This window comes from Procambarus clarkii, chromosome 63 (assembly GCF_040958095.1).
Source record: "Procambarus clarkii isolate CNS0578487 chromosome 63, FALCON_Pclarkii_2.0, whole genome shotgun sequence".
NCBI lineage: Eukaryota > Metazoa > Arthropoda > Malacostraca > Decapoda > Cambaridae > Procambarus > Procambarus clarkii.
In genome coordinates, this window is record NC_091212.1 from 1,349,339 (window position 1) to 1,421,427 (window position 72,089).

Here is a 72,089-nt window from a genome sequence, read left to right on the forward strand (position 1 = left end):
AGTGACACACAGAGACAGTGACACACACAGAGACAGTGACACACAGAGACAGTGACACACAGAGACAGTGACACACAGGAGACAGTGACACACAGAGACAGTGACACACAGAGACAGTGACACACAGGAGACAGTGACACACACAGAGACAGTGACACACAGAGACAGTGACACACAGAGACAGTGACACACAGAGACAGTGACACACAGAGACAGTGACACAGAGAGACAGTGACACATCAGAGACAGTGACACACAGAGACAGTGACACACAGAGACAGTGACACACAGAGACAGTGACACACAGAGACAGTGACACACAGAGACAGTGACACACAGAGACAGTGACACACAGAGACAGTGACACACAGAGACAGTGACACACAGAGACAGTGACACACAGAGACAGTGACACACAGAGACAGTGACACACAGAGACAGTGACACACAGAGACAGTGACACATAGAGACAGTGACACACACGAGAGACAGTGACACACAGAGACAGTGACACACAGAGACAGTGACACACAGAGACAGTGACACACAGAGACAGTGAGACACAGAGACCGTGACACACAGAGACAGTGACACACAGAGACAGTGACACACAGAGACAGTGACACACACAGAGACAGTGACACACAGAGACAGTGACACACAGAGACAGTGACACACAGAGACAGTGACACACAGAGACAGTGACACACGAGACAGTGACACACAGAGACCTTGACACATAGAGACAGTGACACACAGAGACAGTGGACACACAGAGACAGTGACACACAGAGACAGTGACACAGAGAGAGAGTGACATTCAGAGACAGTGACACATAGAGACAGTGACACACAGAGACGGTGACACACAGAGACAGTGACACACAGAGCAGTGACACACAGAGACAATGACACACAGAGACAGTGACACACAGAGACAGTGACACACAGAGACAGTGACACACAGAGACAGTGACACACAGAGACAGTGACACACAGAGACAGTGACACACAGAGACAGTGACACATAGAGACAGTGGCACACAGAGACAGTGACACACAGAGACAGTGACACATAGAGACAGTGACACACAGAGACAGTGACACACAGAGACAGTGACACACAGAGACGGTGACACACAGAGACAGTGACACACAGAGACGGTGACACATAGAGACAGTGACACACACAGAGACAGTGACACGCACAGAGACAGTGACACACAGAGACAGTGACACAAAGAGACAGTGACACACAGAGACAGTGACACAGAGACAGTGGCACACAGAGACAGTGACACACAGAGACAGTGACACATAGAGACAGTGACACACAGAGACAGTGACACACAGAGACAGTGACATAGACACAGACACAGTGAGACACAGAGACAGTGACACCCAGAAACAGTGACACACAGAGATGGTGACACACAGAGATAGTGACACACAGAGACAGTGACACACAGAGATAGTGACACACAGAGACAGTGATACACAGGGACAGTGACACACAGAGACAGTGACACACAGAGACGGTGACACACAAATACAGTGACACACAGAAACAGTGACACAAACACAGAGACAGTGACACACAGAGACAGTGACACACAGAGACGGCGAACCACAAAGACAGTGACACACAGAGCCAGTGACATACAGAAACAGTGACACACAGAGACAGTGACACACAGAAACAGTGACACACAGAGACAGTGACACACAGAGATAGTGATACACAGAGACGGTGACACACAGAGACAGTGACACACAGAGACAGTGACACACAGAAACAGTGACACACAGAGACAGTGACACACAGAGACAGTGACACACAGAAACAGTGACACAGACACAGTGACACACAGAGATAGTGACACACAGAGACGGCGACACACAGAGATAGTGACACACAGAAACAGTGACACACAGAGACAGTGACACACAGAGACAGTGACACAGACACAGTGACACACCGAGATAGTGACACACAGAGACGGTGACACACAGAGATAGTGACACACAGAAACAGTGACACACAGAGACAGTGACACACAGAAACAGTGACACACAGAGATAGTGAAACACAGAGACGGTGACACACAGAGACAGTGACACACAGAGACAGTGACACACAGAGACAATGACACACAGAGACAGTGACACACTGAGACAGTGACACACAGAGACAGTGACACACAGAGACAGTGACACACAGAGACAGTGACACACAGAAACAGTGACACAGACACAGTGACACACACAGAGATAGTGACACACAGAGACGGTGACACACAGAGACAGTGACACACAGAGACAGTGACACACAGAGACAGTGACACACAGAGACAGTGACACACAGAGACAGTGACACACAGAGACAGTGACACACAGAGACAGTGACACACAATGACGGTGACACACAGAGACAGTGACACACAGAAACAGTGACACCGTCACAGAGACACAGTCAGACTTACGTTACAAATATAGCAGACATCTAAATTGTCCACTCACGTTACAGGTGTAGTTCGTTGTCATGTGATGAATATCTTTTTCTCAACATGAACAACGTGATGATATATGTTATGCAACAAACTAGTGCGTCTTAAAACAAGCCAGTTTCCTACAATGGTTGTTTAATCGTCTAACTCTCACATAAGGTGTTGTTGTTGTTTGGGTGAAAGAATGAGGCCCTTCAGTCTCCTCAGACCAATCCACGAGTCGACTCAAGAGTGCAGACTCTTTATAAAGGATGACCTCTAGGTAGGGAAGACTATTGTCAACGAGTGGCAACAGTTGCTAATGAGAAAGGCATGTCAATGACCGCCATCGGCAGAGGACTTGAACGATAAACGTCGTTTTGTTGGGCCAAGAAAAACCTCTCCCGAAGATCAGCAAATTCTTGAACGAATATGACTTCTTTCTGACTTTTTGATAATGAATGTATATAATAACCATGTGATGTTTGGTTTACCATCTTATAAATATGAAGGCACATTACATGCGGTGTTACCGTAATGTATGATACTGCAGTATATTACTGGACATTGTTTGATGGACTGTACCAGAAATTGTTATATTTACGTTCACATTTAATAGTCAATAATCACTGCTGTCTGCCACTAACATTCTTCAATTTGGCCCTTAACATTCTAGGTTTCGCACTGTGCATCCAGATACCTTTAATGGCAGTTTATCCGTGATGGCAACATAAAGGGAGACTGACGATTGTATTCAAGAATTCGATGGTCTTCTTCGGAAGAGGTTTTTCTTGGCCCAACAAACCTACGTTTGTCGTTCAAGTTCCCGGACTCTTCCCACCGCCTGCAACACAGTCTAACAGCTGGCTTTGCTATTCCCTGTCCTCAACCGATAGCGGCGATTGACATGCCCCAATCATAACAACTATTGCCACTCGTTGAGAACAGCCTTTCCTTCCTGGAGTTCATCCTTGATAGAGAGTCTGCACTTTGGAGTTAACTCGTGGATTGGTCTGGGGAGAGTGATGGGCCACAGTCTTTCACCTAAACGATAACACTTTCTACTGCAGCTTGATGGTTCAACAGCCACTGTAGAAAACTGCCTTGGTTTAAGAATCCCTAGTTTGTCGAATAACATGAATCATCATGAAGTCCATTTTGAGTATAAGATATTCACCGCATAACAACGAATTATATGCGTAATATGATCAGACATTTCACATGTACTACCTTGCTCTACCTTGCGCAATGCAAGGTATATGTCTGCAATATTTGTAACATGTGTCTGTCTCTCTCTGTGTATCTGTCTCTGATTGTCGGTTTCTGTGTCTCTGTGTGCCTGTCCCTGTGTGTGTCTGTCTCTGTGATTCTGTGTCTCTGTGTGTCTGTCTCTGTGTGTCTGTCTCTGTGTGTCTGTGTGTCTGTCTCTGTGTCTCTGTGTGTCTGTCTCTGTGTCTCTGTGTGTCTACCTCTGTGTGTCTGTCTCTGTATTCACCTAGTTGTATTCACCTAGTTGTGCTTGCGGGGGTTGAGCTTTGCTCTTTCGGCCCGCCCCTCAACTGTCAATCAACTGTTACTAACTACTATTTTTTCCTACACACAAACACACACCCTAGGAAGCAGCTCCGTAACAGCTGTCTAACTCCCAGGTACCTATTTACTGCTAGGTAACAGGGGGCATTCAGGGTGAAAGAAACTTTGCCCATTTGTTTCTGCCTGGTCCGGGAATCGAACCCGGGCCTCAGAATTACGAGTCCTGCGCACTGTCCACTCAGCTACCAGACTGTGTCTGTCTCTGTGTCTCTGTGTATTCACCTAGTTGTATTCACCTAGTAGTGTTTGCGGGGGTTGAGCTTTGCTCTCTCGGCCCACCTCTAAACTGTCTATCAACTGTTTACTAACTACTTTTTTTCCCCCACACCTCACCACACCACACACACACACATACACACATACCCCAGGAAGCAGCCCGTGACAGCTGACTAACTACCAGGTACCTATTTACTGCTAGGTAACAGGGACATTCAGGAAGAAAGAAACTTTGCCCATTTATTTCTGCCTCGTGCGAGAATCGAACCCGCGCCACGGAATTGCGAGTCCTGCGCGCTATCCACCAGGCTACGAGGCCCCTATGTCTGGGGGGGCCACAGACCCCCCCTGTGTGTCTGTCTCTGTGTGTCTGTCTCTGTGTGTCTGTCTCTGTGTCTTTGTGTGTCTGTCTCTGTGTCTGTCTCTCTGTGTCTGTCTCTGTGTGTCTGTTTATGTGTGTATGTTTCTGTGTGTCTGTTTCTGTGTGTCTGTCTCTTGTGTCTGTCTCTGTGTCTTTGTGTGTCTGTCTCTGTGTCTTTGTGTGTCTGTCTCTGTTTCTTTGTGTGTCTGTCTCTGTTTCTCTGTGTCTCTTTGTGTCTATCTCTGTGTGTCTGTTTCTGTGTGTCTGGCTCTTGTGTCTGTCTCTGTGTCTCTGTATGTCTGTCTCTGTGTGTCTGTCTCTGTGTGTCTGTCTCTGTGTCTCTTCGTGTCTATTTCTGTACTCACCTATTTGTACCTGCAGGATCGAGCACTGACTCTTGGATCCCGCCTTTCTAGCCATCGGTTGTTTACAGCAATGACTCCGGTTCTATTTCCCTATCATATCTAGTTTTAAAATTATGAATAGAATTTGCTCCCACTTCCAGCTCCTTAAGTGTACTCCATTTTCCCACTAGTCTCACGCTAAAAGAAAACTTCCTAACATCTCTGTGACTCATCTGAGTTTCCAGCTTCCACCCATGTCCCCCTCGTTCTTCTTCTTTTCCGTGTGAACATTTAGTCTATTTCCACTCTGTCAATCCCCCTAAATATTTTATACGTTCCTATCATATCCCCCCTCTCCCTTCTTTGTTCTAGTGTCGTAAGGCTCAGTTCCTTCATGCGCTCTTCATACCTCATCTCTCGTAACGCTGGGACGAGTCGCGTTGCAAACTTGTGAACCTTTTCCAGTTTCCCTATGTGTTTCATCAGGTGGGGACTCCATGATAGGGCGGCATACTCAATGACTGGCCTCATGTAGGCAGTGTAAAGTGCCCTAAATGCCTCCTTACTTACGTGTCTGAATGATGTTCTAACTTTTGCCAGTGTAGAGTACGCTGCTGTCGATATTCTATTTATATGTGCCTAAGGAGATAGATTAGGTGTTACGTCCACGCCCAGGTCTCTTTCTCGCGTCGTCACAGGTAGACAGTTTCCCTTCATTGTGTACTGTCCCCTTGGTCTCCTATCACCTAATCGCATTTCCTTAACTTTACATTTGCTCGTGTTGAACCCCAGTAGCCATTTCTCTGACCATCTCTGCAACCTGTTCAAGTCCTCTTGGAGGATCCTACATCCTCATCTGCCACAGCTCTTCTCATCAACTTTGAGTTATCTGCGAACATAGACATGTAGGATTCTACTCCTGTAAACATGTCATTAACGTTTATTAGAAATAGAATTGGTCCCAGCACCGATCCTTGTGGTACTCCACTAGTTACTGTTCGCCAGTCCGACATCTCGCCCCTTACCGTAACTCTCTGGCTCCTTCCTGTTAGGTAGTTCCTTACCCATGCTAGAGCCTTTCCTCCTACTCCTGCCTGTTTCTCAAGTTGGAATAGAAGTCTCATGTGCGGTACTGTATCAAAGGCTTTTTGGCAGTCCAAAAATATGCAGTCTGCCCAACCTTCTCTGTCTTGCCTTATCTTCGTTATTTTATCACAGAATTCCAAAAGGTTTGTTAGGCACGATTTCCCTTTCCAGAACCCATGTTGATGTTTGTTTACAAACCTAATGTTCTCCAGGTGTGCAACCAGTATTAGCCTAATTATTCTTTCCAGTATTGTACAGGGGGATGCTTGTCAGTGATACAGGTCTATAGTTAAGTGCTTCCTCCCTATCACCTTTCTTGAAAATCGGCACGACATCTGTGTACTCACCTAATTGTGCTTGCGGGGGTTGAGCTTTGGCTCTTTGGTGAGGTGTCTGTCTCTGCGTGACTCTGTGTGTCTGTCTCCGTGTATATTCACCTAGTTGTATTCTCCTTCAGCCCGCCTCTCAACTCTCAATCAGTCAACTGTTACTAACTACTAGCTAACTTTTTTTTCACTCAAACACACCCAGGAAGCAGCCCGTAACAGCTGTCTAACTCCCAGGTACCTATTTACTGCAAGGTAACATGGGCATCAGGGTTATCTTGAGGTTATCTTGAGAGGATTTCGGGGCTTTTTTTAGTGTCCCCGCGGCCCAGTCCTCGACCAGGCCTCCACCCCCAGGAAGCAGACCGTGACAGCTGACTAACATCCAGGTACCTATTTTACTGCTAGGTAACAGGAACATAGGGTGAAAGAAACTCTGCCCAATGTTTCTCGCCGGCGCCCGGGATCGAACCCGGGACCAGAGGATCACAAGTCCAGCATGCTGTCCGCTCGACCGGGGTGATAGAAAGAAAGGGTGAAAGAAACTCGGCCCATTTGCCTCTGCTTAGTCCAGGAATCAAACCCGGGTCACAGAATTACGAGTCCAGCACTCTGTCCACCAAGCTACCGGACCCTTTACGGAATGTTTGTCTCTGTGTGTCTGTCTCTGTCTCTGTGTGTATGTCTCTGTGTACTCACCTTGTTGTACTCACCTAGTTGTGCTTGTGGGAGTTGAGCTCTGGCTCTTTCGTCCCGCCTCTCCAGTCAAATCAGTTGGTGTACATATTCCTTAGCCTAATGGGCTCTATCATTTGACATTTGAAACTGTTCATGGAGTCAGCATTCACCACATCACTGTTTAATGCATTCCATTTGTTAACTGCTCTGTCTCTGTGGCTCGTTTGGGTACTAAGTTTCCACCTGTGTCCCGTTGTTCGTGTTCCACCCATGCAAAAGGGTTTGTCTTTGTCCATCATGCTTGTCCATTCCCCTGAGAATTTTGTAGGTGGATATATTAACTCCCGTTACTCTTCTGTTTTCCAGGGATGTGAGGTTCAGCTTCCTCAGCCTTTCCTCATACCTCTCAGTTCCGGGACTAGTCTGTTGGCATGCCTCAGAATCTTCTCTAACTTTGTCTTGTGTTTAACTAGGTATGGACTCCAGGCTGTAGCTGCTGCATACTTCAGTATTGGTCTTATATAAGTGGTATACAAGATCCTAAACTATTCCTTACACAACTTTCAAAAGGCAGTTCTTATGTTAGCCAGTCTAGCATATGCCGCTGATGATATCCTTTTGATGTGAGCCTCTGGGGACATGTTTGGTGTGATATCAACCCCCAAATCTTTCTCTCTATTTGACTCTTGCAGGATATCCCCTCCAAGATGGTACATTGTGTTTAGCCTTCTGCTCCCTTCGCCTACTTTCATTACTTTACCCTTTCCTGAGTTGAACTTTAATAGCCACTTTCTAGACTTTTCCACCAGTTTGTCTAGGTCGTCCTGTAGTCTCTGTCTATCTTCATCTGACTTGGTTCTTCTCATATTTTTGGTATCATCCGCAAACATTGAGAGGAACGATTCTATGCTCCCTGGAAGGTCGTTTACATATATTAGAAACAGGATGGGTCCAAGTAGAGAGCCCTGTGGGACTCTGCTGGTGATCTCGCCACTCTGATGTCTCCCCCCTCACAGTTACTCGCTGCTTCCTGTTGCTTAGATACTCCCTTATCCACTGGAGCACCTTACCTTTTAGTCCTACCTGTTGCTCTAACTTTTGTAACAGCCTTGTGTGAGGTACTGTGTCAAAGGCTTTCTGACAGTCCAAGAAAATGCAGTCTGCCCACTCTTATTTCTTGCCTGATTTGTGTTACTTGGCCATAAAAGTCTATTAAACCTGTGAAGAACGATTTACCATCTCTGAACCCATGCTGGTGGTGTATTACAAAGCTATTTCATTCCTCCAGAGGCTCTACAGGCCTTTTCCTCAAGGTCTTCTCCATCACGTTGCATGGTATACAAGTTAAAGAAACTGGCCTGTAGTTCAGCGCCTCTTGCCTGTCACCTTTTTTGTATATTGGGACTACATTAGCTGTCTTCCAGCTTTCCGGTAGGTCTCCTGTTTCCAGTGACCTGTTATACACCATTGAGAGTGGCACACTTAGTCCCTCTGCACCTTCTTTTAGTATCCATGGTGAAATTCTGTCAGGCCCGACAGCCTTTGTCACATTCAGTTCCAACAGATTACTTTTGACCTCAACCCGTTCTCGCAAATTCGTAAAGTCAGTATTGACTTATTAACTACGTGCATAGGTGATATACTAAACATAATAGATACCCCTAAAAAGATTCATAGAAAACACCGACCTTACCTAACCTTGTTAGTATCTTAAGATAAGCATCTTATTGTTTCGTAATTACAATTATTACTTAACCTATACCTATTATAGGTTAGGTAATAATTGTAATTACGAAGCAATAAGATGCTAATCTTAAGATACTAACAAGGTTAGGTAAGGTCGGTGTTTTCTATGAATCTTTTTAAGGGTATCTATTATGTTAAGTATGTCACCTATGCACATATTTAATAAGTCAATATTGACTTATTAAATTTGCGAGAACGGGTTGTTTGACCTCATCACTGGGGAGGTAAAATTCCTCCAACGTTGCTTGGTTTGCCTCCTCAATTAGTGCAGTGAATTCTCCTTGTTCTATTGTGAAGACCTCCTGGAATCTCATGTTGAATTTTTCACATATCTTCTTGTCATTCTCTGTGTATCTGTTCTCTCATTTTCTCAGTTTCATCACTTCACTGATGGTTTTTCTCAGTATTTTCTCAGTTTCATCACTTCCTTCCCTGCTGTTTTCCCTCTGATGTGGCTGTGGAGCAGTTTTGGTTGAGTCTTAGCTTTACTCGCGATGTCATTTTCATACTGTCTCTCTCTGCTTCTTTCCTCACATTGAGGTACTCATTTCTGGACCTCTGGTATCTCTCCCCACTCTCTGGTGTTTGTTATTCCTGTAGTTACTTCATGTTCTTTTACTCAATTGCTTCGCTACCGTACATTTCTGATTGAACCACGGATTCTTCTGTTGCTTTCCATTTTTCTCTTATTGAGCCGGGATAAACCTGTCTGCAGCCTCCTGACACTTCTGAGTGATATAATCCAACATATCCTGTACAGTCTTTTCTCTGAATTCTGTTTTCCATGATATTCCCATTATGAAGTTTCTCATCTCGTCATCTTTTCCTCTTCGGTAATTTAGTCTTTTCCCTTCCAAAACCATCCTTGGATAGGTTATCCCTACCTCCACCAGATACTCAAATGTCAATACACTGTGAGTCACTCATTTCTATGGGGGCTTCAAATTTTACTTCCCTTATGTCTTACTCATTCCAGGTGAATTTCAAGTCTAGTCTAGCTGGTTCGTCATTCCCTCTCATTCTTGTGAGTCCCTTGACATGTTAGTTCAGAAAGTTCCTTGTTGTCACTTCCAAGAGTTTAGCTCTCCATGTATCTTCACTTCCATGTGGGGTTCCCCAGTCTCCCAGTCCATATTTCCATGGTTGAAATCTCGCATGATTAAGAGTCTGGATTCATTTCTGCAGGCAACCGGAGCTGCTTTCTCTATATTATATAATTGGTAACCATGTTGTTTCTGTCGAACTTCTGTCTGGGTCTGCTGCCATTTAGTGGAGGGTTGTATGTGACTGCCACTATTATCTTAGGTCCACCCTATTGTCATAGTTCCTGTTATTTAGTCTCTGAATCCGTCACAGCCACGAATTTCCATCACTTCAAAGCTCCAGTCCTTCCTTATCAGCAGGAACAATCTTCCTCTCCCTTCCATCTCTTTTCTTACTATATAGTAATCCTTTAGAAACATAGCGTTTGTGATGACTCCTGACAATTTTGTTTCTGTGAGCCCTATTACATCTGTTTTTTTTTACCGTGCCCTTTCTGCTAGTTCACTTGTTTTGTTGGTAATTCCATCGATGTTTGAGAACATTACTCTGAAGCTCACTTTTCTATAACCATTTTCATCTCCCCTCCTCACTAGTGCAGGAAGCTGTTCCATGGGCTGGGCTACTTGGGTAGGCTCATCCTCCTGTGATGTAGTTATTAGCGGATCGAGGGGTGATGGGGGTGTGTCTGCCACTGTGTGTCTGTCTCTGTCTTTGTTTCTGTGTGTCTGTCTCTGTCTTTGTCTCTGTGTGTCTGCCTCTGTGAATCTGTCTCTGTCTCTGTGTACTTACCTAATTGTACTTACCTACTTGTGCTTGTGGGGGTTGAGCTCTGGCTCAACTGTCAATCAACTAATGTACAGGTTCTTGAGCCTACTGTCGGTCGGCCGAGCTGACAGCACGCGGGACTTGTGGTCCTGTGGTCCTGGGTTCGATCCCAGGCGCTGGCGAGAAACAATGGGCAGAGTTTCTTTCACCCTATGCCCCTGTTACCTAGCAGTAAATAGATACCTGGGTGTTAGTCAGCTGTCACAGGCTACTTCCTGGGGGTGGAGGCCTGGTCGAGGACCGGGCCGCGGGGACACTAAAAAAAAAAACGAAATCATCTCAAGATAACCTCAAGATACTGGGCTCAATCATATCTACACTTGAAGCTGTGTATGGAGTCAACCTCTACTACTACTACTAAATGAAGTCAATGGGAATAACCGGTAAAGTAGGACGCTGGATACTCAGTTTTCTGTCAAACAGGACTCAGCGAGTAACTGTCAACCATATAAAATCTAGTCCAAGTGCAGTGAAAAGCTCTGTACCTCAGGGTACAGTCCTTGCACCACTGCTTTTCCTTATTCTCATATCAGATATAGACAAAAATACAAGTCACAGCTTCGTATCATCCTTTGCAGATGACACAAAAATCAGTATGAAAATTACCTCGGCTGAGGACATTGAAAAACTTCAAGCTGATATTAATAAAGTTTTCGACTGGGCATCAGAAAATAACATGATGTTTAACAGTGATAAATTCCAGGTACTCAGGTACGGTAAAAATGAGGACCTTAAACATAATACAGAGTACAAAACACAATCAAATGTACCCATAGTAGGAAAACAGCATGTAAAGGATTTGGGAATAATAATGTCTGACGACCTAACGTTTAAGGAGCATAACCAAGCAAATATTGCGACAGCCAGAAAAATCATAGGATGGATTACGAGAACTTTCAAATCCAGGGATCCCATCACAATGGTTGTACTCTTCAAGGCACTTGTGTTGTCCCGTCTTGAGTACTGCTCAGTACTCACTTCCCCCTTCAAAGCAGGAGAGATTGCTGAAATAGAGGGAATACAGAGAACATATACGGCACGCATAGACGCAATAAAGCACCTAAATTATTGGGATCGTCTCAAAGCCCTCCAAATGTACTCACTAGAAAGAAGACGAGAGAGATATCAAATAATATACACCTGGAAGATACTGGAGGGCCAAGTACCAAATCTACACAGTAAAATAACAACGTACTGGAGTGAACGACATGGAAGAAAATGTAGAATAGAACCAATGAAGAGCAGAGGTGCCATAGGCACAATCAGAGAACACTGTATAAACATCAGAGGTCCGCGGTTGTTCAACGTCCTCCCAGCAAGCATAAGAAATATTGCCGGAACAACCGTGGACATTTTTAAGAGGAAACTAGATTTATTCCTCCAAGGAGTGCCGGACCAACCGGGCTGTGGTGGGTATGTGGGCCTGCGGGCCGCTCCAAGCAACAGCCTGGTGGACCAAACTCTCACAAGTCGAGCCTGGCCTCGGGCCGGGCTTGGGGAGTAGAAGAACTCCCAGAACCTCATCAACCAGGTATCAACCAGGTAACATCACTTCCTAATGCATTCCATTTGTCTACTACTCTGACACTGAAAAAATTCTTTCTAAAGTCTCTGTGGCTCATTTGGGCACTCAGATTCCAACTGTGTCCCCTAGTGCGTGTGCCCCTTTTGGTAAATAGCCTGTTATTATCTACCTTATCAATTCCTCTGAGAATCTTGTATGTGGTGATCATGTCCCCTCTAACTCTTCTGTTTCCCTGTGACGTAAGGTTCAATTCCCGTAGTCTCTCCTCGTAGCTCATACCCCTCAGTTCGGGTACTAGTCTGGTGGCAAACCTTTGAACCTTTTCCAGTTTAGTTTTATGCTTGACTAGATATGGACTCCATGCTGGAGCCGCATACTCCAGGATTGGTCTGACATATGTGGTATACAAAGTTCTGAAGGATTCCTTACACAAGTTTCTAAAGGCCATTCTTATGTTAGCCAATCTGGCATATGCCACTGATATTATCCTCTTGATATGAGCTTCTGGGGACAGGTCTTGCGTGATATTAACCCTCAGGTCTTTCTCTCTCTCTGACTCTTGAAGTATTTCATCTCCCAAATGATATCTTGTATCTGGTCTCCTGCTCCCTACACCTATCTTCATTACATTGCATATGCTTGGGTTAAACTCTAACAACCATTTGTTCGACCATTCCTGCAGCTTGTCCAGGTCTTCTTGAAGCCTCAAGCTGTCCTCCTCTGTCTTAATCCCTCTCATCATTTTGGCGTCGTTAGCAAACATTGAGAGGAATGAGTCTATACCCTCTGGGGTATAGGATTTACGTATATCAGAAACAGGATTGGTCCGAGTATAGAGCCCTGTGGGACTCCACTGGTGCCTTCACGCCTATCTCAGGTCTCACCCCTCACTATAACTCTCTGCTTCCAATTGCTTAGGTTCTCCCTTATCCACAGGAGCGCCCTACCAGTTACTCCTACCTGTTTCTCCAGCTTATATATCAGCCTTTTATGGGGTACTGTATCAAAGGCTTTTTGACAATCCAAAAAATTGCAGTCCGCCCATCCTTCTCTTTCTTGCTTAATCTTTGTCACCTGATTGTAGAATTCTACTAAGCCAGTAAGGCAAGATTTACCCTCCCTGAACCCATGTTGATGGGTTGTCACGAAGTCCCTTCTCTCCAGATGTGTTACTATGTTCTTTCTCACGATCTTCTCCATCACCTTGCATGGTATACAAGTTAAGGACACTAGCCTGTAGTTCAGTGCCTCTTGCCTGTCACCCTTTTTGTATATTGGGACTACATTAGCCATCTTCCATATTTCTGGTAGGTCTCCCATTTCCAGTGACCTACTATACACTATGGAGAGTGGTAAGCAAAGCACTCCTACACACTCTTTCAATACCCACGGTAAGATTCCGTCCGGGTCAACAGCCTTTCTCACGTCCAGATCCAGCAGGTGCCTCTTGACCTCATCTCTAGTAATTTCGAACTCTTCCGAAGCCGCCTGGTTTACTGCCACCTATCCTAACGCAGTGAACTCTCCTTGGTCTATTGAAAAGACCTCCTGGAACCTCTTGTTGAGTTCCTTACACACCTCTTTGTCATTCTCTGTGTACCTTTTCTCTCCCGTTCTGAGTTTCATCACCTGTTCTTTCACTGTTGTTTTCCTCCTGATGTGACTGTGTAGTAGCTCTATCATTTTCATGCTTTTTCTCAGCTTCTCTTCTCACACTAACAGACTCTTTCCTGGTTCTCTGGTATCTCTTTCTACTGTCTGCTGTTCTGTTATTTCGGAAGTTCCTCCACGCCCTTTTGTTCAGTTCCTTTGCTTTTATACATGCCCTATTGAACCACGGATTCTTCTTTTGCTTCTCGTTTTTTTCCTGTCGGGCCGGGATAAACCTGCTTACTGCCTCCTGACACTTTTGGGTGACATAGTCCATCATTTCTTGTACGGATTAGTTGTGAGTTCTGTGTCTCATGGTTTATTCCCTAGGAATTTTCTCATCTCCTCATAATTTCCCTTTCGGTACGACAGCCGTTTGTTTCTCAGTTCTTTTTTAGGGGAGATAAAGCCTAGCTCAACCAGGTACTGAAAGATCAATACACTGTGGTCACTCATTCCCAAGGGGGCTTCCAACTTAATTTCCTTTATATCCGACACATTTAGGGTAAATATCAGATTAAGCATAGCTGGTTCATCCTCTCCCCTCATTCTTGTCGGTCGCTTGATGTGTTGGCTTAGAAAGTTTCTTGGTGCTACGTCCAGCAGCTTAGCTCTCCATGTGTCCAGTCCTCCATGTGGGTCTCTGTTCTCCCAATCTTTCTTCCCGTGGTTGAAGTCTCTCATGATTAGTAGTCTGGATCCGTTCCTGCTAGCTACAGAAGCTGATCTCTCTATTATATTGATGAAGGTCATGTTGTTTCTTTCATATTCCTGTCTGGGTCTTCTGTCGTTTGATGGGGGGTTATATACGACTACTACTATAGTTTTTTGTCCTCCAATTGCTATGGTGCCTGTTATGTAGTCACTGAAACCTTCACAGCCCTGAACAACTGGGAGATTTTTTTCTACGCCTGCCTCCCTTAGGAGGTGGACCTCAAGTTTAAAGAGCTGCACACGGCAGATAAGCATGAGTCCAATAGAAAAAGGAAAAGCGGGAGCAAACCGCCAGGCCTCCACCACTAGGGTGAAAACCTGTCCACAATAGGCCGCTGGTTCCTCCTAGTTAAACAGGACGTTAAAACTAATAAAGGGTAACCGACGGGTTCTCACAAATATTTATATTTGATGTGGCGCTGTGAATTGGAATTCGAATTCGCAAGAACAGCCGTCATTTCAAAAGATGACATCAACATCAATCGTATAAAGGAGAACATGGGTGGAAAAGAATGGTTGAAGGGTTGACATCAAAGACCGTTTTCTATAAAATAAATAATTTATTAAACAACAAGAGACTAAACTACTACAACATCGAGTTTACGGTACGTTAATGTTCATCCAGTGGCACTATAACAAACAGCTAAATAGCAACCCTTGCTGTGCGGCTGCATACTGAACTAACCTGAACACAGGTGTGCCCACTGATGACGCAATATTGCAAACCAAAAAAAAAAAAAAATCACAGACTAAGATTCACAGAGAGTGATTCGTTACGTTATTGTCTATCAAATGGCACCTGCAACACAGCTATTCAACAGCCCCTCGCACTGCGGGCTGATTACATGAACTAACTGAACAATGACGGATGCACACTGATGACACAAGCTTGCAATCAATATTGTCACGGCTTCACGGTGAACAGATACTATAATCACAATCTTACGGGTCCCCCAACACTACAGGAGAGACCCACGTAACTAGGCGGGTAGTCCAACAGTGACTCCCCATATCACAACCTAATGTGAACACTCTTTGCAACTCCCTGCAAGATGTTGCACTGTAAACAGTAAACAAAGCCAGGCAAGGTGGGATTCTGAGACACAGCTACAGTAATCCCTAAGTTACTTTACTCTCGTCACCAGACGATAAACAAAAGAAATTGCCTTAACCAATTACAAAATTGATTATGTGATTAATTACGTTCATTGACTGATCACAGCAGTCAGCAACAAAGTACTACGTTAATCACAAACGCTTGTCTCTCCTAGAGAACAAAATGATGGTACTCTACGTTAATCATTAACACTTGTCTCTCTTAACACAAGTCAACTTGTTAACAATAACTCAAAGTCTCTCTTACATTATATCACACTTGACTCCTTGCAAGTAGTCAGTGAGTAATTCCTAATTAATGTCAAACGGACCACTATTTAAATCCCCATCGAGTTACGTTATCTAAGCCTACCACTAACTTGGTAACTTCTCAACAGTTTATGTCAAAATTTACTTTAATGAGTGTTAATTACCCTAATTAACCCCAAGCAATTAATTAACTGTCACCAGGACTGATAATTAATCATACATAAATACGTCTCACTCCGCACTGCCTAAGCAGGTCTCATCAAACACTGTGAATTCATGGGCGAGGAGTTAATTACTCCACTAATTAACTAGAGTGCATCTTAATTAATCCACTGTCATCAGACAGGATATGATTAATATAACGAGTTATGCTAGCTCCATGACCTCGCTTTACCGAGTCATCTGAGTCATCAAGACCCCTGTCGTTAATTACTCCACTAATTATCATGAGCCACTAATTGCAATACCCCAGAAAGGTAATTAGTCTCGAGCAAATTACGTTAACACAATTACTGACAGACTCTGACAGTTCCTCTCCCACTATGTGAATTCATGATGTGAATGCTAATTACATAATTAGCTAGAGTGGTCAATTAGTTGTCACATGGACAATTAATTGAACCAGAAACGTATCTCAACAAGCTCAACACTGTCCCCTTAACAGCTCTCTCACTCATCAAGGAATGTGCAACCCCTTATAAAGTTAATTCCCATTAAATAACTCACTGAATCCTTATGTCCTCAACACAACTTAAAGAATACAAAGTAACCTCAGGTTACATAGGTCACATTTACAGTGGCATGCAAAATAAATGCACAGCCCACATACGGTTGCAGCTTCTGCAACACGTTAATTACTGTACCCACACAGTAATGACACACAGTTAGGCAACAACAAAAGTATACCTACATTACTGCCCCTCTACTCTTGCAACAGTTGCAAGGGACTACTGTGTGCAATCACTACTACTTCAGCAAGACAATTTACGTCAATATAAAACACTGTCGCTACGCTGACAGCTGGCACTAATTTTCATAATTAGGCTATAACTAATGAATTGCTTGCTCTCATTAAATACTGTGAATTCCCCTGAATAATCAAAGGGACCTCCTTAAACCCTCAACACAGCTCCTAGGGCAGTAATATTACGTATACCAACAACAACACTGCCCAAACCTACAACATAATGATGCTGTCAGCATACCCCACATGCTAATGACATCATTAGGCAATAAGTCAGCAATCTCATTTACTGACTCACCACACAACACCGTACATCTATATACATGCAAATGAAAACACATGGAAATGGCATTCTCTTAATCAATGAAAATTATATCACTAGATAAATATATACATAATTATACAGACCTTAGGGTAACTGACAACCCTACAACACTGGCCTGCCTACCTCTGCAATGATATAATTAACATGCGGCAACATGGCATTAATCTAGACTCTGAACGATTATATAGAATCGACAGAACTGGATCACTTAATTGGTATATCTCTACACTGACCGGTTACATACTCGAGTCAGTCTACACACAGCATATATCTATATACATCTACATGTGTGGTACCGTGTAAACATCCGTCTCCAGGTACATCACATCCAGTCACCTGGACGTCAGTACAGACAGCGGTCTCTCAGCTGCTTCCCTCGCCTGGCAGGCAATATGGGACAACACAGCTGTTACCGGAATTAACAACAGTCCTGAGACACTGTAACAATTATACTCACAATTTTCACTCTCATTACATTCATTTCCCTGGTCACTACCTCACTGGCTGAAGATCATTTAGCTTGCTCCACGTGCGTCGACTAGGTGTGGCCCTAGGATGTCCAGGGCAGGTGGCCAAGCGTGGCCCAAGGTGATGGCCAAGGCATGTGGCCACCGCGTGGCCCTAAGGGGTGGCCACGGAGTGGGGTGGGATGAGCTGGCGCGCGGGGTGGCCAGGGTGGCCCACAGGCGGGTGGCCAGGGTGTGGCCATCACGTGGCCCCACTGTCTGGCCACTGAGCGGCGAGGCGCGCACATAGGGGTTGCCTCAGGCTGGCTGGCTGGCCACAGGCATACACAACGTGGATTGGAGAGCACCCACACCCCCATCATACCAGAGCATTATTCTTGGATGTCAAAGAAATGCAATGATTGAAATAATGAGAATGGAATTAAATTTACAGAGTGTGTGTGATAGAGTCCGTGACATTAACACTAGAGTATCTATTCGTTTCATGCGGAGAAAAGGAGGGGATAAGCTGTTTGAGAGCGTTCAGACCTGCTTGAGTGACGTACACACTTCCAGGAAACTGAGGGAGACACGCTACACGAGGGGATTAGCTCATGACCTCAGGGAATACGACGTACTTGACTGCTGTAAACCCTCTCGACAGTGTAATATGTCTGCTCCCTGGAAAGTACAGAAAATAGACGTCGAAATTGTACCCCTCAAGGTGAAAAAGATTCATCATGAACCGGGACAATTACGGTGTTTGTATGGAAGCATGATATCTCGGTTACCAAGAGGCAACAGTTTACATGTATATTGTGACGGGTCGGTGGCGGAGGATGGCAGGGCCGGGTGTGGTGTCCTAATAAGGGAATATATGGAGTTTGGGACTGTGGACAGGATAATTGAACTCCGGCTTAGTAATTATATATCATCCACACAAGCTGAACTGCAGGCCATTCTGGCGTGTTTGGAGGAAGTACGTCATGACGACAAAAATGTTTTTGTATTTGTCGATAGCCGAGGAGCACTGGAGTCCTTAAACAGTCGAAACCCAGTCTTCATGTCTATAGTTGAGGACTGTAAGAGAAGAATAACTGAGATACAGCTGAAAGGTTATAGTGTGAAATTCATGTGGATTCCATCTCATGTTGGAATAGTGCTCAATGAGGTGGCGGATGACTTGGCCAAACGTGCCACATCAAAACCACAAGTGGACATTGAATGTGAATTCACAATGAGACAAATAAGAAGCAAAATCAGAAATATTCAGGCACAGGCGGGAGTGGAGAGGAGAGAGATAATGTATGAGAGTAGTCAAACCATGCAACACTACATGTATGTGAGTCAAAACACCCATTTCACTTATGGTAAAAGGAGAAATGCTTGGAGTGACTCTGTGTACATGCGGCTCAGGCTTGGGTACAAATATTACTGGGAATATGGGATAGATGTTCATGATAATGACACGAAGTGTAAACTATGTGGTATGTTAAGGTCTCACACCCTGGCCCATTATGTTCTTGATTGTCCGTTGATTAATGTATATAGAAACACTGAGATAAGGACTGTTCCTGAACAAATAGCCTGGATGTGTCACAACGGAAACGTTGATCATATTCTTGAGAGATATAAGAATTTTGCACCAAGATTGTAATATTTTGTTGAATTATCTGCAGGTGTCTTGCAAATTGTCTATACAGTATACCTAGGTCATAAAAGTATTTGTGTGTACGTCTGATACCATACTACTTGTGAAGGAGGAAATGTATATGTTTACCTCTGAGAATGTTTGGTAATATGTTTATTTGTGATGTGTGTCTATGTATATATTAACACGTTGTACTGAATGGGGTGAGAATAGCTTGAGCTACCTCATCCCTTTGTGTGTATTTTACCTCAATAAACTTATTTCAATTTCAATTCAATTTCAACCAGAGCATGCCTCGCTCGTACACCGAGTGTGATAATGGCAGGCGTCACCACATGGCGGACACAGCAAGGTGGAATTCAAAGTCCAACAGGGGCCTGTAATATCACCACAATTACACTAGGAGGCCCTGCCCTTATTCCACCAATTGTCCGTTAACATAGACAAGATACTCGAACCCGAGGTAAGCCAACCTCTGATACACCATGAGGCCTGCCAGCTGCCTCATGGGTGAACACTGTCTTTTAGATTTTTACTGTTCCTTCCATACTCCTTGGCCCCATTTCACGCACATTGGGCCTCGACACAACCCATGATAGCAGGAGTGCCATGCACGATGAGTAGCAAGGATTACACAGTGATTAACGGTGGTGGAGGTGGCAGCCGCCACCCCTACCCAGGGTCACCTTCTCCTCAGCTCAAACTGAAGATTTTGGCGGCATAGGGGAACTCAAATGCCCGTCTCCCCCCCTAACCTTGTCTTGACCAATCAGCACAAAGCCGGCACAACCCCTCGTGCCGCTTCCAATTACAGCCGGTCACGCCTAAAACTCGCCACAAGGCTGAGGTGCTTAGGTGCTTAGACGAACCACAGATGCCCCTCACCATGATGCGTCCCATGAAGTCACAAGGAGGGGAAGGCCTATGACAGTGGCGCCATACCTCACATGGTGGGGGAGGCAACGTTCCCCCTCTGTTCCCCCACCTCTAAAACCGTTGGTGAGTCAAGTACCCTCTCATACCACTCACTCTTTCTCCAATCCCATTTCACAGAAACAGGATAAATTCTGTAATTCTCTCTACAGAGCAGTCACAGACCTCTGGCAAGTCTTAAACGATGGTTCTTAGCATAAGCTTTCATCCAACACCACACAAGTGCATGTAGTTTGAAAACTTCTTGTCTAGAGTCCTAAAGTGACTCTAGCCTAATCTAGAAAACTAGAAAAACTAGTTGAGGGAATTTCATTCCCTCATAACAACCATCTCTTGAAAACTCCAGCCTTTTCTTATCAGCAAAGCTACACCACCTCCTCCTCTTCCTTCTCTCTCTTTCCTCACTACATAGTAGTCCTGTGGAAACACTGCATTTGTTAGGGTTTTTGTTACCTTTGTTTCTGTGAGTGCTATTATGTCTGGGTTTTCTTCTAGTGCCCATTCTCCAAGTTCACTTGTTTTATTCGTAATCCCATCTATGTTAGTGTGCATTGCCCAGAAGCTCAATTTCTTCTGATCATTTTCTTGTCCCCTTCTTGGTGAGTGTTTTGCTGATGGAGGAAGCTGTTCAGTAGGTGTGAAGATCTGTGAGGTGGTTAACAGGGGTCACAGTGGATTCTGGTGTGGGGGGTGGGGGTTCAAGGGAAGGGGGGACAGGTTTGGTAGGGAGGACATGGTGAATACAAGGTGAAGGCAGAGGGATAGGGAGGATATGGGATGAAGGGGGAGGGGGGGGGACAGGATATGGTGGGAATGGGGGAGGGTTGATAGGGGTCGGTATGGGGTTGGGCGGGGTGAGGGAGGGTTGAGTGAGCATTTGAGTGGGGGCAGGTAGGGTTAGGGAGTAGGGAGGGTTTCTATGCAGAGGAGGGTGTCGGTGTTGCTCCCCCCTCTGGTGTTGCTGGGATGCTGGTTGTGGGTTCCCCTCTTGTCTCTGGGACTGTTGTGTGGGGTGCTGCGATTTACTGGCTTTCTCCTCTCTCCCTGGGCTTCTTTCTTACTTCTGCTGCCCTGGTTCTTTCCTCCTTCTTCCTGTCCCTCTGGAGGAATACTTTTTTGTATTCCTCCACATACTGCAGATGACTCTTCCATTCTAGAATAACCTCCTTCGTAGTCTCGTTTGCAAACACTATCTTTACTAGGTGGTCTCTGTCCTTGTTGTACCAGCCCAACCTGAAAACCTTCTCAATGTGTGTGTCTGTCTCTGTGTGTCTGTCTCTGTGTGTCTGTCTCTGTGTGTCTGTCTCTGCATGTCTGTCTCTGTGTGTCTGTCTCTGTGTGTCTGTCTCTGTGTGTCTGTCTCTGTGTGTCTGTCTCTGTGTGTCTGTCTCCGTGTGTCTGTCTCTGTGTGTCTGTCTCTGTGAGTCTGTCTCTGTGTGTCTGTACTCACCTATTTGTACTCACCAATTAGTGCTTTGGGGGGTTGAGCTTTGGCTCTTTGGTCCCCACCTCTCAACTGTCAATCAACTGGTGATACAGCTGTGTCTCTGTCTCTGTGTCTCTGCCTCTGTGTCTCTGTGTGTCTGTCTCTGTGTGCCTGTCTCTGTGTGTCTGTCTCTGTGTGTCTGTCTTCGTGTGTCTGTCTCTATCTTTGTGTCTCTGTTTCTCTCTCTCTGTTTCTCTCTCTCTGTTTCTCTCTCTCTGTATCTGTCTCTGTGTCTGTTTCTGTGTGTCTGTCTCTGTGTGTCTGTCTCTGTCTTTGTGTCTTTGTTTCTCTCTCTCTGTTTCTCTCTTTCTAACTCTGTCTCTGTGTCTGTCGCTGTGTCTCTGTCTCTATGTCTCTGTGTCTCTGTCTCTGTGTCTCTGTCTCTGTCTCTCTTTCTCTGTGTCTCTGTCTCTGTGTCTCTGTCTTTGTCTCTGTGTCTCTGTCTTTGTCTCTGTCTCTGTGTCTTTGTCTCTGTATGTGTCTGTCTCTGTTTCTCTGTCTCTGTATCTGTGTCTGTGTCTATGTGTCTCTGTCTCTGTCACTGTCTCTGTCTCTGTGTCTGTGTCTCTGTCTCTGTATCTCTGTCTCTGTGTCTCTGTGTCTGTGTCTCTGACTCTGTATGCGTCTGTCTCTGTTTCTCTGTATCTGTGTCTCTGCCTCTGTGTCTCTGTCTCTGTCTGTGTCTCTGTCTCTGTCTCTGTGTTTCTGTGTTTCTGTCTCTTTCTCTGTAACTGTGTCTGTGCCTGTGTCTGTCTCTGTGTCTCTGTCTGTGTCTCTGTCTGTGTCTCTGTCTCTATCTCTGTCTCTGTGTCTCTGTGTTTCTGTGATTCTGTGATTCCGTGTCTCTGCAACTGTGTCTCTGTCTGTGTCTGTGTCTGCACTCACTTATTTGTACTCACCTATTTGTGCTTGTGGGGGTTCAGCTTTGGCTCATTGGTCCCGCCTCTCATCTGTCAATCAACTGGAGTACAGATTCCTGAGCTTACTGGGCTCTATCATATCTACATTTGAAACTGTGTATGGAGTCAGCCTCCACCACATCGCTGCCTAATGCACTCCACCTGTTAACTACTCTGACACTGAAAAAGTTCTTTCTAACGTCTTTATGGCTCATTTGGATACTCAGTATCCACCTGTGTCTCCTTGTTCGCATACCACCAGTGTTGAATAGTTTATTCTTGTCTACCCTGTCCTTTCCCCTGAGGATTTTGTAAGTAGTGATCCTTTCTCCCCTCACTCTTCTGTCTTTCAGTGTCGTAAAGTGCATTTCCTGCAGCCTTTCCTCGTAACTCATGCCTCTTAGTTCTGGGACTGGTCTAGTGGCATACCTCTGAACTTTTTCCAACTTTGTCTTGTGCTTGAGAAGGTACAGGCTCCATGCAGGGGCCGCATACTCCGGGATTGGTCTTACATATGTGGTATACAAGATTCTGAATGATTCCTTACACAGGTTCCTGAAGGCTGTTCTGATGTTAGCCAGCCTCGCATATGCCGCAGACGTAATTCTTTTTATGTGGGCTTCAGGAGACATTTTTGGTGTGATATCAATTCCTAGATCTTTCTCTCTGTCTGTTTCATTAAGTACTTCATCTCCTATTCTGTATCCTGTGTCTGGCCTCCTGTTTCCACTGCCTAATTTCATTACTTTGCATTTACTCGGGTTAAACTTTAGCAGGCATTTGTTGGACCATTCATTCAGTCTGTCTAGGTCTTCCTGTAGCCTCCTACTATCATCCTGTTTCAATCCTTCTCATAATTTTTGCATCATCATCAAACATTGAGAGAAACGAGTCTATACCCTCTGGGAGATCATTTACATATATCAGAAACAGTATAGGTCCAAGGACTGACCCCTGCGGGACTCCACTTGTGACGTAACGCCAGTCTAATACCTCACCCCTCACAGTAATTCGTTGTCTTCTGTTGCTTAGGTACTACTGTATCCAATGGAGTGCCTTCCCTTTCACTTCAGCCTGCTTCTCTAGCTTTTTCAATAGCCTCTTGTATGGTACTGTATCAAAGGCTTTCTGGCAATCCAAAAATATGCAGTCTGCCCACCCCTCTCTTTCTTGCCTGAATTTTGTTGCCTGGTCGTAGAATTCAATTAGCCCTGTGAGGCAGGACTTGGCGCCCCTAGTCCCATGTTGATGCTGTGTTACAAACTTCTTTTGCTCCAGATGTTCCACTAGCTTTCTTCGCACAATCTTCTCCATCAGCTTGCATGGTATGCAGGTTAGGGACACTGGCCTGTAGTTCAGTGCCTCCTGTCTATCCCCTTTCTTGTATATCGGAACTACATTAGCTGCATACCAAATTTCTGGCAGTTCCCCTGTTGCCAGTGATTTGTTATACACTATGAAGAGTGGCAGGCAGTGCTTCTGCTCCTTCCTTTAGTATCCAAGGGGAGATTCCATCTGGGCCTATAGCCTTTGTTGCATCCAACTCTAGTAAACACTTCCTTACATCCCCACTGGTAATCTCAAACTATTCTAGTGGTTCCTGGTTAACTATTCCCTCTCTTATCTCTGGAATTTCTTGCTCTAAGGTGAAGACCTCCTGGAATTTCTTATTCAGTTCCTCACACATTTCCTTGACGTTTGTAATGAATCCTTCTGCCCCTATCCTTATTTTCATTACCTGTTCCTTTACTGTTGTTTTTTTCCTGATGTGGCTGTTCAGCAATTTAGGTTGAGTCTTTGCCATTCTTGCGATGTCATTTTCGTATTGTCTTTCTTCCTCTCTTCTCATTCTGACATATTCATTCCTGGCACTCTGGTATCTTTCTCTGCTCTCAAGTGTCCTGTTATTCCTATAGTTTCTCCACGCCCTTTTACGTTGCTGCTTAGCTAACCTACATCTCTGATTAAACCATGGGTTTCTCATCTTTATTTCATTGTTTTCCTTTTGGACTGGGGCAAACTTGTTTGCTGCTTCCTTGCACTTCTGCGTGATGAAGTCCATCATGTCCTGGGCCGTCTTTCCCCCTGAGCTCTGTTTCCCATGTTATATCTGTTAGGAATTTTTTATCTCCTCATAGTTTCGCTTTCAGAATGCCAGCCTTTTGTTTTCAGTACCCCTCCTCGAATTCAATAACCCTTCCTCAACCAGATACTCAAACGTCAGTACACTGTGGTCGCTCATTCTTACTTGGGCCTCAAGTCAATTTCCCTTATGTCGGAGGCGTTCAGAGTGAAGACTAGGTCGAGTCTCGCTGGTTCATCGTTTCCTCTCATCCTAGTGGGTTCCCTGATATGTTGGCTTAGAAAGTTTCTTGTCGCCACCTCCATTAGTTTGGCTCGCCATGTATCGTCTCCTCCATGGGGTTCCTTGTTCTACCAGTTTATTCTTCCGTGACTGAAGTCCCCCCATGATGAGTAGATGGGATATATTTCTACAGGGACCAGAGGCTGTCTTCTAAATTATAGTGTTAACTGCCATGTTGTTGTTGTCATACTCTTGCCTGGGTCTTCTGTCATTTGGTGGAGGGTGCTACTACTAGTTTTGGTCCTCCCATTGTCATGGTGCCTGTTATGTAGTCTCTTAATCCCTCGCATCCTGGGATGACCATCTCCTTGAAACTCCCTTCCTTTCTCATTAGTAGGGCCACTCCACCTCCTCCCAATCCTTCCCTCTCTTTCCTTATTACAGTGTAGTCCTGAAGAAACACCGCATTCGTTATGATGCCTGAGAGTTATTTTCTAGGAATCCGATTACATCTTCGTTCACTTCTTATGTTCTTTCCCGTAGTTCACATGTCTTGCTTGTGTTCCCATCTATTTTCGAGTACATCACCCTCACTCTCTTCCGTCCTTTCTCAGATCCTGTTGGAAATTTCCAACAGTTATTCTCATCCCTAATACAATAGGATGTATTTCCTTTATTAGGCTTCATAATCTTTCAATACCCATTTACTAATCCTTAGTGCATTGGGATGTATTTCCTGTACTAAGTGTCATAATTAACTAACACTACTAATCCGTAGTTTAGTATCACAGAATTCATTGCATTAGGATGTGGAGCGTTATATAATTTTCCTTAGAATCGTGGAAATGTTGCGTCAGTCAGCTAGCCACCAAGAACATTTCATATTAACATATCGAGTAGAATCTAGCCTTATTTTGTCCTTTATTAAGGATAATAATTTATTAGTAGATGCACATTTCGTTAATAAATTTATCATTGTTTACTGGAATTAATTTATGCACCCACGATTTGTTCTGTCAGTGAATATAATGATAAATTGTGTCTCCACTTTAGATCTTTTCTCGTTCATTTAATATCGTCTAAATTAATTGACTTCATCACGAGAAAAGACGTGTCGCCACATAATACCTTTATTGTAACGTATATATTCGTCACAACACATTTCCTTCCACATAATTTATGCTCGGAACCCCCTACTGGGAGTTATGAGCATGTGAAAATTTCGAGCAGGAAGGGAGAGAAGACGCCATACTGGCGATTGTGAGACACACGACAACCGCCATTACATAGGTGTTCTGAAGTCTGCTTATCAAGATTAGTCTTAATTTAGGAGCATCTGCCCTTCTACACAGACTCCAGATTGATCCTGCAACTTCAATCTTACGGACACCACGTTCGGCAGGGAAGATTAGTATCCTTATTGTTTTAGGAGGCCTTTAAAATAAAATTAGGTTACCTCCCTGTTCGTTACGATGTTTGGCGACACCTAATCCTATGTAAATGTACTGCTGGTCCCCAGATCCATTACAAGTTACTATTAAATGAGTGATTCTAGGGTTTGGAGTGGAATTTACAAAATATTTGCATTTCAGCTGGAGTACCAGCGTAGGCGAGATCGAGCGTCCACCACGATCACGTGTTTCAAGGATCATTATCTCTGGGCTGATTTCAAACTATTGTAGAGATTGGACGTCAACTACGTCCCTCTACCACAGCTGAGATTTAATTAGTTCTTATTGTAGATAGTTCTCTCTCATTGTGAGAATCATACATTCATACATACTATATTGCATATTGATTACATAGTGCATATTTATCGTGCAGTAGTATTTTTGCATTACAATTTACTAATCCATATAATCTGTGTGTGTGCATATTATCATCATTATCATATATACAATTATTATGTATGCATCACGTAGACTAACCTCATAGAAGACCCCCCAAAATGTGTCATGGGAAGATGGTTCTGGAAGGTATAGAATTTACAGTCACTGCAGAATAGAATATTAGAATTTATTACATTTAAACATAGAGATTCCTAAGCCACTGGTTCTCTCATCTAGAATAGAATTCTGGTCCTTCCAGCTATCTTAGAATTACATATTATTTTGCATTCATAGAATTATACATTTATCAGTGTTAAACTAGAACCAGATTTCCCCACAGATCCTATTGCTTCCCCTGAAGCAGGGAAACAGGGAGGGACCGGGATGGGAGGGCCTATGAAGGGAGACCTGGGGGATCTGGGGTGTGCGGGGGCTGGGAGGATCTGGTACGGGGAGGGTGGTGTAGGAGAGAGGGGTTAGGGGGGGTTGTGGAGAAAGGAGGGCTTGGGGGGGTTGGGGGCATGGGAGGCATAGGAGTGGGTGGGTGAAAGGGGGAGGCTTCGGGGAGTGGGTGAGAGGGGGGCGGCTTTGGAGAGTATGGGAAAAGGGGAGGCTTGGTGGGGTATGGGAGGAGGGAGGGCTTGGGGGAATGGGGGGCTTGGGGGGACATAAAAGGAAGGAGGGCTTGGGGGGCATAAAAGGAAGGAGGGCTTGGGGGGCATATAAGGAAGGAGGGCTTGGGGGGCATAAAAGGAAGGAGGGCTTGGGGGATAGGGAGTGCCGAGAGGGGATGAGGAAGAAGGGAGGACTGAGGAGAGTGGGGGAGAAGTGAAGGCTCAGGACAGTGGAGGATACTGGAGGGTTTTGGGGGGTTATCTTGAGATTATCTTGAGATGATTTCGGGGCTGTCAGTGTCCCCGTGGCCCGGTCCTCGACCAGGCCTCCACCCCCAGGAAGCTGCCCGTGACAGCTGACTAACACCCAGGTACCTATTTACTGCTAGGTAACAGGGGCATAGGGTAAAAGAAACTCTGCCCATTGTTTCTCGCCGGCGCCTGGGATCGAACCCAGGACCACAGGATCACAAGTCCAGCATGCTGTCCGCTCGACCGACTGGCTCCCTGACCGGGGTGGGGGAGAATGGAGGGCTTGGGGGTGGAGAAGAAGGGAGTGCATGGGGGTCTCGGTCTCGGTCTTTATGTCTGTGTCTGTGTCTCTTTCTCTGTGTCTCTTTCTCAGTGCCTCTGTCTCTCTCTATCTGTCTCTGACTCATAATTATTTGGTCAACTCTGCTATTACAGAATATATTTAATTACCTAATTAACTAATTCAATAATAGTTGTTCTCAGTAAACAAATACACAGATCAAATATTCCCTATTTATTTCACTTTGTCTTTCAGTTGTCATTAATAATAAATGATTATGAATTATTATACTTTATGATTCTTCTGTCTATTCGTGTAAAGAATATCAACTATCTTCGCAAATGTAAATGTTTGCAAACCACTATTAACATGAACAAATGTTTTGGGTGTTGTTGTTGATTGTCGGCAAATGGCGATCAAGGTAGCGTTTTGCGAGTGACGTCACGTCGTCTATGTCTCAACAGCTAAATCCGGTATATAAAATTATCATCCGTTATATCGTTTACCTGAAAAGCCAATCAACTCTTAAGGACAAACGTATTATTATTATTAACATCTTTAGTGACAAAATTAATTACAATTTGGGTACGTGAGTCTTGGGTACGTTTGCCTCCTGGTCAAAACGTTTTGTGCTACTGGTAGACGTATCTTGAAGGTAGCATCTTATTCTTGTATACTATACGTAACTTTATGTAGAGAAGAGCAGGCTCAATCTCTCTTGAAAGAGATTATCGTCACAAGGTAAACTCAAATATTCACAATATATTTGACTACAATTTAATACAAAGTGAAAACAAGTACAATTCCTGACTGTTATGAATAGTCCATAATTGCACTTATTTGTGCTCTTACATTTACCACCCTATTTTTGGAGGACGGCTGATTTATTTCTTGTGTGGTGATTATGGGTTAATTACATCTGTCAAGGAAGAGTTTCAGAACAGGATTTGCATTTAGGAACAGGGTTTCGTACATGTATTGGCACAAGAGAATGTGTGGAGTGAGTTTATTTCAGAATGTTTAGGGATTTAATCAGAGGTTGTGAGTTGTCTGAAAACAGTTTGTTATTGTTCTGATAGCATATTTTTGCTGGGTGATGATGGGCTTGAGGTAGTTTGCAGTGATTGAACCCCATGCACAGATACCGTATGTAAGACAGGGATAAGTTTGCGCGTAATATAATGAGAGGACAGCAGAGTTAGGAACATAATATATGATTTTAGACAATATATCGACCGTTTTTGAGACTTTTTTGGCTATGTGTTGTATGTGGGTGCTGAAGTTGAGTCTCATGTCTATATATATATATATGCCATGGAACTTTCCATCATTTTTATTGCTGATGTTACCATTGTCTATCTGATGCTGAATTTCTTTTGATGATTTGCTTCCAAATAAAATGTAGTCGGTCTTTTCGATGTTTAGTATGAGTTTGTTGGTTGACATCCATTAGTGAACTTTTTTTATTTCGTTATTTACAACATTGTTTAGTGTGCGGTGGTTGGGGTCTGAGTAGATGAAGGTAGTATCGTCAAATAGTATAGGTTTAAGATTGTTAGAGACATTAGGCAGATCAATGATATATATAAGAAATAGTAGAAGGGGTCCTGGGATGCTGCCCTGTGGCACTCCTATGGTTAATGGTAGAGTGGGGGAAGGTTATATCATTGATGGCTACATATTGGCGTCTATCACTAAGATAGGATTGAATATAGTTCAGGGCAAGGCCTCGGATTCCATAATGGTGAAGTTAAAGTAAGACGTAGTTAGGATTACAGTAACAAAGGCCTTTCTCAGGTCAATGAAGACGTCAATTGGGAATTAATTTTTGTCAAGAGCTGTGCAGATTATATCAAGCAGACAAATAATTGCATCGTTGGTACTCTTTTGGGAGTGGAAGCCAAACTGACAGAGGCTTAACATGTTAAATTTTATAAGGTAGGAGTAGAGCTGTTTGTAAATGTTTTCAAATATTTATGAAAGTAACAAAGACCGGAGCGATTATAATTCATCAAAGAAGATACTAAGGACAGTAAAGAATGTCGGATATGGCCCTAATCATCACTTATCCTCAGGTACGAGATTCATGAGGAGCCTAACCATTTCTTCGGCGACTACATAAACGGCAGCTTCACCGGGATGATGGGCCAGCTGCAGCGTGAGGAGGCCGACCTGTGCACCATCATGGCTCCCACTCCCGGCAGACTCGCCATCATTGATTTCTCTATAACGTATCCTGCTGATCTTATTACTGTAGTATCGCTCAAGTCCACGCTCCTCCCTCCTCATCTGGCATTAATCAAACCCTTTAATGGTGAGTAAACACTTACTCACTTTACTCTCTCTTCGTAACACTTACAAGTGTGAGTCACCTGAGGAAAAGCATCAAGTGTGCGGCAAACATTGTGGTGAGTGTTTTCTTCGACCTTGTTATCTCAATATTTATTACTAGCAGTACCCGCCACGCGTTGCTGTGGCTCAGTCTGGTTAAATGGGAAAGAAAGAAAAGAGAAAGCGCACGTTTCTAATGTTTAATTTCACAATGCTTGTGGGTATACATTGTGGTTTTGTTGTTCAATTTTCTGTGGAGATATAGAAATTCTCTGGTTTGCCGACTCCAGAACACGCAACATATAATTGTCCACGTCAGAAGCAATCCGTGTCTAGATATAAACTGCACAATTCTAAAGATTGGCCCTGAGCTTTGTTGATGATGATTGCAAACGCCAATCGAATTAGAAATCACAATCTCTTAAAATGAAATGGCATATCTGTTGGAATCATAGGAATGCGAGGAATGAGGACATCTTCCCCTTTGAAAGGTCCTGTTAGATTGTTGCTTCTACGACGTCGCCGATTAATTTTTTTTACTGTAAGGCGCGTAGCGTTGCAATGTTTTGGCTTATTGATATTTCGCAACATGATAATTGGCAAACCGATTTTCAATTGCCGTACGTGTGATGGTATGTTTGGCAGATCAAGTGAATTAAAAAAATTTGCCGGATAATTAACCACTTCACCTGCTTCCACAACAGTGTCAACGGACTTGTATGTGACTGCCTCGCTTTGAATATTAGACTGAAAAATATTGTTAAGGTCGTAGACGTTTTGTTCTTGGGCACAAGAATAGCTCGTTCACTCAGCCAATCGTGATTCTTATAATTTGTTTCAATATTGGGAAATACTTTTTCAACCATTTCTTCTTTTGACATCACTAAATTGGAGAAGTTATGAGGCAATGAAATTCGTTTGGAATTCAGATCAACCGGCCCGTTCACGTTCCCCATTTCTAGAAATTGATGTGAAAATATCTCAGCTGATGCAGTAGCTACATAACTACATGCATATTTGTAGCTAATTTAAATGTCTTTACGTAGCACCACAAAATAGAGTATTTCAGGCAAGCATTTATTTCATCCGCTGGTGTCGATCGAGGAATTACAGGTAATGTTTGCCTGAAATCTCCTGCAAGCAATATTAATGCGTTCCCAAATTGTCTAATGTTTCCACGCAAATCTTGCAATGATCGATCAAGAGCCTCGAACGATTTTTTGTGGGGCATTGTGCATTCATCTCAAACAGTAAGTTTGCATTTCTGCAATACTTTTCCCATGCCGGATGCATTGGAAATGTTGCACGTGGGAGTTTCAATGAATTGCATGTTCAATGGCGATTTCAAAGTCGAAGTAGCAGTTCCTCCACATGGTAGCAATTTCACAGCAATTTCGGACGATGCAAGAGCTAAGGTTATGCCATTTTGGGATCGAATTGCTGCCAGAATCAATCTAATTAGGAAGGTTTTACCAGTTCCTTCTGGCGCATCTAAGAAGATTTCTTCAAGCCCGTATTGACAGTTTGAATTATTTGATTGTTAATGCCTTTTTGCTCAAGGGGTTAGCCTAGGAATATTTGATTGCACTTACAACAACAGATCACCCGTGTTGTAATTTTGTTCACGACGCAATTCTACATCGAACGAAGCAGCAGCAGATCGATTCGATGATGGCATTTCCAACTGATTGAGAACTTTGTTTGCTATTTCTAAGCACAATTTTTCAATCATTATCAACGCTTCATTGAAGATTTTTGCTGTGAAATCCAAGTTCATATTTTAATTTTTTTTGCGCATTCGACGGATAATATCTTCAGCCATGTGCGATTTATGATTATCTCATAACTCTGTTAGAGATAACGCAGAGTCGGTAGTCAATATGATTGCAAACAATGCACGAATATGATTTTGATGTGACGTGTTGGACGCGTCATTAATGAATACATCCCATTGCCGATCGTTCTCCAATAAATTCAGTGCTTGACATGCACTACGGGAAGTGGCATGTGTTATGCCGTTGACAAATCTCAATTGCTGGCAAGCCATTGGACCAGGCACATTTATCAACAGCATGCGAAGAAAGAGGCATTCATCCTGATTAGGATGCACGGTGTGCAGTCTGCCTATCGTGGTTTATTTGAATATGCCAGGTCGTCCGTCGACTCGCTCACCTCGTTTGCATCGTTCAAATGATTTTCTAGTGGCATTCCATGTGTAATACGTAGGCACTTCCGAATACAGCATTGTTTTTGCAAACACGTCATTTTGACATAGCGTGAAGAAAGCAGTTAACGCTGTAGCCGGTGGATTCATAGCTGTTTGTTGCACATTTGCAGCAGTGAAATAAACGTGTTGTCCATTTTCTTGTTTTCTAGACAAAACAAAAAATACTAACGAAATAATTCAATTCGAACGCAGATCAATCGACACAGCTCAATTTCACCACCAATTGCACTGAAAAATAATAAGAACAGTTAAAAAAACGAAAAGTAAAACAATGAAAAAAGTAACAAATAAACTATGCCCACGAAATGAACGGTATGGTAAACAACACAGCTCCATTCCAACGCAATATCACACAAAATAATTAAATCAAAATGAAAATAAATCAAAATCTATGAATATTCAATTTATCAATGCAATCAGAAACATTGAAATGGAATCGTAACATATTTTGTGTAGCTTGTGTTCGTCTTACGTGCAACAGATGGCGCTGTTTAAAAAAAAAAAGCATGTTTTTACCGGTCACAGGTATGACATCTAAATAGTAGGAATATAAAAACACACACGTATTCGAATGGAACGTTGTGTCAAAATTTCAAAGCAATCGGTGAAGAACTTTTGGAGATTAAAGCGTGTGTTACTCCTTCGTACAACAGATGGCGCCTTTTTTAAAATAAAAGCATGTTTTTCCTGTCACAGGTGAAGCATGTATATAGTAGGAATATAAAAACGCTCGCCTATTCCAATGCAACGTTGTGTCCAAATTTCAAAGCAATCGGTAAAGAGGTTTACAAGATTTCCCTCTCATGAAAAACACATTAAAAACACAGTTTTTAAAAAAACAAACATGTTTTTTTCCCGTCACAGACGTGATATCGATATAGTTTGTATATAAAATCCCGGTCCGGTGCAAATGTAACGGTGTGTGAAAATTTCATAGCAATCGGTGAAGAACTTTCGGAGATTAGCGATTTTGAACAAACGAACATTTCAATTTTTATTTATATAGATATCGTGCAAACAGACAATATATTGAATTAGCGTTGTGTATGTTTCGTGCCTTTGTGTATGATAAATCTAGTGGGTTCCTGTTGTAAGTGGCGGCTGGGAACAACTTTATATATGGTTATATACATTGATACTAGAGAATGGTAAATACTTTAAGTCAACATATATCAGTGTTAGGAGAGTGGCTATAAGAAAACCAACAATTTGCCTTTCTCACTTTGCGCACAGTCATCATGGAGAGAGCACGGAACGAGACATCCGTCTGCTCAAGCAACCCGTTCTCGCAAATTTAATAAGTCAATATTGACTTATTAACTACGTGCATTGGTGATATACTAAACATAATAGATACCCTTAAAAAGATTCATAGAAAACACCGACCGTACCTAACCTTGTTAGTATCTGAAGATAAGCATCTTATTGCTTCGTAATTACAATTATTACTTAACCTATAATAGGTATAGATTAAGTAATAATTGTAATTACGAAGCAATAAGATGCTTATCTTAAGATACTAACAAGGTTAGGTAAGGTCGGTGTTTTCTATGAATCTTTTTAAGGGTATCTATTATGTTTAGTATATCACCTATGCACGTAGTTAATAAGTCAATATTGACTTTACGAATTTGCGAGAACGGGTTGGCTCAAGCCTCCCAGTTCGCGAAGATAATATTTATGAATTTTTGAGTGAAACTATAGTTCACGCTATTTGTATTTACACCTGTGTAAAATTGCTTCAGAAGCTTTCGAAACGGTTTCCAGCTCAATAATCATTGACAAATAACATATCCAAAATCCATCAAATTCGAAAAAAAGAAAAAGGATCACCCCCAGAAATGCATTTTAAAATATGGCTGACTAGCTGTTTCCTATAAAATGCAAAATTAAATTTACAGGTTACAGAGAGATATAATGCTTTGTCTTGACAAGTAAAATGGTTTAAATAAAAATATGTTTTTAACAATATGAAACACGACCATTTATTACGTTATTGTGATGCTATGGAACATTTTGTAGAAATTAATAATCATGGAAACAACATTTTTTTTAATTTCAGGTTTAAATTTCTGTTCAGAACAGAGGTGATACCTGGTCACAGACATAGAAAAGTGATACCTGGTCACAGACATAGAGAAGTGATACCTGGTCACAGACATAGAGAAGTGATACCTGGTCACAGACATAGAGAAGTGATACCTGGTCACAGACATAGAGAAGTGATACCTGGTCACAGACATAGAGAAGTGATACCTGGTCACAGACATAGAGAAGTGATACCTGGTCACAGACATAGAGAAGTGATACCTGGTCTCAGACATAGAGAAGTGATACCTGGTCACAGACGTAGAGAAGTGATACCTGGTCACAGACATAGAGAAGTGATACCTGGTCACAGACGTAGAGAAGTGATACCTGGTCACAGACATAGAGGAGTTATATCTGGTCACAGACATAGAAACTAATCCTCTTCGTCGCTGTCATCACATTCAGTACCGGTACCTGAGTTGTTATCACAATCACTAACTTGGCACTTGCCACACAGTGAACATGGTCATCCACGCTGTTCGCATCTTCATTGTGAAGGGGCACATATCGTCTAATATGAGCATCGGATCATGTAAAATAGATATTTCGGAGCTGGAGATACGTTGTCGATTGTAGGGAGTAGGAAGTATTTTCTAGATTGCAACCCTACTCTTCTGCACTGATTCTTTGTGGAAACATTGTTTATTTCTGGCTGCAATTGCGTGGAACGTCACCAATGTGCATATGGCAGACTCTCCACAAAGCTGGGAGATTCCAGAAAACACGAGAGCAAGCGTGTAGGGCCTGGGTGCACAGTCGGGTAAAGGTTTTGGGGACCTTCTTCAAACTTGGTCCACCAAGTTGTGATCCATGATGATCACAGGAATCTCTATCATACAAAATGTAACACTTTACGGGACCCCTCTTTGAGTCTTCATCACAGTTTTAGTTTTGTGATTAATAGGTAGTTCGATGTGATGACAGAGCAGAAGGCTCTGTATCATCTCTACGAGCAGTGACACTATTTAGATGTTCAACCGAAGACAGCATAAAGTTTAACAGTATTTTTTTGACATGTTAACAACTAGTACAATGGATGCTTGATTTACTCTAGAGTCGTGTCAACAAAACTATTATTGCATTAGCGGACACGGGACATGTAACTAATTGATCATGTCCACTCATGGACAAAACTGCCTAACGATGCCTGTGTGCAAGGAACAAACAGAAGTTCTGATCAGGGTACTCAGGCAATGATCAATAGATCATTGAACAATAGATCAACACTAGCACTGGCAATGGGACAGGTAATAACAATGCATAATGATTGCAAACAAGGACTAAATACGTAAATGTATATGCAGCTCGCAGTCACAACCATTTGTAATGCCAGGTCGTTTGACGTTGCTGCATGGTGTTGGTGGTTGGAGGTGCGGAGCGCCCACTAGCCGAGGCTCCTGCTGGCGGTATGGAGGTGGCCGGTGGTAGCCATGTTCGATGGGTGGATACTGTCCGGCTGGATTTTTCTGGTGCTGTGGACTGGCCCATTGTGGAGATTGCTCTCCTGGACGTGCTCCGTGTCGACTTCTCTGAACTCCTGCGGCTAGACAAGATCTCGCTTACCCGTGTGGCGATGTCATTTGCCACGTCGCTTCTTTACCAGGAGTTTGTAGCACGCTCGCTTCCTCTTCCTGCTTCGGCTCTGACTGTGGAGATCTCGGATCCCTGGGGGCCCTTGACGTTTGTGAATGTTCACGGGGTGCCGGTGACCTTCCCCGAGGCGGAGCTCATGTCAGTGTTTACGCAGTTTGGTGCAGTGGTGAAGCACCGGTTCACCACTTTGAGTGCGGGCCGGCCGAAAGGGGTTCGTCTGGGTGCTCGTATGCTCGTCATGCTGGTTACAAGCCATATTCCCTCCAGGGTTTTGTTTCACGGGCTCTCTCTGCGGGTATTTTATCAGGGTCAAACACGCACCAGTTTTCGGTGTGGTGCTGAGGGCTACGTAGCGGCCAGCTGTGATGCTCCTCGTGCTGAGGCCCCTTCAGTTTTCCTGGAGGATGACTTTCCCCGTTTGTCTGTGCATGGGGATTTCTCGGTGGATCCTCGCTCTGTGAAGGTGCCTGGTGTGGTTCTTGCGGCGGATACCGCTGTCGTTCCATCTGGCCCTGATATGTCTGCCCCACCTGTGAGCTCTGAGGACCTAGGGGCACCTGCTTCGACGTTCGGTGGGTGCGGAGGTGCATTCGCATTCCGTTGCTTCCATGATAGCATTGGATGGTGCTGTAGGGGTGGTGCCTGCATCTCCTGCAGAAGGACATGTGCTTCCCGGTGCTGTCGGGGTGGTGGTGTGTGTGACTCCGCCCCCGCCCTCTGCCTCATCGCCTCTGGTGGTTTTCTCGTTAACATGTGCCTCTTCTCCTCTGCCGGTTCCATCGCCCTCGATGTCCTCGGAGTCCACCCTTCCTCCTGCTGTGTCTCTTCCTTTTCCGAATCCAGTCTCCTTGGATAGAAGTGGCTTTTTGCCCCGCGTCGTTGAGGCTGCCGTTCTGTGTGGTCATGCTGCCCCGGCTTTGGGGCCGCCTGCCGATGGTTTTTCTGGAGCACCGCTTGTAGGGGGTGACAGTTCCAACGATCAACGGCCTATTTCTAAGCGCCGTCGTTCGGCTCGGGATGCGTCACCTCGCCGGACGTGGGCAGAGGAGCGTGACACAATGGATGATGATGCTGTGGGCGACGTTGCGCTGCCTCCTGTGGTGCCTTCTGTGTTGGACACTGTTCCCCCCTGCTGGTGGCTCTCCTCCAGGGTCGCGGTTGCCCCTGGTGACCGCGACCTCGTCGTGGTGTTGTCGAAGAATGTGCGAATGGGGGACTCTGCTCCTGTTCCGGTTGGCGGAGGCCCTGGGGCGCCTGCGGAGCCACCTTCCGCGGGGCTCGGTGCGATGCCCGGCGTAGAACGACGTGCGCGCCCTGGTATGCGGCCCAATGTGTGGGCCACATGTAATTGTTTTATTCTTTGTACATATTTTATGTTATTTGTGTTCTTCTGTGTAGTTTTTGGATTTACTGTTTCTTTGTACATTGTTGTAATTTTTGTGTATTTTTCTTGTTCATTTTTGTTACTGTACTTCTGTCATTTATTTGTTGTGTAATTGTATGCATTCTCTGTCCCATGATGTTTGTGGGTTTCTTTGCTTGTGTCCTGAGTGCTTTTCTGTGACATCTTGTACGTAATTTATGTCTGTTTCATAGTGTTTGCTTTGTTTCATGTATCAGCGCGATTGTTTGTATTTCTATGTTGTTTTGCACTTGTTCCTTGTTTTTGTACCTTGGTTTTTTATATATCAATAAAAAAAATTGTAATGTCATGGTAACAAACAATATGTACCATGAATAACCATTACATGAATGACATGTAAACATTGTTGAGTCTGCTTGTATCCCAGTCTCCACCTATTATGAGTGTTCAGTAGGTGAGAAGTCCTAGCTGACCAGAGATCAACATATAGAGAGAGACCATTAATAGCAACACAACACCGCACTTACAGTAAGGCCGGCCATCAACAGTCTCTCATACCTTCCCTCATAAGGGTTCCGGTAGTAGTTATGCTCATTCTCGTCTCACAATTTAGTATTCCAGATTCAAATACCCGGTGGGAAAAAATGGTTGAGTGCGTTTCCTATCACCTCATGCATCTGTTCACTTAGCAGCAAATAGGTACCCTCGAGTTAGTCAGATTGTGGTGGGGTTTCATTCTGGGGAGGATCAGTTATTCGACCCTTGGGGGAGAGGACCTCGATATAATCCTAACATGAACTGAATGTATAAACTGTCTTCCCGTTCCCCAACACAATGAATTATTCTGAAAGCAGCTTCATAGGTGAGCAGAGAGCCGGTCTCATGCTCGTTCACAATGGGACATGGTGTAGGACCTCAAAAGGATGGCACACGTTCCTGACACAACCGTTTTTGACTCGGTCGGGTACTGGCAGACGTGCTGTATCTCTACAACGACAGCAAGTATTTTTTTACTTAGTCACATATGCATATTGTGACATAATCTGGAATAGTGCAGTTACTATCCTGGCGGATGTTGTACAAAACGCCAATTAATAAAAAAAAAGAGATACAAAATAAAATAAAGTTGCTGAATCCTTTACAGTGTACGAATTGCGTGTGAAAAACAGAGAATAAACACTCTGAAATATTTAATGTAATAAAACTTTAAAAAATTACCTAAAACTTAACAAAAATTTACTTAAAACTTAACAAAAATTTACTTAAAACTTAACAAAAATTTACTTATCTTACAAAAAAATGATAAACTATAAATGACAAAAAACCCTTAACCACTTAGCTTAACACAATCAAAAAGCAATATATATGCAAGTGAATTTACGTTACTGACAAAAGGTGAATGTGACACTTTATACAATAGGCTCTGAATGTCAACCGTCACCGTTCGTAAGAACGTCAAAGTAAGGGAAGACACAAGTGAGTATGAGAGCACCAGATGGTTTCTGGTTGACCACAGCCTCGGCCAGGGATTATATACCGGCGGTGACATCATACTGGCGCGAAGCTGGGTCATAGACGAGGAACCAGCAGTGTAAGTGGTAGTTTGCTGGAAGTATATTGGAGCCGGCGAGTCGCAGGTGCGCATCTCTCGTGGAAGATAGGCTGGTGGGAAGGGGAAAAGGAGAGACAGGACAATAAATTTTGGCATAAATTGTGGGCGATTCTTGATGTTGACGGATAATGTAGTAGCATACAGATATTGAAGACGTAAGGAACGGGCAGAATCGACTGCTATGCAAGGAATAACCGCAACAATATAAACAGACAGACACTCCAGAGTCATGCAGGGAGCACGAGGTGAAAGTATGTGGGGGCAGGCGGTGACATCACATAATATGGTAAGTGAGCAGTGAGCGGTGGCTGGATAGCAACTACGTATGCATGGGAGATATACACTGAAGAACACTGAATGCCTGCGGCCATGTTATTTTTCCATCTGACAGGTGTCTGAGGCAAAATCATACAAAATACTCTAGGTGGCGGCTCTTACCATATCAGAAGTCAGTAAACCATTTGACCCTTTGGGACTAGTAAGCCACATATTAATCAAGGGTAAACTGCTTATGCAGGAATGCTGGCAAAATAAAATAGGTTGGGATAATCCGCTACCCAATGCCTTACTAGAAAAATGGTAACAGTTAACAACAGATCTAAGCATCCTAAACAACCTTAAGTTTCCTCGTAACACTTTAAAACCTGATCAACCTATTAAACTGCATGTGTTCTGTGATGCCTCAGAAAAAGCGTATGGCACTATTACCTGTTTAGTGGTAAATGAGCAGGCAACCCTACTCACATCTAAAGCTAGGGGTGGCACCGTTAAAGAAACGGTCATTGCCACAACTAGAATTAACAGCCCTACTAGTATTAGATTGGCTCACTACCTGACCAAAACTTTAAATAATTTCGACTTCACAGAAACAGTGGTATGGGCAATTAATGAGGCAGTCTTACAGTGGGTAAGGAGAAAATCCAGTTGACTACCTTCCCAGATGACTGATGTTAAGGCAATTAGCCAGAGACGAAATGTGGTTCAATGGATCTCAGTGGCTAGTCGGTGACCAGTGGCAAAAACAAAAGCCATAAGTCATAGAGACCAATGCCACTGTTCACACTGAGAAATCAGAACCACCTCGGACTCTGGCAATTGGTCCTAGTCAGCACTTTGAATTAAGTAAATTACTATGTGTAACACAAGTAGTATTTGATTTCCCAAACAGAATGGAATCAAACACCAATTTCCTAGTCCATTAAAGTACTGGGTTAAGCATGACCCAGTCGACTGAAACGTATGAGAAGGATTATGAAAACATCTCTGAAAATTAATAAAAGATCTGGTTCTCTGGTTTTGACGCAGACAATAAAAATGTACTAAGGTGTGGAGAACGCATGGAACATGCCAACATAAATTTGGATGTAAAGAACCCAATGTTTCTTCTCTGACACCACATCATCAGCTGGCTAATTGTGTTACACAAACACAAGCACGGCACCTTACATGGTGAAGTACTAGATACTTTCACCGACCTAAGGCAACAGTTCTGGCTTCCTCAAGGTCGTCAGACTGTAAAGTCTATCATAAATTTAGTGTAATCTGCTGGAGGTATGACGCTCATGTGTGTCCTTATCCAGAACCTCCACCACTCCCTAGAAAATGAGTTGTCCACCTTCGTCCTTTTGAGACCACTAGGGTAATCTAGTTACCCCAGCTCCTACAGTTAATGCTCCTACGCAGGAGCATTAACCCTTACAGGCACCAAGGCCAAGGTTCCAGTGAAAGCATGCATTTGCCTCCTCACTTGTGAAACCACCAGGGGAGTACACGTAGAAGTGACTCCCGATATGAGTGCTGAGGTACTCTTACAGGCATTCCCCAGGTTTGCTGCCCTTCGATCCTGCCCGAAGTTGATAATTTCAGACAATGGGTCCAACTTGGTGGCAGGGGGAGACCTGTCTGTGAGAAATATGGAATCACCCAAAGGTACATGCTGCCCTCAAACAAAACGAGTGCCACTGGAAGTTTATCCCTCCCAGAGCACCATGGCATGGAGGATTCTATGAACAGATGATAGGGACGGTAAAATGTTGCCTAAGAAAGGCTCTCTGCCGTCACAAAAAGTCAAACTACAAGTGCTCCAAACTGTTGTCACGGAAGTAAGTAATTATCAAAAGAAGGCACCAAACCGGGAAGGCTATGTAGCACCATGAAATACGCAAAATAATCAGAGGGCGCTAAATATCACCAAGGATGCCAATACGAGAACAAAAACGCATAAGGCGAACGATATCAAAAGTATCCGAGTCACCAAGAATTCTATCGAGGGACAGGTGACCGCGAGGGGCGGTCGGAAAGCAAGACACACGCTCGTCCTGGAAGTCAGGACATTCAAGAAGGACATGCACGACCGTAAGAGGGACAATGCAACTAGGACAATAAGGAGCAGGGCGGCGCTCCATCAAGTGACCATGGGTTAAGCGAGTATGGCCAATACGCAACCTCGCTAGAGCTGTTTCCCACCGCCGGTTACGGTGGAAGGAGGACGGCCACGAGGAAACACAACATTTAAGAGTACGTAGCTTGTTACCAGTAACAGACAACCAAGAAGCCTGCCAACGGGTAAGGACTGAGGAATGGATAACCGGGTAAAAGTCGGAATACGGAATGCCTTTACGAGAGATGGGACAAGAGCGGACAGCTTCCTTAGCGGCAGCATCCGCACGCTCATTTAAAGACACACCAATATGGCTGGGAACCCAACAAAACTCAACCGACTTAAATTTACTGTGAACGAGAAACAGCCAATGCTGGATCTCGACAACTACCGGATGAACTGGATTAAAGCACCCGAGAGCCATGAGGGCACTACGAGAGTCAACAACAACCACAAAGGAAGACTGACAACGAGAAAGCAGGAGACGAAGAGCATAGAGAATAGCATAAAGTTCCGCTGTAAAGATGCTAGTCTCCGGAGGCAAGCGACACATATAAGTGCGATCAGGAAAAACAACAGAGTAGCCAACACCGTCCGCTGACTTAGACCCATCGGTGAAGACAGAAACGGAGCGGGAGTGAGAAGAAAAGTGCTCGAGGAAAAGGCGTTTTAGAACTGTAGGAGGGGTAAAAGCTTTAGTGATACGAGTCAAGGATGTACAAAACCGCGGAAGAGGGACCCTCCACGGGGGCAAAGAAGGAACAACACGAGGAGAAACATCAGAAATACGAACGGAAAGAGAATCCTGTAGGCGAGATAACCGGACAGAAAGAGGGAGGTGGTGAAGAGGAACAGGAACCGCAGGAGGGGTAAAAGTTAAAGCACGACAGAGACGAGAGGAAGGATGTTGCAAGGACCGCGCAAGATAGCGAAGACAGTAGCGATCACGGCGGTCCTGGAGAGACAGGAAGCCAGTGTCAACATACAAGCTAAGGACGGGAGTCGAACGAAAGGCACCAGAACTGAGGCGCAACCCAGTATGGTGCAAAGCATCAAGACGGCGAAGAGTAGAAGGAGAAGCAGACGAGTAAGCAGGGCAACCATAATCGAGCTTAGACAGGACGAGAGAGGAATGTAAAGCAAGGAGAGTGCGCCTATCTGCCCCCCAAGAAGTATGGGACAAGACCCGAAGGAGGGTAAGGGACTTAGAGCACTCAACACGGAGGTAAGAGATATGGGGAGACCAAGACAAACGAGTGTCAAGGAATAACCCCAAAAGCTTCGCGGAATCTTTGTATTCAAGGGGATGACCATAAAGTGACAAAGAGGGACGAAGAACAACCCGTTTCCGCGTAAAAGTCATGGCACAAGTCTTAGAAGTAGAGAACTTGAAGCCATGACCTGTGGCCCAAGACGACACGGCATCAATCGCAAGTTGAAGCCGGCGTTGAAGGAGAGGCGAATCATCACCCTGACAACAAAGGGTAAGATCATCGACATAGAGAGCGGAGAAGACACCAGAAGGAAGAGAGGAAAGAAGACCATTGAGGGCAACCAGAAAAAGAGTAGTGCTCAGAACACTACCCTGGGGCACACCTTCGTATTGCTGAAAAGAGGGAGAGAGAGCGGTACCAAGGCGCACCCGAAAGGAACGACGAGAGAGGAAGCTGCGGAGAAAGAGGGAGATGACCACGAAGGCCAAAAGAATGAAGTTGAGATAGGATATGATAACGCCAAGTGGTGTCGTAAGCCTTTTCTAGGTCAAAAAGGACGGCAACAACGGAGGTCTTCGCAGCAAAAGCAGTACGTATATAGACCTCCAAGTTCACCAGGACATCTGTCGTGCTGCGGCACTTGCGGAAACCAAATTGAGAAGGGGAGAGGAGGTGATGGTGTTCCAGGAACCACATCAGACGAACGTTAACCATACGTTCAAAGAGTTTGCAGACACAACTTGTGAGAGCAATAGGGCGAAAGTCCTTAGGGGAAGTACCCAGAGACCCCGGTTTGCGAACAGGGAGGACAACGGCATCGAGCCAGTCCTCAGGGACTGACGACGACTCCCAGATCCGATTATACAGACTCAGTAAATACTGAGACGTGCTCGGAGGGAGATGGCGAAGCATCTCATAATGAATACCATCGGAGCCCGCCGCCGTAGAACCGCAGAGGGCCAGGGCAGAACGAAGTTCAGAGAGAGAGAAGGGATCATTATAGGGAAGCTGAAGATGAGTGCAGAAATCTAAAGGACGAGACTCAAGGACAGGTTTACGAAGAAGGAAAGATTGGGGAAGATGAAGACCAGAGCTAACAGAAGAAAAGTGGGAACCCAGTTCGGAAGCGACCTGCAACGGGTCCGCCACAAGAGTATCATGGAGGTGAAGGACGGGTGAAACATCGGGAACGAACTTACCCGCTATCTTGCGGATACGCTTCCAGATCTGGGCCAGAGGGGTTTCGGACGTAATTGTCGAGACATAAGATGCCCAACATTCACGTTTAGCCGTACGGATGGCCCTACGGGCCACCGCACTCGCTTTCCGAAAGAAAAGAAAAGAATCGGTCGTCTGCCTACGGCGGTGCTTCTTCCAGGCTGCACGCTTACAGCGGACAGCCCGAGCACAGTCCGCATTCCACCAGGGAACGCACTTCCGTGGACCCCGAGAGGAAGAGCGAGGAATAGAGCGGAGGGCAGCGTCGAAGACAGTGTCATGAAAAAGGAGGAGAGCGCGAGAGAGGGGCAGAAGGGAGAGGTCAGAGAGAGTAGCACTGAGGGAAAATAGGGTCCAGTCCGCCTTAGCAAACTGCCACCTAGGGAAAGAGAGGGAAGGGCGAAAAGAGAAAAAGGAAACAAGGATGGGGAAATGATCACTACCATGGAGGTCATCAAGAACCTGCCATGTGAAATCTAAGTAAAGAGAAGAAGAGCAGAGAGAAAGATCAAGACAAGAAAGGGTGCGAGTTCGAGAGTCCAAATGAGTGGGCTCACCAGAATTCAGAAGAGACAGGGAAGAAGAGAGGAGAAACGGCTCAAGGAGGCGACCCCGGGTATTCGTCAGAACGTCACCCCAAAGAGAATGACGACAATTGAAGTCACCCAGCAGGAGCACAGGCTCCGGCAAGGAGTCTAGGAGGTGTTTCAAATCAGGAAGAGAGAGCGGGACACTCGGGGGGAGATAAATGGAACAAACTGTGTACCATTTCCCCACAAAGATACGAGCAGCAGAACAATGGAGAGGCGAAGGAAAAAGTAAAGGAACAAAGGGAACATCAGCCCGAATCAAGAGAGCAGAAGAATTAGAAGCCCCAGCAATGGCTGGGGGGGGGGGGGGAGAGAAAGGAATAGCCACGAAAACGACCAGGACGAGCACCAAGCATCGGCTCCTGGAGACAGACACAAAGGGGCGAAAACCGCGAAACCAGAAGTTGGAGTTCGAGGAAATTGGCGTAATAACCTCGAACGTTCCATTGAAGAATGGACAACGACGAGAAGAGAAAGGACAAAAACAGAGAACAAGGAAGAAACAAAGGCGAAAGACCAACAGAGCACGTTAAAGAATATCAGGGTCGGGATCAGGGTCAGCAAAGTCAGGGTTAGGGGGCATGGGTAAACTGAGCAAAGACGGAGGGAAGGAAACGGGAGAACAGATCAGAGGTGGGCGGGCAGGGTCCGGAGGAGGAGGAGGAGGAGGAGGAGGAGGAGGAGACAACGGAGAGGAGCAGTCAAGGACAGCAGCAGGAAGAGGGGGAGTAGAAAGAGAGGAGCGCACCCCAGCAAGAGCAGCAACCGAAAGGGAAGCAGGGGCCAAAGAAACCTCCATAGCAGGAACAGGGGGCGCAAGCACTGAAACGGGAGGGGAAGGAGCAACAGAGCCAGAAGGAGGAGCTGAGGAAGAAAGCGAAGCCTTCTTACCCGCCGGGGAAGAGGAAGGAGAGGAGCCAGGCTTACGCTTCTGACTTAAAGAGACCAGTGTCCCAGCAACTACGTACCGGGCAACGGATTCCAGTGTCTCAACAGGAGAAGCCGAACGAGAGCACACACGACGGCCGTTAGGAGAGCGATGGACATCCGCCCGCACCGACAGGCGGCGGGGAGAGCCGATAGATGGAGGAAGAGGATGGGAAGGAGGATCGGAGGGGGACGAGGAAGGAGACACAGAAGACACGACAGACCGGGTAGAAGGAAGGGGAACCCCAGACAGAGGACCAGGAGGAGGATCCTTCGGGAGAGAACCCAAAGGGACAGAGGAGGGGGCAGTGGGCGCATCAGGGTCCAAGGCCTGGAAACGGTTGTGAGTCTGAGGAAGGCGGGAAGGACGAGGAGAGGAAGAGCGCAACACGCGAGCATAAGAGATATTAGCATAAGGCGGGAGCCGGCGAACCTGGCGCCTCGCCTCAGGAAAAGATAAACGCTCCCGGTGCTTCAAGTTGAGGACGGCTGCCTCAAGCTTGTAATGGACACACGCACGGGAGAAGGTAGGATGGGCCTCACCGCAGTTGAGGCAACGAGCCTGGGGAGAAGCGCACTCTGACTTAGATTGACCTTCGCCACCACACAAAGGACAGAGAGAGACAGTCCCAGAGCAGCGGAGGGCACCATGCCCAAACCTCCAGCACTTGTTGCAGAGCCGAGGAGAAGGAATGTACTCCTGGACAGAGCACCTGGCACCAGCAAGAATGACAGAGGGTGGAAGGGTCCTACCATCAAAGGTAATCTTCACAACCCGGAGGGGTTGACGGCGACTACCACGAGGGGGACGAGTAAACGTGTCCACCTGGAGAATAGAATGGCCCTGGGCAGCGAGGATATGTCGAATATCGTCGTGGCAGTCGCGTAGGTCCCGAACACCGGTCGCAACATGGGGCAGGAGCAAAATAGTGCCAACACTGGCATTCAACTGAACGTTCTTCGAGACCCGAACGGGGGTCTCGCCAAGGCAGGATAAGGCAGCCAAGCGGGAAGCAGCATCCTGAGAAGGAGCAGCAACGACACGTGTACCGAGACGAGTGGGGTTGAAAGTAATGGAGGCATCCACGGAATCAATGAGATGTCGATGGAGGGAGAAATCGTCAGGAGGCGCAGAATCAAGAGGGAGGAGATCAAAATATTTGGCCCACGAAGCGGGACCAAACAAGGCTTGATAGGTAGCAGAACTGGAAGGAATCGAGCGAGGGCGGCCGTGACGAAGACGGCGGTGAGAACCCCCAGAGAGAGAGGGGTTAAAAGGCGCAGTAGTTACAACTAGAGAAGGAGCCACGCCAGGGGACGAGGTAGTCACCACTGGGGGCTTGGGGCTCGACCCAACCACAGAGGAGGGAGGGGAGCCAGAGGAAGGAGTCAGAGAGGCCAAAGGAGGAGCAAGGTCGGGGCCCAATGCAGCGGAGGCTACAGAGCCCGGTCTTCCAATACGGACCGACTCGGGGGCTTGGTCGCCCACCCCACGAGCCTGAGAAGGTAAACCAGAAGAAGCCGAAGCAGGGGTAATCATCTTGACGAAAGAAAGAATTCACTCACGAATGTGCCCCCACACCCACCATGGAGCCACAATTAGAGGCAGGACACCCAACAAGAAGCTATCGCTGATCTTGTCGGGGCCTCCTAGGGGTGCGTCGCGAGTATACGCCCCACAAACGCCACCTTAAGAAACCGACAGTCCGTCGAGATCGGGTTCAGTGACGAAGTGGGGATTGACAATAAAAGGTTCCCCTCGCTCTCGACGTCGGGTACTGCAGTTCTACGGGTGCATGAGTATGCCTCCTCAAGCACCCGGGCGTCAAAATAGAAGAAGTCCAAGGGAACGAGCAAAAGGTCGGTAGGAAACGGCAAGCAGATAGGAGAAGAGGGGGGAGAAAAACGAAACAGAAGGAAAAGGAAAAGATGCCCAGCAGAATTGGAGAGGACGGCAGCAGGAGCACAAGGCTAGAAAAGGACAGAGAACCGTCCCAAGGAGCATCACACTCCGGCACCCGCCCACTAAGCCCCCACACGGCGACAACGAGCTGAGCGGGGAGGGGGTGTTGTCACGGAAATAGAAGCTCAAGTCAACAACCGACCGTTGACCTACCTCTCTGATGATATTTCACAACGTGAACCACTAAGTCCATCCCATCTGATGTATGGGGGGACTTCTTAGCCCTCTAGTGCCCATAACGGATGAGGAACCAGAAGATCCTTCATATGTCAGAGGGCGTGACTTGGGCCAAAGCTACTAGCACCTTTCCAGAGTGATAGGTCAGTGGAATGACGTGTGGACTCGAGAATATCTAACTACTCTGAGAGAATATCATTATGGAGCATGTATCCCTTGCAACAGTGTTAAATTAAAACCTGGGAATATTGTTCTGGTGGACAGTTACGGCCCCACAGTTAGAGTGGCCCATAGGTAGAATAATTTCTGTTGATTCAGACCACCAGGGTATTTTAATAATAGTGCAAATCATGTGCTGAGGCATCACTACTCTTAAAACTTGAGAATAGCTGGTTCCTCTAGAGTTGGCAGAAAATGAGGTCACTCAAGACCCAAGTACACCTGCAACTCCAGAAAGGAACACTCCTCCTGAAAGAAACACGCCTCCAGAAAAGAATATGCATCCGAAATGGACTGCAGCACAACAATGTCAAATAAAACTTAAGACAGTACTATAACTCTGAATAGATTCAGAGATACTGAGTTAGCAGGAAAGTAAAACACTTACAGGTATTCAACACTTGCAACTCCAATATGGGACATCAGTACGGTATGAACAAGAGTACGGATATGTTACTAAACTAACGTTAAATTTATCATTTCGAGGGGAAGTATCAGTGTATGTCAGTCCTAAACAGTGGACTCCAACCCGCGTTTTTCTCCCCCGGAATTATGTTGGAAATTTTGACAACAATTACTAAACCCCACACATACCTAATTAAAATGAGTTATGTCAGGTAATTACTAACGATATTAATACCAACTAAACCTGTCAAAAAGAGAGTACTGAGAGATTTTCTGGCAACTGTGGGAAGGTATTGACTCAGCCAAGCAGTCCAGTACCTCATATTCCCCTTAATGAAAGCATAATACTTCCAGTTTTTATGTTGAAATACTAAACAAAGTATTCATTAAAGACTGAATATAATATAATATTAAATATCAATTAACTGAAGTCTTCCTTTCCTAGCTGATAACTAAGTTAGCCTAAACTGTACAAGTCTATAACGTATTAGAAGGAGGAGGAGCGGCACGCTAGGGAAAGCGTCAGTAAGCATATGGTTCTAGAGATGAATGGACGTACCGCTGCCTGCTGTATAAGACACCATAATTGTGTCCTCCATAGCTAGCCAAGGACATGCTTAAGAGAGTCCTGCAGACCTTCCACAAACATAGGTAGTGCCTCTTTACCCGTTTGCAGTTTAAGTTAAGTGATCACAAGTGCTATCGTACAAGCAGTTAGACTGTGAGCTACCCAAATAAAACGGGTGAGCATTCATTGTCAAATTAATCCTCTCCTTCTGCTCATATGACTCTGAGTTTTGTTATGAGTATTACTGTATATTTTTTTACAGATAGCCTCGAGGAAGTGGAGATAGCAGCCACGAATTCTTTCCCACCCAGATGTGTCTGGATGCCACAACATTTGAGGATACTCTTTGGCTCATTAGTTCAGGATGGTTGTATGACTGGAGAATCTACTGCTCACCTCTGACAGCTAAGCTGCAGTTTCTTATATACTAATATTTAATAGCAAACTAACCCAGATAATAATTTAGTAGTTATCGTTATTTTCTATTGGAGCTTGGGATATAAACTACGTATTTAAACCCGCAATTTATGTGGAGCGGATAACACCCAGTAGATGAATTAATTTCCATACAATCCATTTCATAACTACAGTCCACTAAGTAATATCATGTAAATTTAAATTTAATTAATTTATATAAATATTATAATTACCGGCTGGGAAATTCCCCACAATGATAGGATGTTGCACATGTCTACCATACTTGAAGAGTGTCTATCTGTCTCTTGTAATTATTTGATCAAGAATATATACTATTAAGTATGATTATTGGGGTGTAATTAGGTCCTGTTACGTTTTGTCTAATAAAGTACATTAACTATATTTACAATTGTAACTTGTTGCAAACCAATTTCAAAATTAATAAAAGGTTTGTGTGTGAAATCATGTCATCTCCCCTCTAAAGCCAAATGGCAATATATAAAATTATACATTATATCGTTTACATGAAAGTTCAATAAACTCTTAGCACAAAAGTAGAGCCATCTCCCATGTTCACTAATCTTCATATATTGATTTTGATATGCTGCACTTTTGTATTTTACTATCGATGGCAGAGTGAATTTTGTAAACTTGTGTATGATGTTTTGACAAATGAGACTCGTCATTACAAAAATCATATTAATTTATAATCTAACCCACTACTATTTCAACAACAAATGTTGCGATACCATTTTGCACGTTCCAAGAACTGCAGGGGGGTTAAGAAATACTTTTCCCTCAACTGTACCAATACTTGCAAACAGTGGTGATGCAGATTCTAGTCTTATGATGTAGTTGCTTCTAATGGTTGTAAATAATGGTTAAAATTATTGAAAATATTAAAATAGAATTTATAACTCATATTTCTTTCGATATGAATTTTTTTATTCCATTTCACTTCTGATTGTCATATCGGAAAGTGAAATTTGTACAGAAAATTCGCCCATTATTTCAAGTTTTCTCCTATTGAGTTAAAAGAAAATTGTAAAACATTTTATGGTACACTAAAATACACATCCTGAGAACTGTCAAATCTTCTTGACAGAGATCTAGTTACTTGTTGACTGCTATGTTATATACTGTCTTATAATGCAGGGGCCAGATTCACAGAGCAGCTTACAAATGTTTTTCTTCTTAGCGGCTACGTCGGTATTCAGGTAAGCACAGTAAGAAGGAAAACCTTCGTAAGTTTGCTCCATCGCCTAAGGTTGCCCTCGACCACTCGTAGCTTTACGTAAACTGGATATAATTCAATTTTTCTCTACTTCACAACACGGAGGGTCGATTTTAATATAAACAAGAGATTTTAGTTGGCGAATCTCGTGAAGAGGAGTCCTTCATGTTAGTTATATATGCATTCTCTGCTTGAACCTTAGAGTAAATATGTATTTTATGATATTAGAATTAGTTTTATAATAGCAAGATATTATACCTTGATTATACAAGATATTATACCTTGATATTATACAAGATTAATATATAATATATTATAGTAGTTATTAAATAAATAAACACTGGTGAACATGAAATATGAGAGAAGGTGGCTGGTGGGAGCATTCACTATCACCAAATGCCCCACTGCACAAATGATGTTAGGTAAGAAGGGTAAAAACTTCAAAAACTTCTCTCGTTGAATACTTAAACCTATAATTATGACTGTATGGACTATTATGACCTGTTAAAAAAAGAGAGGGGGAAGTAGGGGTCCAAGACCACTTCCTGTTACACAATTTGACTGTGTGTAACAATAAGTAATTTATTTATATATTATATATATTATATTATATATATATATATTATATATTATATATATTATATTATATATATTATATATATATATATATATATATATATATATATATACACACACATACACATACAAGAAGGTACATTGGGCTTCTGAGGATACATAGCATGGCGTTTACATTCTTGTAAAGAAACTAATACGCGCAGCATTTCAGCAGGTCCTTAATCTAAAAGATAATTTTAGGTAGGTAAATACTGTAGTAGCAAAATTTATAAAATGATAACAGGTATATTGCAAGAAAAAAATGAGATGAGAGAGATTAGTAAGTATATTAAAGCACATCAGCCAGCCTATTCACAGTCTCACTAGGTGCTCCTTGTGAACGCCCACAATAACTCTCCAGCCTGGTGCTGGCAGAGAACATCAGCCTCGTGCTGCTGGGCCTCTACACGAACAAATACAAGGGTAGCGAACCCCTGGCAGGAGCTTCTTGCAACTAGCTAGTTACACTCCTCCATAGCACCTCACTGTCAGTCGTCTCTTCCTCTAGCCAGTCCCGGGATACGCAGAATTCTGTCACTGCCACTTCACAGGCAGACAGTAGAACACTACACAGTTCCTCTTTGGCAGCGGCTCACTGCTTCCGTAAAGCAGAAGGGAGTAGAGAGATATTGGATGCCCTGGGTAGACTGACTGTCCTTGTACCACAGCAGCCCTACGTCGCCTCTGTGGATACAGACTCGTCATTAGTAAACTGGTCAGTACATGGGACACTAGGAAATACCACTTACGGACTCTGACAACTCCTACAATAGATGCCGCTGATTTTCTAGGCCCCACCTCACCAGAGGTCAGCAACAGCTACCTCTCGAGCTGACCCTGACAGGAATCAAGCACCTCTTGCTGGTATTATCCTGCCACCAATAGATGGCGTATTCCATGTTGTGGAGGGTTTCGGGAACGGACTCACAGATGGCATTGACGTCGCTGCTCCAGGCTCCGACGATGGAATCGGGTTCGTAACAGGCAAACATAGAATTTTGAATAAAGCAAAATGTAGGAAACTATGAAGATGAAATTAGGTACTTTTTGTTTTTGTTTTTAAATGATGCAAAAGTTGGACAGCTTTTCAACTCATTAGGGAGTGAGTTCCATGGACTAGGTCCCTTTATTTGCATAGTGTTTACACAGATTAAATTTGAACCTGGGAATATCAAAGCTGTAAAAATATTGATGCAGTTATTTAAAAAAAATAAAATGAAAGAAATATTACTGGTTTATTTTTATCCCATCTTTTTGTACTGAACAGTATTTCCATTGAAGTGAAAAATTGAGACATAATGCACAATTCAATGAATGATTCAAAAGAAATATGACTATTACTTATCAACATGAGATCTTAATGATCTATGGTTAACATCATTTAATAAGTATAATACTGGTATTAATAAAAACTTTATTACTGATTTTTTTATATTAAGAAGCTTAGGTATACATAGCAATGTGCTGCTATCCTATTCTACATGGAAGATTACACAGTGTAGATAAAAAAACTAGCTATAAGTTCATCTAATACTCCCATCTCACAGGATGGTTAGGCATACATGGGAGAAAATACAGCCTCAATACAAAAAAAAATCAACTCTGACTAAACAACAACTTCATGATTTTCTCAAGAGGTAAGTACTAAATCATGGCAACATTATATTATAATTACTCTTACCAGTTTCTACAAGACGCCTCTCAAACAATATTTTTTTTAACATGAATAGGTATACACAGCAATGTACTGCGTCCCTATTCTGTATGAAGGACCACACTGTGTAGATCAAAAACCAGCTACAAGCTCATTCAACATCCCCACCTCACAGGACAGCCAGTTATACATGGAATCAGGAGAGAACAAAATATGTAAGGCTGATCTATTAGCCCCCACTGGCAAAATCTGGGTGCAGCACAAGAATATCTTCCAATATTCCTGAGTGTATGAAGTAATTACAGAGCTCAAAGTACCTCAAACCATTTGGTATGAATCACTGATAACAGGTAAATCACAGATATATTGTTGGAGAGCATATCCTCTCAAGTAGGACTGAAAACAGATGTTTTTTCCCACCAAGAGGGTTATAACCAAATGGAACCGCCATTCCCCCTGAAGCTGTAAAGGCCAAATTCCAGCTAAAAAATATCATTAAGACAATTGGCGGGTTCTTTAATAAGCCGCCGGCTTTCTGTCGTCTTCGAGGCGAAGTCGGTGTCGGTGCTGGCTATAGAAGTTGAAAAAACATAGTTTTGGGTTTTACTTCGAAATATACTAATTTTATAAGAAAATTCGAAGTAAATAGGGGGTTATCTTGAGATGATTTCGGGGCTTTTTTTTTTAAGTGTCCCCCGCGGCCCGGTCCTCGACCAGGCCTCCACCCCCAGGAAGCAGCCCGTGACAGCTGACTAACACCCAGGTACCTATTTTATTGCTAGGTAACAGGGGCATAGGGTGAAAGAAACTCTACCCATTGTTTCTCGCCGGCGCCTAGGATCGAACCCAGGACCACAGGAACACAAGTCCAGCGTGCTGTCCGCTTGGCTCCGACCGGGGGCAGGTGAGCTCCGATAAGCCAGCGTCGTGATTGGCTAAATCTTCAAGATGAAGAATGTTGCCTGCTCTCTGATTGGCCAAACGAAACAACGTAGTGAACTCTGCCGGCATGCAGGTGAATCAGGCCCAAAACCCAAATATCTTCGTAAGAATATCTTCCTGAATTGCACGTAAGCATCTTCTTAGTGCATACTTAGGAACCTTCGTAGCAAACCTACTTACGAAGAAATATATGGAGCTTCGAGAATCTAGGTCCAGGAGATTGAAGACGAAAAGTATCTATTAATCAAAATCCACCAGTTATTGAAAGTTGCAAAACAAATGGGAGCTCTGGTAAAAAAAAAGCCAACCGCACCCTAGGAACAGTCAAACGAACGTTTGACCTCAAGGAATATAAAGTAATTATTTAATTGTACAGATCTCTGGTGCACTCCAATTCAGATTAAAGCAAAGCAATCAACGCATGAAGACCTTATCTTCTGAAGGAAGTATTTGCCTTGGAGAAATTACGACCTATAGCAACAATAATCATCCCAGAACTATACCGACTGTCATACATGGAATGATTGAGAATCACAGGACTAACAACACTACAAACAAGACATGTCAGACCAGAACTCATAGAAACTTTTACAATATTTGACAAGTTGGATGATATTAATCCAGGCCACTTCTTTAAATGGTCAGATGTAACATACAAAGGGCAACAGCTTCAAGCTCAACGTCACAATATAGTCTAGAAATAGGAGATACTTTTTCGCCCACAGTGTTAGAAACCTATGGAACTGCCTTCCCGTCGAATCCGTAAATACAAAGATATTACTGCAGTTAGAAATCAAGTTGGAAATCATTCTCTGGAAAAATGGCCAGAACCTTTGACAAACCGGCGGCTTTCTATCTCCGTCGTGGCCACTAAATAATGATGGCCATCAGGTAAATCAGATAGTTCTCCAATATTGAGAACATGATTAATGTATTTCATTTTCTTTGCTATGTAACAAAGAGTACAGATATATGCTTTCTGGAATTATGTTGTGTATTGTGCAGGTGTTGTGTGGGTGTCTGTGATGGCGAGCGTGGTGGGGTGGGGCGTGACACTGTGGGCGCTGCAGAGAGCCTGGCACTGGATCTCAGGAAGGCGTGTGGCGAGGTTCATCACATCTTTGTTGTATGGTTGGGACATCCTCTTGGAGCAGCCGCCACGTGACCCTAACCTCAACTTGTCTGGTCGTGTGAGTATGTGTTTGTAAGCACGATTATTATTACTATATTTATAATACTAAAAATACTATATTTTTAGTCCTTCTTTCGCCTTGATTATCACTTAAATTTTACCATAATGTGCCTATTCTTAAACCAAAATTCATCCTGAATCCTGATGAACTCTTTCATCCTGAACCTGCTTCCAGTACTAAAAATACTATGCTGCACCTTCACTTCATATCGGAACTAAAAACTCACTAATCAGAACATAATAACATAAGAATGTGAGTAACTTCAGTAGGCCTATTTTCCCATACGAGGCAGCTCCTATTCATAACCACCCAATCTCATTCATATATATATGTCTAACCTACGCTTGAAACAATCAAGGGATCCTTCTTCTTCTATTATGTTACATGGTATTTGGGTCCTCAAATCAACAACCCTGTTACCGAACCAGTACTTACTCAGGTCTTTTCTAAATCTAAACTTATCCAATTTATAAACATTGTTTCGTTTTCTAATTAGTGTTGATACTTTAATACCTTATTAATATCCTCTTTGTTATGCCCATTCAACCAATTGTAGACCTCTATCATGTCAACCCTAATTCATCGCCTTTCTAGCGAATGTAATTTAACGGACCCAGTGACTGTGTACTGAAACTTCCTCAAACATACTAAATATTTTTTGTGAATAATATCTTGATGGTAACTGCTACAACTTTTCCTAATGGATCAGCATCATACTATGAAGAGAAAAAACCTAAGAAACAAAAACAAAAAAGAAAGTCAGATAAACTATAAAAATATTAAAACGCACCCAATTTTTATTTTATTCATTATGGGCTCAGAATGGCATATAACGTTCATGTTCCTCAGGGAAAAATATCATATGAATATAGTTTACCGTAAAATATTTTTTCAATGTGACCATCCAAATATGTGCATAATTTAGATGTCAAAAATGAGGAATTCCAAACTTTAAGGCTTTATGACTAAACGACCATTAGAACACCTTAGAACTAAGAACTTTGCACAGAATATGTAAACATGATGAGAATCGGTCAGAAATATAATTTTTTAATCTGTCTCAAAGTTGAATTTTTTTTATAGAGATAAATGAAGTTAAAGTTATCGACAATGAATACGGTACTTCTAATTATTGAATTTTCTTATATGTTTAACAAACATTGCTTGGGATTCGTACTTGAATATGTGAAAATTGTAAGTCAATATGTGTTGAAATGAAGTCAAGTAAGTAAGTAATTATCAAAAGAAGGCACCAAACCGGGAAGGCTATGTAGCACCATCAAATACGCAAAATAATCAGAGGGCGCTAAATATCACCAAGGATGCCAATACGAGAACAAAAACGCATAAGGCGAACGATATCAAAAGTATCCGAGTCACCAAGAATTCTATCGAGGGACAGGTGACCGCGAGGGGCGGTCGGAAAGCAAGACATACGCTCGTCCTGGAAGTCAGGACATTCAAGAAGGACATGCACGACCGTAAGAGGGACAATGCAACTAGGACAATAAGGAGCAGGGCGGCGCTCCATCAAGTGACCATGGGTTAAGCGAGTATGGCCAAGACGCAACCTCGCCAGAGCTGTTTCCCACCGCCGGTTACGGTGGAAGGAGGACTGCCACGAGGAAACACAACATTTAAGAGTACGTAGCTTGTTACCAGTAACAGACAACCAAGAAGCCCGCCAACGGGTAAGGACTGAGGAATGGATAACCGGGTAAAAGTCGGAATACGGAATGCCCTTACGAGAGATGGGACAAGAGCGGACAGCCTCCTTGGCGGCAGCATCCGCACGCTCATTTAAAGACACACCAATATGGCTGGGAACCCAACAAAACTCAACCGACTTAAATTTACTATGAACGAGAAACAGCCAATGCTGGATCTCGACAACCACTGGATGAACTGGATTAAAGGACCCGAGAGCCATGAGGGCACTACGAGAGTCAACAACAACTACAAAGGAAGACTGACAACGAGAAAGTAGGAGACGAAGAGCATAGAGAATAGCATAAAGTTCCGCTGTAAAGATGCTAGTCTCCGGAGGCAAGCGACACATATAAGTGCGATCAGGAAAAACAACAGAGTAGCCAACACCGTCCGCTGACTTAGACCCATCGGTGAAGACAGAAACGGAGCGGGAGTGAGAAGAAAAGTGCTCGAGGAAAAGGCGTTTTAGAACCGTAGGAGGGGTAAAAGCTTTAGTGATACGGGTCAAGGAAGTACAAAACCGCGGAAGAGGGACCCTCCACGGGGGCAAAGAAGGAACAACACGAGGAGAAACATCAGAAATACGAACGGAAAGAGAATCCTGCAGGCGAGATAACCGGACAGAAAGAGGGAGGTGGTGAAGAGGAACAGGAACCGCAGGAGGGGTAAAAGTTAAAGCACGACAGAGGCGAGAGGAAGGATGTTGCAAGGACCGCGCAAGATAGCGAAGACAGTAGCGATCACGGCGGTCCTGGAGAGACAGGAAGCCAGTGTCAACATACAAGCTAAGGACGGGAGTCGAACGAAAGGCACCAGAACTGAGGCGCAACCCAGTATGGTGCAAAGCATCAAGACGGCGAAGAGTAGAAGGAGAAGCAGACGAGTAAGCAGGGCAACCATAATCGAGCTTAGACAGGACGAGAGAAGAATGCAAAGCAAGGAGAGTGCGCCTATCTGCCCCCCAAGAAGTATGGGACAAGACCCGAAGGAGGGTAAGGGCCTTAGAGCACTCAACACGGAGGTAAGAGATATGGGGAGACCAAGACAAACGAGTGTCAAGGAATAACCCCAAAAGCTTCGCGGAATCTTTGTATTCAAGGGGATGACCATAAAGAGACAAAGAGGGACGAAGAACAACCCGTTTCCGCGTAAATGTCATGGCACAAGTCTTAGAAGTAGAGAACTTGAAGCCATGATCAGTGGCCCAAGACGACACGGCATCAATTGCAAGTTGAAGCCGGCGTTGAAGGAGAGGCGAATCATCACCCTGACAACAAAGGGTAAGATCATCGACATAGAGAGCGGAGAAGACACCAGAAGGAAGAGAGGAAAGAAGACCATTGAGGGCAACCAGAAAAAGAGTAGTGCTCAGAACACTACCCTGGGGCACACCTTCGTATTGCTGAAAAGAGGGAGAGAGAGCGGTACCAAGGCGCACCCGAAAGGAACGACGAGAGAGGAAGCTGCGGAGAAAGAGAGGGAGATGACCACGAAGGCCAAAAGAATGAAGTTGAGATAGGATATGATAACGCCAAGTGGTGGCGTAAGCCTTTTCCAGGTCAAAAAGGACGGCAACAACGGAGGTCTTCGCAGCAAAAGCAGTACGAATATAGACCTCCAAGTTCACCAGGACATCTGTCGTGCTGCGGCACTTGCGGAAACCAAATTGAGAAGGGGAGAGGAGGTGATGGTGTTCCAGGAACCACATCAGACGAACGTTAACCATACGTTCAAAAAGTTTGCAGACACAACTTGTGAGAGCAATAGGGCGAAAGTCCTTAGGGGAAGTACCCAGAGACCCCGGTTTGCGAACAGGGAGGACAACGGCATCGAGCCAGTCCTCAGGGACTGACGACGACTCCCAGATCCGATTATACAGACTCAGTAAATACTGAGACGTGCTCGGAGGGAGATGGCGAAGCATCTCATAATGAATACCATCGGAGCCCGCCGCCGTAGAACCGCAGAGGGCCAGAGCAGAACGAAGTTCAGAGAGAGAGAAGGGATCATTATAGGGAAGCTGAAGATGAGTGCAGAAATCTAAAGGACGAGACTCAAGGACAGGTTTACGAAGAAGGAAAGATTGGGGAAGATGAAGACCAGAGCTAACAGAAGAAAAGTGGGAACCCAGTTCGGAAGCGACCTGCAACGGGTCCGCCACAAGAGTATCATGGAGGTGAAGGACCGGTGAAACATCGGGAACGAACTTACCCGCTATCTTGCGGATACGCTTCCAGATCTGGGCCAGAGGGGTTTCGGACGTAATTGTTGAGACATAAGATGCCCAACATTCACGTTTAGCCGTACGGATGGCCCTACGGGCCACCGCACTCGCTTTCCGAAAGAAAAGAAAAGAATCGGTCGTCTGCCTACGGCGGTGCCTCTTCCAGGCTGCACGCTTACAGCGGACAGCCCGAGCACAGTCCGCATTCCACCAGGGAACGCACTTCCGTGGACCCCGAGAGGAAGAGCGAGGAATAGAGCGGAGGGCAGCGTTGAAGACAGTGTCATGAAAAAGGAGGAGAGCGCGAGAGAGAGGCAGAAGGGAGAGGTCAGAGAGAGCAGCACTGAGGGTAAATAGGGTCCAGTCTGCCTTAGCAAACTGCCACCTAGGGAAAGAGAGGGAAGGGCGAAAAGAGAAAAAGGAAACAAGGATGGGGAAATGATCACTTCCATGGAGGTCATCAAGAACCTGCCACGTGAAATCTAAGTAAAGAGAAGAAGAGCAGAGAGAAAGATCAAGACAAGAAAGGGTGCGAGTCCGAGAGTCCAAATGAGTGGGCTCACCAGAATTCAGAAGAGACAGGGAAGAAGATAGGAGAAACGGCTCAAGGAGGCGACCCCGGGTATTCGTCAGAACGTCACCCCAAAGAGAATGACGACAATTGAAGTCACCCAGCAGGAGCACAGGCTCCGGCAAGGAGTCTAGGAGGTGTTTCAAATCAGGAAGAGAGAGCGGGACACTCGGGGGGAGATAAATGGAACAAACTGTGTACCATTTCCCCACAAAGATACGAGCAGCAGAACAATGGAGAGGCGAAGGAAAAAGTAAAGGAACAAAGGGAACATCTGCACGAATCAAGAGAGCAGAAGAATTAGAAGCCCCAGCAATGGCTGGGGGGGGGGAGAGAAAGGAATAGCCACGAAAACGACCAGGACGAGCACCAAGCATTGGCTCCTGGAGACAGACACAAAGGGGCGAAAACCGCGAAATCAGAAGTTGGAGTTCGAGGAAATTGGCGTAATAACCTCGAACGTTCCATTGAAGAATGGACAACGACGGGAAGAGAAAGGACAAAAACAGAGAACAAGGAAGAAACAAAGGCGAAAGAGCAACAGAGCACGTTAAAGAATATCAGGGTCGGGATCAGGGTCAGCAAAGTCAGGGGTAGGGGGCATGGGTAAACTGAGCAAAGACGGAGGGAAGGAAACGGGAGAACAGATCAGAGGTGGGCGGGCGGGGTCCGGAGGAGGAGGAGGAAGAGGAGGAGACAACGGAGAGGAGCAGTCAAGGACAGCAGTAGGAAGAGGGGGAGTAGGAAGAGGGGGAGTAGAAAGAGGGGAGCGCACCCCAGCAAGAGCAGCAACCGAGAGGGAAGCAGGGGCCAAAGAAACCTCCATAGCAGGAACAGGGGGCGCAACCACTGAAACGGGAGGGGAAGGAGCAACAGAGCCAGAAGTAGGAGCTAAGGAAGAAAGCGAAGCCTTCTTACCCGCCGGGGAAGAGGAAGGAGAGGAGCCAGGCTTACGCTTCTGACTTAAAGAGACAGGTGTCCCAGCAACTACGTACCGGGCAACGGATTCCAGTGTCTCAACAGGAGAAGCCGAACGAGAGCACACACGACGGCCGTTAGGAGAGCGATGGACATCCGCCTGCACCGACAGGCGGCGGGGAGAGCCGATAGATGGAGGAAGAGGATGGGAAGGAGGATCGGAGGGGGACGAGGAAGAAGACACAGGAGACATGACAGACCGGGTTGAAAGAAGGGGAACCCCAGACAGAGGACCAGGAGGGGGACCCCTCGGGAAAGAACTCAAAGGAACAGAGGAGGGGGCAGTGGGCGTATCAGGGTCCAAGGCCCGGAAACGGTTGAGAGTCTGAGGAAGGGGGGAAGGACGAGGAGAGGAAGAGCGCAACACGCGAGCATAATAGATGTTAGTATAAGGCGGGAGCCGGCGAACCTGGCGCCTCGCCTCAGGAAAAGACAAACGCTCCCGGTGCTTCAGGTTAAGGACGGCCGCCTCAAGCTTGTAATGGACACAGGCACGGGAGAACGTAGGATGGGCCTCACCGCAGTTGAGGCAGCGAGGTTGGGGAGAAGTGCACTCCGACTTAGAGTGACCTTCACTCCCACACAAAGGACAGAGAGAGACAGTCCCAGAGCAGCGGAGGGCACTATGCCCAAACCTCCAGCACTTATTACAAAGTCGAGGAGAAGGAATATACTCCTGGACAGAGCACCGAGCACCAGCAAGAATGACAGAGGATGGAAGGGTCCTACCATCAAAGGTGATCTTCACAACGCGAAGGGGTTGACGGCGACGACCACGAGGGGGACGAGTAAACGAGTCAACCTGGAGGACAGAATGGCCTTGGGCATCAAGGATATGCCGAATATCATCGTGGCAATCCTGCAGATTCCGAACACCGGTTGCAACATGGGGTGGGAGGAGAATAGTGCCAACACTGGAATTCATCTGAACGTTCTTGGAGACCCGAACAGGGATCTCGCCAAGGCAAGATAAGGCAGCCAAGCGGGAAGCCGCATCCTGAGAAGGAGCAGCAACGACACGTGTACCGAGACGAGTGGGGTTGAAAGTAACACACGCATCCACGGAATCTACAAGATGCCGATGGAGGGAGAAATCGTCAGGAGGCGCAGAATCAAGAGGGAGGAGATCAAAGTATTTGGCCCATGAAGCAGGACCAAACAAGGCCTGATACGCATCAGCACGGGAAGGAATCGAGCGAGTGCGGTTGGGGCGCGAACGGCGTTGAGAACCCCTAGAGAGAGAGGGGTCAAAAGGCGCAGTAGTCACAACGAAAGACTTAGCCACACCAGGGGACGAAGTGGTCACCACCAGGGGCTGGAGGCTCGACCCAACCTCAGAGGAGGGAGGGGAGCTGGGGGAAGAAGTCAGGACGGTCAAAGGAGGAGCAAGGTCGGGGCCCAACGTAGCGGGAGCTACAGAGCCTGGTCTTCCAATACAGGCCGACTCGGGGGCTTGGTCGCCCACCCCACGAGCCTGAGAGGGTACAACGGAAACATTCAACGACATAGAGACGAAAAGTGACAAATTCATCCACGAATGTGCCCCCATACCCACCATGGAGCCACAATTAGAGGCAGGACACCCAACAGGAAGCTATCGCTGATCATGCCGGGGCCCCCTAGGGGTGCGTCGTGAGTATACGCCCCACAAACGCCACCTTAAGAACCGTCAGTCCGTCGAGATCGGGTTCAGCGACGAAAGGGGGATTGACAATAAAAGGTTCCCCTCGCTCGAGACGTCGGGTACTACAGTTCTACGGGTGCAAGAGTATGCCTCCTCAAGCACCCGGGCGTCAAAATAGAAGAAGTCCAAAGAAATAATCCAAAACAAGCAAAAGGTCGGCAGGAAACGACAAGCAGATAGGAGAAGAGGGGGGAGAAAAATGAAACATAAGGAAAAGGAAAAGCGATCCGGCACAATTGGAGAAGACAGCAGCAGGAGTGCAAGGCCAGAAAAGGACAGAGGACTGCCCAACGGAGCATCACACTCCGGCAGCCGTCCACCAAGCCCCCCACGACGCCAACGGGCCGGAAGGGGAGGGGGGAAATGAAGTCAAGAAAAAATACCTCCCCCCAAAAAAAAAACTAAATATAGGGATAGGTTAGAGGTAACAAACATATATATATTGCAGTAACTTTATTGTCCATAAATAAGTCATAAGGCTCTCATCTGGTGCTCATTCATAAACGCAACCTAAAGAGAGAAGAGAATAGAGTTTGAGATCTGTAAATAAATTGGCACATAGAAATGAAAACTCACAACTTCTGCCATTTGTGGCTGATTAACATGTTGACCAATTTCGTTCCAGCTTCACATGCTTAGTGCCGGACAGGCGTACTCCAAGATGTAAAGGTTACAAGGAAAGCCGCATAGAAACAATGGAGACAACAAAAAAAGAGGTTGTCAGCTTTTTGTACAAAGGGACATAAGAAATATTACCATTGGGCAAAGTATTTATATGATATATAATAAAATATAGCAAAATAACATATCAACTCATTATTATTCATGAAATCTGGCCCTCAATGTGGCACCAGCTGCATATTCACTTTGTGGACCCTCATTACTACTACTTTTCTTCTTTGTGCATCAGACAGGGGCTTGCATCTCTTTACCCCTGATTTTCAGTAAATATGAGATATTGTCGTTATTGTGGTGAAATCTGATTTGCGGGATTTATTAATTTATAAATAATATATTAATGTATATAGTAATTTATTTTGATTGTGGACTATATGTTATTTAAAGTGGACTGTATGAGTTTATTCGCACAAATCGTTTCCTACACATTCTGGCAAGGGGTTATTAAATAATATAAATAGACTATCATTCAAAATTATTAATCAGTAGACATTCACTACGGTATTAGACTATATATATTAGTATTAGTGTATGAATTGGCAAGAGTGTCCCACTGACCAGCTCCATTCACAAATTTGGGATCACGAATCCCACTGGAGTTCCTTAGGTATTCTGGTAGTATTTCATTCACTAATTCACTTGTAGCACTGGTCGAGGATGAGAATGCCGGCAATGCTAACTGTGTCGCCTTACGAATACCTATACCCCTGAGTCTAACTGGGAGAGTTGCTTGGGTCAACTGGTCATCTTGCAGGGAGAGATTTAACACTTTCATAGTTATTGACTTTAGGAGTGATTCGTATTCCGTTAATTTTGGGCTGTCAAAGGAAGAAGCACACCTGAGGAAATAGGTAAATCTGGGCAAGGGCCAGGCACCTTGTAAGAAAGTACAAAGCATCGTGAGCATTCAAAGCCCCAATTCTTTCCTCCATCCTCCTCAGGTCTTTAAGCTTTTTTTTGAGGACTACCTCAATGGCGTTCGAGCCCAGAGGTGCCCCTAGCAGCACACTGTTGGTGGGAGCGATCACTGGGGTTCCTGGCAATAAGATTCGTACTGCATCTATGATTCGTTGGCTGGATGAGATGATTTCACACTTTGATGGATTTAGTGTAAGGCCGAGCTCCTCTCCTTTCGATTTCACTAGCTGAAGATCTCCTAGCAGGGATTCCTGTGTCCCTGCCAGGGTGCCATCGTCCTGGAACTTAAAACAGTTGGAATTCTTTTACTTAAAATAATACCAATTAGATTAATAATAGTAAGTAAGTAATTATCAAAAGAAGGCACCAAACCGGGAAGGCTATGTAGCACCATCAAATACGCAAAATAATCAGAGGGCGCTAAATATCACCAAGGATGCCAATACGAGAACAAAAACGCATAAGGCGAACGATATCAAAAGTATCCGAGTCACCATGAATTCTATCGAGGGACAGGTGACCGCGAGGGGCGGTCGGAAAGCAAGACACACGCTCGTCCTGGAAGTCAGGGCATTCAAGAAGGACATGCACGACCGTAAGAGGGACAATGCAACTAGGACAATAAGGAGCAGGGCGGCGCTCCATCAAGTGACCATGGGTTAAGCGAGTATGGCCAATACGCAACCTCGCCAGAGCAGTTTCCCACCGCCGGTTACGGTGGAAGGAGGACGGCCACGAGGAAACACAACATTTAAGAGTACGTAGCTTGTTACCAGTAACAGACAACCAAGAAGCCTGCCAACGGGTAAGGACTGAGGAATGGATAACCGGGTAAAAGTCGGAATACGGAATGCCTTTACGAGAGATGGGACAAGAGCGGACAGCTTCCTTAGCGGCAGCATCCGCACGCTCATTTAAAGACACACCAATATGGCTGGGAACCCAACAAAACTCAACCGACTTAAATTTACTGTGAACGAGAAACAGCCAATGCTGGATCTCGACAACTACCGGATGAACTGGATTAAAGCACCCGAGAGCCATGAGGGCACTACGAGAGTCAACAACAACCACAAAGGAAGACTGACAACGAAAAAACAGGAGACGAAGAGCATAGAGAATAGCATAAAGTTCCGCTGTAAAGATCCTAGTCTCCGGAGGCAAGCGACACATATAAGTGCGATCAGGAAAAACAACAGAGTAGCCAACACCGTCCGCTGATTTAGACCCATCGGTGAAGACAGAAACGGAGCGGGAGTGAGAAGAAAAGTGCTCGAGGAAAAGGCGTTTTAGAACCGTAGGAGGGGTAAAAGCTTTAGTGATACGGGTCAAGGAAGTACAAAACTGCGGAAGAGGGACCCTCCACGGGGGCAGAGAAGGAACAACACGAGGAGAAACATCAGAAATACAAACGGAGAGAGAATCCTGTAGGCGAGATAACCGGACAGAAAGAGGGAGGTGGTGAAGAGGAACAGAAACCGCAGGAGGGGTAAAAGTTAAAGCACGACAGAGGCGAGAGGAAGGATGTTGCAAGGACCACGCAAGATAGCGAAGACAGTAGCGATCACGGCGGTCCTGGAGAGACAGGAAGCCAGTGTCAACATACAAGCTAAGGATGGGAGTCGAACGAAAGGCACCAGAACTGAGGCGCAACCCAGTATGGTGCAAAGCATCAAGACGGCGAAGAGTAGGAGGAGAAGCAGACGAGTAAGCAGGGCAACCATAATCGAGCTTAGACAGGACGAGAGAGGAATGTAAAGCAAGGAGAGTGCGCCTATCTGCCCCCAAGAAGTATGGGACAAGACCCGAAGGAGGGTAAGGGCCTTAGAGCACTCAACACGGAGGTAAGAGATATGGGGAGACCAAGACAAACGAGTGTCAAGGAATAACCCCAAAAGCTTCGCGGAATCTTTGTATTCAAGGTGATGACCATAAAGTGACAAAGAGGGACGAAGAACAACCCGTGTCCGCGTAAAAGTCATGGCACAAGTCTTAGAAGTAGAGAACTTGAAGCCATGACCTGTGGCCCAAGACAACACGGCATCAATTGCAAGTTGAAGCCGGCGTTGAAGGAGAGGCGAATCATCACCCTGACAACAAAGGGTAAGATCATCGACATAGAGAGCGGAGAAGACACCAGAAGGAAGAGAGGAAAGAAGACCATTGAGGACAACCAGAAAAAGAGTAGTGCTCAGAACACTACCTTGGGGCACACCTTCGTATTGCTGAAAAGAGGGAGAGAGAGCGGTACCAAGGCGCACCCGAAAGGAACGACGAGAGAGGAAGCTGCGGAGAAAGAGAGGGAGATGACCACGAAGACCAAAAGAATGAAGTTGAGATAGGATATGATAACGCCAAGTGGTGTCGTAAGCCTTTTCTAGGTCAAAAAGGACGGCAACAATGGAGGTCTTCGCAGCAAAAGCAGTACGAATATAGACCTCCAAGTTCACCAGGACATCTGTCGTGCTGCGGCACTTGCGGAAACCAAATTGAGAAGGGGAGAGGTGGTGATGGTGTTCCAGGAACCACATCAGACGAACGTTAACCATACGTTCAAAGAGTTTGCAGACACAACTTGTGAGAGCAATAGGGCGAAAGTCCTTAGGGGAAGTACCCAGAGACCCCGGTTTGCGAACAGGGAGGACAACGGCATCGAGCCAGTCCTCAGGGACCGAGGACGACTCCCAGATCCGATTATACAGACTCAGTAAATACTGAGACGTGCTCGGAGGGAGATGGCGAAGCATCTCATAATGAATACCATCGGAGCCCGCCGCCGTAGAACCGCAGAGGGCCAGGGCAGAATGAAGTTCAGAGAGAGAGAAGGGATCATTATAGGGAAGCTGAAGATGAGTACAGAAATCTAAAGGACGAGACTCAAGGACAGGTTTACGAAGAAGGAAAGATTGGGGAAGATGAAGACCAGAGCTAACAGAAGAAAAGTGGGAACCCAACTCGGAAGCGACCTGCAACGGGTCCGCCACAAGAGTATCACGGAGGTGAAGGACCGGTGAAACATCGGGAACGAACTTACCCACTATCTTGCGGATACACTTCCAGATCTGGGCCAGAGGGGTTTCGGACGTAATTGTTGAGACATAAGATGCCCAACACTCACGTTTAGCCGTACGGATGGCCCTACGGGCCACCGCACTCGCTTTCCGAAGGAAAAGAAAAGAATCGGTCGTCTGCCTACGGCGGTGCCTCTTCCAGGCTGCACGCTTACAGCGGACAGCCCGAGCACAGTCCGCATTCCACCAGGGAACGCACTTCCGTGGACCCCGAGAGGAAGAGCGAGGAATAGAGCGGAGGGCAGCGTTGAAGACAGTGTCATGAAAAAGGAGGAGAGCGCGAGAGAGAGGCAGAAGGGAGAGGTCAGAGAGAGCAGCACTGAGGGTAAATAGGGTCCAGTTTCCCTTAGCAAACTGCCACCTAGGGAAAGAGAGGGAAGGGCGAAAAGAGAAAAAGGAAACAAGGATGGGGAAATGATCACTTCCATGGAGGTCATCAAGAACCTGCCACGTGAAATCTAAGTAAAGAGAAGAAGAGCAGAGAGAAAGATCAAGACAAGAAAGGGTGCGAGTCCGAGAGTCCAAATGAGTGGGCTCACCAGAATTCAGAAGAGACAGGGAAGAAGAGAGGAGAAACGGCTCAAGGAGGCGACCCCGGGTATTCGTCAGAACGTCACCCCAAAGAGAATGACGACAATTGAAGTCACCCAGCAGGAGCACAGGCTCCGGCAAGGAGTCTAGGAGGTGTTTCAAATCAGGAAGAGAGAGCGGGACACTCGGGAGGAGATAAATGGAACAAACTGTGTACCATTTCCCCACAAAGATACGAGCAGCAGAACAATGGAGAGGCGAAGGAAAAAGTAAAGGAACAAAGGGAACATCAGCCCGAATCAAGAGAGCAGAAGAATTAGAAGCCCCAACAATGGCTGGGGGGGGGGAGAGAAAGGAATAGCCACGAAAACGACCAGGACGAGCACCAAGCATTGGCTCCTGGAGACAGAAACAAAAGGGCGAAAACCGCGAAATCAGAAGTTGGAGTTCGAGGAAATTGGCGTAATAACCTCGAACGTTCCATTGAAGAATGGACAACGAGGAGAAGAGAAAGGACAAAAACAGAGAACAAGGAAGAAACAAAGGCGAAAGAGCAACAGAGCACGTTAAAGAATATCAGGGTCGGGATCAGGGTCAGCAAAGTCAGGGTTAGGGGGCATGGGTAAACTGAGCAAAGACGGAGGGAAGGAAACGGGAGAACAGATCAGAAGTGGGCGGGCAGGGTCCGGAGGAGGAGGAGGAGGAAGAGGAGGAGACAACGGAGAGGAGCAGTCAAGGACAGCAGCAGGAAGAGGGGGAGTAGAAAGAGGGGAGCGCACCCCAGCAAGAGCAGCAACCGAAAGGGAAGCAGGGGCCAAAGAAACCTCCATAGCAGGAACAGGGGGCGCAAGCACTGAAACGGGAGGGGAAGGAGCGAGAGAAGCAGAAGTAGGAGCTGAGGAAGAAAGCGAAGCCTTCTTACCCGCCGGGGAAGAGGAAGGAGAGGAGCCAGGCTTACGCTTCTGACTTATAGAGACCGGCGTCCCAGCAACTACGTACCGGGCAACGGATTCCAGTGTCTCAACAGGAGAAGCCGAACGAGAGCACACACGACGGCCGTTAGGAGAGCGATGGACATCCGCCCGCACCGACAGGCGGTGGGGAGAGCCGATAGATGGAGGAAGAGGATGGGAAGGAGGATCGGAGGGGGACGAGGAAGAAGACACAGAAGACACGACAGACCGGGTAGAAGGAAGGGGAACCCCAGACAGAGGACCAGGAGGAGGATCCTTCGGGAGAGAACCCAAAGGAACAGAGGAGGGGGCAGTGGGCGCATCAGGGTCCAAGGCCCGGAAACGGTTGTGAGTCTGAGGAAGGCGGGAAGGACGAGGAGAGGAAGAGCGCAACACGCGAGCATAAGAGATATTAGCATAAGGCGGGAGCCGGCGAACCTGGCGCCTCGCCTCAGGAAAAGATAAACGCTCCCGGTGCTTCAGGTTGAGGACGGCTGCCTCAAGCTTGTAATGGACACACGCACGGGAGAAGGTAGGATGGGTCTCACCGCAGTTGAGGCAACGAGCCTGGGGAGAAGTGCACTTCGACTTAGAGTGACCTTCGCCACCACACAAAGGACAGAGAGAGACAGTCCCGGAGCAGCGGAGGGCACCATGCCCAAACCTCCAGCACTTGTTGCAGAGCCGAGGAGAAGGAATGTACTCCTGGACAAAGCACCTGGCACCAGCAAGAATGACAGGGTGGAAGGGTCCTACCATCAAAGGTAATCTTCACAACCCGGAGGGGTTGACGGCGACGACCACGAGGGGGACGAGTAAACGTGTCCACCTGGAGAATAGAATGGCCCTGGGCAGCGAGGATATGTCGAATATCGTCGTGGCAGTCGCGCAGGTCCCGAACACCGGTCGCAACATGGGGCGGGAGCAAAATAGTGCAAACACTGGCATTCAACTGAGCGTTCTTCGAGACCCGAACGGGGGTCTCGCCAAGGCAGGATAAGGCAGCCAAGCGGGAAGCAGCATCCTGAGAAGGAGCAGCAACGACACGTGTACCGAGACGAGTGGGGTTGAAAGTAATGGAGGCATCCACGGAATCAATGAGATGTCGATGGAGGGAGAAATCGTCAGGAGGCGCAGAATCAAGAGGGAGGAGATCAAAATATTTGGCCCACGAAGCGGGACCAAACAAGGCTTGATAGGTAGCAGAACTGGAAGGAAACGAGCGAGGGCGGCCGTGACGAGGACGGCGGTGAGAACCCCCAGAGAGAGAGGGGTTAAAAGGCGCAGTAGTTACAACTAGAGAAGGAGCCGCGCCAGGGGACGAGGTAGTCACCACTGGGGGCTTGGGGCTCGACCCAACCACAGAGGAGGGAGGGGAGCCAGGGGAAGGGGTCAGAGAGGCCAAAGGAGGAGCAAGGTCGGGGCCCAATGCAGCAGAGGCTACAGAGCCCGGTCTTCCAATACGGACCGACTCGGGGGCTTGGTCGCCCACCCCACGAGCCTGAGAAGGTAAGCCAGAAGCAGCCGAAACAGGGGTTATCATCTTGATGAAAAGAAAAATTCATTCACGAATGTGCCCCCACACCCACCATGGAGCCACAATTAGAGGCAGGACACCCAACAAGAAGCTATCGCCGATCTTGTCGGGGCCTCCTAGGGGTGCGTCGTGAGTATACGCCCCACAAACGCCACCTTAAGAAACCGACAGTCCGTCGAGATGACAATAAAAGGTTCCCCTCGCTCTCGACGTCGGGTACTACAGTTCTACGGGTGCAAGAGTATGCCTCCTCAAGCACCCGGGCGTCAAAATAGAAGAAGTCCAAGGGAAGAACCAGAACGAGAAAAAGGTCGGCAGGAAACGGCAAGCAGATAGGAGAAGAGGGGGGAGAAAAACGAAACAGAAGGAAAAGGAAAAGATGCCCAGCAGAATTGGAGAGGACGGCAGCAGGAGCACAAGGCTAGAAAAGGACAGAGGACTGTCCCAAGGAGCATCATACTCCTGCAGCCGCCCACGAAGCCCCCACACGGCGACAACGAGCTGAGCGGGGAGGGGTAGATTAATAATAATTAACATAATTGTTACTCAAGATTTACAAAAACTATGTATATCATTTGAAAGAAAATTTAAAGTAATCTGAAAACAGATATACAGAATTTGTGTGAAATTTATCTCAACATTATATACAGTCTCCGTGGTGTAGTGGTAAGACACTCGCCTGGCGTTCCGCGAGCGCTATGTCATGGGTTCGTATCCTGGCCGGGGAGGATTTACTGGGCGCAATTTCTTAACTGTAGCCTCTGTTTAACGCAACAGTAAAATGTGTACTTGGATGAAAAAACGATTCTTCGCTGCAGGGGATCGTATTCCAGGGACCTTACAAGAATGTAACAACTCTTGTATATATCTAAAAAAAAAAAAAAAAAAAAATATATTAATAGAATGTTTTTAACTATTATTTTAAATATTTGGTAGTTGCCAGTTACTTAAATCTCATATAAACGTTGCAAAAAGATTTTAGACTGAAATACCACATTTAAACAAACCATCTTTACAATGAATTAATACCTAAACATTTTGTAAATAAAGTGATAAATTGTGCCAAACATTGCATAATATTATTTACAAAGAAGTGCAAAACAACAAGGCCAAGAGGCGTGATTTCAACAGGATATTAGGGGTTGTCACAAAATTCTAATTTTAATTATAAAGTAGTTTTCACATTGCATTTTTACATAATAATGAAGCAGTTGATCCACCAAATTGTTCTGTTTTATAAATAGATAATGTTAAATAGCTATATACATAACAGTAAAATGATGACACCTACATTAAATGATAACTCGGAAATAATAACTGGAAACTCTATCTGAACTAAAACTCAATACCACATTTCTTAGATGTTTTCCTTAATATAAATTTCGACAATAAGGGATCTTATTCTTTATGGACTAATTAACAACAAACCAAACGTAATTTTCATCGAAGAAAATATATGAGAGCATATTTAGTCATTTATACGTTAAAAATAGCGTGTTTTTGAAACCATTCGGTTGTAAACCCTCGGAACGTTCTACCAGCCGAACGCGAATGCACGCACACACGCACACGCACAGACAAGAAAGTCTTTGACAGTACCCCATAACAGGCTGTTAAACAAGTTGGAGCAACAGGCAGGAGTAAAAGGTAAGGTGCTCCAGTGGATAAGGGAATACTTAAGCAACAGGAAACAGCGAGTAACGGTGAGGGGGAAACATCAAAGTGGCGAGATGTCACCAGCGGAGTCCCACAGGGCTCAGTACTTGGACCCATCTTGTTTCTAATATATGAAAACGATCTTCCGGAGGGTATAGACTCGTTCCTCTCAATGTTTGCTGATGACGCAAAAATTATGAGAAGAATCAAGACGGATGAAGATAGACAGAGACTACAGGATGACCTGGAGAAACTGGAGGAATTGTCCAGAAAATGGCTGCTAAAGTTCAACTCTGGAAAGTGTAAGGTTGTGAAATTATTCGAAGGGAGCAGGAGGCTGAACACAAGGTATTGTCTTGGAGGTGAAATCCTATAAGAGTCTAATAGAGAGAAAGATCTGGGGGTTGATATCACACCGAACCTGTCCCCAGAGGCCCACATCCAAAGAATATCATCAGCGGCATATGCTAGACTGGCCAACATAAGAACTGCCTTTAGAAACTTGTGTAAGGAATCGTTCAGGACCCTGCATACCACTTTTGTAAGACCAATCGTGGAGTATGCAGCTCCAGCCTGGAGTCCATACCTAGTTAAACACAAGACAAAGTTAGAGAAGATTCAGCGGTATGCCACCAGTCTCGTCCCGGAACTGAGAGGAATGAGCTACGAGGAAAGGCTAAAGGAGCTGAACCTCACATCCCT